General features: G+C 39.0%; 3 protein-coding genes across 3 annotated transcripts; 2 read left to right on the plus strand and 1 right to left on the minus strand.

Moving 5' to 3' along the window:
• Positions 1-20,654: 20,654 nt before the first annotated feature.
• Positions 20,655-39,146, minus strand: gtf2e2 (general transcription factor IIE, polypeptide 2, beta). The gene is made up of 8 exons (XM_046842845.1): positions 38,938-39,146; positions 37,713-37,876; positions 30,051-30,142; positions 24,853-24,960; positions 24,305-24,487; positions 22,876-22,969; positions 22,190-22,305; positions 20,655-20,982 (listed from the first exon to the last, which is right to left on the minus strand). Exons 2-8 carry the CDS (start codon positions 37,873-37,875, stop codon positions 20,860-20,862), a joined length of 879 nt encoding a protein of 292 aa, XP_046698801.1. The 5' UTR covers position 37,876; positions 38,938-39,146; the 3' UTR covers positions 20,655-20,859.
• Positions 31,020-34,640, plus strand: smim18 (small integral membrane protein 18). The gene is made up of 2 exons (XM_046842847.1): positions 31,020-31,152; positions 32,996-34,640. The coding sequence occupies exon 2, from the start codon at positions 33,002-33,004 to the stop codon at positions 33,215-33,217; it is 216 nt and encodes a 71-aa protein (XP_046698803.1). The 5' UTR covers positions 31,020-31,152; positions 32,996-33,001; the 3' UTR covers positions 33,218-34,640.
• A 210-nt stretch (positions 39,147-39,356) lies between the features above and the next one.
• qdprb.1 (quinoid dihydropteridine reductase b, tandem duplicate 1) lies at positions 39,357-58,446 on the plus strand. The gene is made up of 5 exons (XM_046842846.1): positions 39,357-39,386; positions 49,182-49,316; positions 53,204-53,312; positions 57,205-57,288; positions 57,956-58,446. The coding sequence occupies exons 2-5, from the start codon at positions 49,187-49,189 to the stop codon at positions 58,017-58,019; spliced, it is 387 nt and encodes a 128-aa protein (XP_046698802.1). The 5' UTR covers positions 39,357-39,386; positions 49,182-49,186; the 3' UTR covers positions 58,020-58,446.
• Positions 58,447-60,948: the final 2,502 nt, after the last annotated feature.

Genomic DNA, 60,948 nt, shown 5'->3' on the forward strand with positions numbered 1-60,948 from the left:
GTCCATCATGCACTTGGTGATTGGAACCCCACCCAATTATGTCATCCATCATAGTCTTTACCCCTGGCAAGTGTTTAAATGAAGTGGATTGTTTTGTGGTATACTTCAGGTAACATATGGTACAAAGAGAAAACGATATCTGCTGCTGGCATATTGAATGTACACAGTCTTAAACTTACCTCATCAAGCTTCAACTGCCAAAAGCCAGACGACACCAAGCTTGCTGAAACACTTGGCTCCAGCAAACTGAGACATGATCTCTTCTCTGATTGGCAGATTGAAATGTTCAGGTTTAATGGCCCTGTTGAGATCTTTTGGATCAAGATATATTCTCAATGAACCATTTTTTTTAAGCACAATGGCTAGTGAATTCACCCACTCTGTTGGTTCATCAATTTTCTTCATGACATTCAGCTTCTCCATGCAAGCTTTTACCTCTTTGAGTTTTTCTCGCAATGCAAATGAAACTTTTCTGCATGCGTGCACCACAGGAGTCACAGTGTCATCAATGCTTATTCTGTGTTCTCCAGGCAGACTTCCAAGTCCTTCAAACACATATTTGTACTCCTCCACAAAAAAAGTCTTATTTGATTTAAATAGTGATGTCACTACAAACTCAATTATTCACATGTGCTTAATCCTAGAATTAGCTAGACAGTCTTTTCCACGATTAGTATTTGTGTCTTTAACAGCTGTCCCCCATGTTTCAGTCACCAGGCAGCTTCCTTTGACAGGGACATCCTCACCTGTGTATCCTGTTTCTTTTATTTTTGTTGTGTGTATTTATTTTTAACTTTGAAGGTTCTGTAGTCTTCCATAGACAACAGATTAACTTGTGCACCTGTATCTATTTTGAATGAAATTATTGTAGAGAAAGTTATCAGCATTATCAGCAGAGAAAGATTTGTATCTCTCAAACGTGACATTCTTGCTTGGCACAAAGTATTCTTTAAACTTTGTCATGAGTACAGTCATTGTTAAATTAACCTTGTCAATTTGAAAGCTATTATACATGTCCAGTGCATCCTTTCCTATCACATGCAGAAAGATTGATGCCTTTAACTTCTCATCTCCACCCGCACCACTAGCAGCAAGATAGATGTTGAATCTCTGCTTGAAACGTTTCCAGTTATTAGCATGATTACCAATGAGTTGCATAGGCATTGGTGGAATTAACTTCTCCATAACGGAAAAACTCTCGTTCTCTTACTTTGTTTCAACAATGTCTTTTCGACCTGCTTTTTCATACATTAGAGCTATTAATGGATAAAAAGTTTAAATTCGTTTGTTATTTGTTATTCGGTATTTAATAAAACATGTCATGTTTGGAAAAATGGCAAAAAATAATAACCCAAATTTACAATGTATTATTATTATTAGTATGTATAAATAACTTTCTTTCGGCTTCTCCCGTTAGGGGTCGCCACAGCGGATCATCCGCATGTTTGATTTGGCACATGTTTTTACGCTGGATGCCCTTCCTAACACAACCCTCCCCATTTATCCGGGCTTGGGACCGGCACTAAGGCTTGTGTAACCCTAATGGCTGGGGCTGGTTCCCTGACCGGGGATCGAACCCGGGCCGCAGCCGTGAGAGCACTGCATCCTAACCACTAGACCACCAGGGAACCTAGCATTATGTTTGAATGATATAGTAATATAAATATATATATATATATATAATTTAATAGAATTTTACATTTTATTTTTTATTTTTTATTTAGCTATTTTTGATGACGTATTGATCTCCATTTTATGTTTCAAAAATCATTTTCCATTTGAATTTGGTTTTTATTTTGTATAGTTTTAGATTTTAATATCTAATGTACAGTAAAAACTTTGACGTGGAATAAATGACTTAAAGACAAGAATATTTAATATCTGACCAGTTACAAAATCATTCAATATTGAATTAATCTGTTTTGACATTTATTACAGCACACAAGTACTAATAATCATGCAGTATTTAACATGCATTTTCAATAAATTAACATTAAAATTCAGTCTGGAACTGAAAAATAGATTTGATTTCACTTAGTATTTCTCTGTTGAAAAGTGTGTGCTCTGTTTGCTTTAGTGTGTGAGCTTCTTTCAGATTCACTTGATTTTTTTCTCTTTATTAAAATGACAGTTTTTTCCAATGCCTATTTATTATAATAAACTTTATTATAATAAACCAAATTGTGCTGTTTTTTCCTACCTATTTATGTAGCCATTAGCACTCCATCACTTCTAATTTGCTGCTGTGCCAAGAGCTCTAATATACATGACTCTGCCTCTCTAATGGCCGTTTATGATTATGAAACACTGATGGGTTCACTCCTTATCTAAAATGCAGTAACAGAGGTTTTAGTCTCTGTTTTTTTTTTTTTTTTCATTTGTATAACATGTAGTTTTAGGCTCTATTCAGTAATGTTATGGGACATACAGTATGGGTGGAAACCTATATAGAATGTGTTGTGGTACTGTGAGCAGGAGGAATACAAGTTGTAAGAAGTCATGGCTTGCTGTTGCGTTTTCTTGCATTTATGAAAGTTTAATGTTGTACCTATTAAATGACAGAACATAACAGATACATTTTAGTGTGTGTGTGTGTGTGTGTGTGTGTGTGTGTGTTTTCTTTGTTGAGCATTTTTTTAGTTTTGTGAATACTACCCAATAGCTAGATGCTTCAATTGTTCTGCACACAAAAAGCATCCTGCATTTATGTATGACATGGCATTTGGCAGATGTCCTTATCCAGAGCAAGTTAAGATTATTTAATATAATTCTACAGTATAATTCCAGTCAGTTTAAAGCCTAACATAAAAAAGTTCAAGTGTTTGTATCTGTGTTTTGTGTGAAAAAAACAAGTTACAGTGGAACCCACTTATCTCGACCTCGGTTAACTCACCAACCCTATTAAGTCGACGGAAGATGGAAGTGAGGGGTTTAAATAGGAGCTGGTGATGAGTGCTAAATGTGCACGATTGAAGCCGGGAGCTTCAGAGAAAGCAGAGGTTTGAAAGCCGCCGAAGGGGGCGTGGCAGGTGGTTTCCTGACGGTTAACAAACATGTATGTACATTTTTATAGCATGCCTTTATCAAACAAATCGCAGCAACGCTGTTGTGTAAAAAACATGTGCATGTACATTCTCATGTATTAACGCAAATCATGTACATAAAGAAATTTCAAGCACGTTAATATTTTGTCGCCATATTGGTTTTCGTTTATCTCCATCATCGGTTATCTCGACGCTTTTTGGTGTCCCCTAGGCCCTCGACATAAGATTACACTTAAGATTGTCAAGCTGTCACTCTTGGGCCCTTGAGCAAGGCCCTTAAACCTCTGTGCTCCAGGGGCGCTGTATCATGGCTGACCCTGCACTCTGACCGCAGACCCCTTCCTAACATCACTGGGATATGCAAAAAAAGAATTGACTGTGCTGTAATGTATATGTAACAAGTATAAAGCCTCTTTCTTTCTTTGAGATAAACAGTTAGAAAAAAGACAAACAGCAAATTGGCCCCCTTTTGGAATGATTAATTGGTAAAAGGGGAAAAACACATTACTTGGTGAAATGTATAACGCTGACTATACTTCGCACTTTTGAGAAAGTAAATACACCATAAACTCATCATCACTAAAATAAGTAATAAAGACAGTTAGTTTGTTAATGAAGCACTTGTTATTACTGTTTTTTGTTCTTTGTGCGTTGAACTGAGCTCGACGACGAAACAAATGGACACTAAATAGAAGAATGTACTGCTGAATAAAAGAAATCCTGGAATACTGGACTGGACAACCACAAAAACTTCTTTAGATAACCATCACCTGCCAGAGGAAACAAACATCATACATGCAGACTAATTAAAAACATTTGGGTGAGCAGAAACACCTGCACTGCAGGCTTCCAGCAGTATTCTATTCAATTCAATTCAATGCAATTAATTTTTATTTGTATAGCGCTTTTAACAATAAACATTGTCTCAAAGCAGCTTTACACAGATAATGTGGTGATTAAAAGTGAATATGTTCTTAATAAGTAAGTTTGTCCCTGATGAGCGAGCCGGTGGTGACTGTGGTGAAGGAAAAACTCCCCGAGATGGCATAAGGAAGAAACCTTGAGAGGAACCAGACTGAAGAGGGAACCCATCCTCATCTGGGTTGCACCGAATGTCCATTTACAGCAGATATACTATGTTGCGGTGTACAGTGATGGTGATCAGAAGTGAAAAGAAGTCCTGAGTCAATGTAGCAGACTGTTGACATTAACTACAGTCCAATCCATCCTCAAAGCTCCCGTTAGGCAGTAGGAGCATTCAGTCATCAGAAGTTACATGATTGTAATAATAGCCCTCTTGCATATAGTAGTTTTTCTACTCTTTGCTTGCTATTTTAAAACTGTTTTATATAGTTTAAGATTTTTTATGTTAGTGGTATTTGTAGGACAATGTTGAAGCTATCACAGTTCTAGGTCTATATCTAGGTATCAGCAATTTCAGCAAACACAAATCAATGCATTGCTCATACGGATGTCTGCCGCTTTGCTGGGTTATCTTATAACAAAAGCACAGACAATCCAACAGACCTCCTCCTCATCATCTTCATCCAAAGCTAAAATGTGTTCTTTAGCTCCTTCTCCACCAGTCCAGTTCTTGTGGCAACAATCATAAGGGAGGGCACACTGATCAATGGGTCAAGGACATAACCATAAAAAGGTTAATGAGGCCCAAGAAAATTTTTGTCTGTCAATAAAACAATACAATAAATTGCTTCAGTTTTTTTTTCTTTAAAACAAAAAGATTTAATAAAGATACACATCAGTACCAATTAGTGCAGGATTAATTCCACAAGACTATTCAAATTCAGTCACTTCCTAATTAACTCCAGATATTTTTCCTGACTGTTTTATAAGGCATTTTCTGTTTAAACCATAAAACTTGGGTTCATAGCTTGTTAGAGAAAGAGAGAGCACCATGTGATCTACAGCTAAACAAACATACCAATAAGTTACTACATCAGTATTGTTAGTCCTTTCAATCCTATGAATACTTTGTTGTTGTTTTATAATTTCCTTATAGTGAGAAGACTGGCTGTGTAGTACATAATTAAAAATATTTAACATTTTCTTTGTGGTATTTAACTAGAAATTACAGATGTGTTTCAAATAAGCTTGGATTCATTAATATGTATAATATAAATTATTAATAATGGAAAGAACCACTGTATATATATATATATATATATATATATATATATATATATATATATATATATATATATATATATATATATATATACAGTACAGACCAAAAGTTTGGACACACCTTCTCATTCAAAGAGTTTTCTTTATTTTCATGACTATAGAAATTGTAGATTCACACTGAAGGCATCAAAACTATGAATTAACACATGTGGAATTATATACATAACAAAAAAGTGTGAAACAACTGAAAATATGTCATATTGTAGGTTCTTCAAAGTAGCCACCTTTACTTAGATTACTGCTTTGCACACTCTTGGCATTCTCTTGATGCCTACTTTGAAGAACCTACAATATGACATATTTTCAGTTCAATTTTTGTTATGTATATAATTCCACATGTGTTAATTCATAGTTTTGATGCCTTCAGTGTGAATCTACAATTTTCATAGTCATGAAAATAAAGAAAACTCTTTGAATGAGAAGGTGTGTCCAAACTTTTGGTCTGTCCTCTATATATATATATATATATATATATATATATATATATATATATATATATATATATATATATATATATATATATATATATATATATATATATATATATATATATATATATATATATATATATATATATATATATATATATATATATGTATAATGAAGACTACGAATACTTTCATGAGGCACTGTATATATATATATATATATATATATATATATATATATATATATATATATATATATATATACAGTGCCTCATGAAAGTATTCGCCCCTTGAACTTTGCGAACTTTTGCCACATTTAAGGCTTCGAACATAAAGATATAAAACTGTAATTTTTTTATGAAGAATCAACAACAAGTGGGACACAATCATGAAGTGGAACGAAATTTATTGGATATTTCAAACCTTTTTAACAAATAAAAAACTGAAAAATTGGGCGTGCAAAATTATTCAGCCCCCTTAAGTTAATACTTTGTAGCGCCACCTTTTGCTGCGATTACAGCTGTAAGTCGCTTGGGGTATGTCTCTATCAGTTTTGCACATTGAGAGACTGAAATTTTTGCTCATTCCTCCTTGCAAAACAGCTCGAGCTCAGTGAGGTTGGATGGAGAGCATTTGTGAACAGCAGTTTTCAGTTCTTTCCACAGATTCTCAATTGGATTCAGGTCTGGACTTTGACTTGGCCATTCTAACACCTGGATATGTTTATTTGTGAACCATTCTATTGTAAATTTTGCTTTATGTTTTGGATCATTGTCTTGTAGGAAGACAAATCTCCGTCCCAGTCTCAGGTTTTTTGATTACACACAGGTGGATTCTATTTATCATCATTAGTCATTTAGGTCAACATTGGATCATTCAGAGATCCTCACTGAACTTCTGGAGAGAGTTTGCTGCACTGAAAGTAAAGGGGCTGAAAAATTTTGCACGCCCAATTTTTCAGTTTTTTATTTGTTAAAAAAGTTTAAAATATCCAATAAATTTCATTCCACTTCATGATTGTGTCCCACTTGTTGTTGATTCTTCACAAAAAAATTACAGTTTCATATCTTTATGTTTGAAGCCTAAAATGTGGCAAAAGGTTGCAAAGTTCAAGGGGCGAATACTTTCATGAGGCACTGTATATATATATATGTATAATGAAGACTACGAATACTTTCATGAGGCACTGTATATATATATATACAGTGCCTCATGAAAGTATTCGCCCCTTGAACTTTGCGAACTTTTGCCACATTTAAGGCTTGAACATAAAGATATAAAACTGTAATTTTTTTATGAAGAATCAACAACAAGTGGGACACAATCATGAAGTGGAACGAAATTTATTGGATATTTCAAACCTTTTTAACAAATAAAAACTGAAAAATTGGGCGTGCAAAATTATTCAGCCCCTTGTTAATACTTTGTAGCGCCACCTTTTGCTGCGATTACAGCTGTAAGTCGCTTGGGGTATGTCTCTATCAGTTTTGCACATTGAGAGACTGAAATTTTTGCTCATTCCTCCTTGCAAAACAGCTCGAGCTCAGTGAGGTTGGATGGAGAGCATTTGTGAACAGCAGTTTTCAGTTCTTTCCACAGATTCTCAATTGGATTCAGGTCTGGACTTTGACTTGGCCATTCTAACACCTGGATATGTTTATTTGTGAACCATTCTATTGTAAATTTTGCTTTATGTTTTGGATCATTGTCTTGTAGGAAGACAAATCTCCGTCCCAGTCTCAGGTTTTTTGATTACACACAGGTGGATTCTATTTATCATCATTAGTCATTTAGGTCAACATTGGATCATTCAGAGATCCTCACTGAACTTCTGGAGAGAGTTTGCTGCACTGAAAGTAAAGGGGCTGAAAAATTTTGCACGCCCAATTTTTCAGTTTTTTATTTGTTAAAAAAGTTTAAAATATCCAATAAATTTCATTCCACTTCATGATTGTGTCCCACTTGTTGTTGATTCTTCACAAAAAAATTACAGTTTCATATCTTTATGTTTGAAGCCTAAAATGTGGCAAAAGGTTGCAAAGTTCAAGGGGGCCGAATACTTTCGCAAGGCACTGTATATACTGTATACCAACTTAAATTAATTGGAGGAAATTACATTACATTAGATTAGAAGATTAGAAATATGATGTCGTTACAGGATGCAGAAAAACTAGTTCATGCTTTTGTTACTTTTAGATTAGACTACTGTAACGCTTTACTGTCTGGGTGTGCGAGTAAGTGCATAAATAAGCTTCAGTTAGTTCAGAATGCAGCAGCAAGGGTCCTCACTAGATCTAGGAAATATGACCACATCACCCCTGTTTTAATTAGTCTACACTGGCTCCCAATCAAATCTCGCATTGATTATAAAATATTACTACTGACGTATAAAGCACTCAACGGTCTCGCACCGCAGTATCTGAGTGAACTTCTGTACCAGTAGGATCCTCCACGCCTACTTAGATCAAAAGGTGCTGGCTATCTGTTGGTTCCTCAAATAATGAAGACTACAGCAGGGGGCAGATCTTTCTCTTATAAAGCCCCACAGTTATGGAACAGCCTTCCAATCAGTGTTCGGGACTCGGACACAGTGTCAGTGTTCAAGTCGAGGTTGAAAACGTATTTATTTAGTCAAGCCTTTTATCAGTAGATTTTCTTAGGTAAAGGCACAGATCTGGAGGCGCATGGATATAGAGTGTTTGGTGAACTGGTATATTTGTATGCTGTCGCCCCTCACATTCACACGCTCACTCAGGTTTGTTGACGGTGGTGTGGTGGGTCGCCTCATCCCAGAGATCCCTCATGTCTGTGTTACCTTCTGGTTCTCCCTTTTAGTTATGCTGCCATAGCGAGTCTTGCCGGAGTCCAAACTGCACAGTGACATTAACTTTCATACACCAATAGTTACACTTAATAATCCATATCCTTCTCTTCCCGTCACCCTCTCTCTCTCTCTCTCTCTCTCTCTCTCTCTCTCTCTTCGGTCGAGTTAAACATGCTCCTGAGGCTCCAGTGACCACTGTTCCTGCCCCTCTCCTCCATGGATCTTCACACTTCTGTGCAGCTCGGGACGGTCTCTCATCAACACCTTGGGTGGTTCCATATAATTCCGGAGTAGAACGGGTGCTTTGAGGACGGATTGGACTGTAGTTGGTGTCAGCGGTCTGCTGCACTGACTCGGGAGTGCAGTTTGCTTCTGATCATCATCACTGTACCCCGCAACTTTGCATATATGCTTCAAATGGACATTTGGTGCAACCCAGATGAGGATGGGTTCCCTCTTGAGTCTGGTTCCTCTCAAGGTTTCTTCCTTTGCCATCTCGGGGAGTTTTTCCTTGCCACAGTTGCTCATCGGGGACAAACATACTTACAAAGAACATATTTACATTTAATCACCACATTATCTGTGTAAAGCTGCTATGAGACAATGTTCATTGTTAAAAGCGCTATACAAATAAAAATGAATTGAATTGAATTACATTATTTGTATATACAGCAATCAGGCATAATTTAGAACAACTAACAGTTAAAGTGAATAGCACTGATTATTACAATGGCACCTGTCATTAGGTGGGATACATTAAAGGATCTCCTGTTAACTTTTTTGTGCCATATACCAGAGCAAACACCCAGAGATCTATCAGTCAGAGCTGTAATATTAGGCAGCTGACAAGAGGTCTAAACTTAATTATTGTTAGGAGAAATCACTGCTGATAACTCTCCCTAAGACAAGCATCGTGTGAAACAATTTATTGTGCCATTCGTACCATAGTGCAACATCAAGACATTACACAAGCTCTAAATACAGGATTGCAAATAATCTGTCAAGCTGATGTAATATGCGCTGCGGTGTATGGTGCAGAATCCAGGAAATGACAGAAAGGCAGTCAAAATTCCTCTGAGTTAGAAGGTGAAATGAAGAAAAAAGACATTGGGTTGAAGTGCTGCAAGATTGGAAGCCATAACAAAGAACTACTAGGACCCAATTATTTTCGGTGCCTGATGCAATAGACTGATAAGACACTTACTCATTTTTTGGGATCACTAATTATCGCCTCAGTAATTGCTTCATTTTACAATTGTTTTTTCTGTCTTGTCTTCAATAACTATTTTCCTTATTAGCATATACAATATATGGAAACCTAACCATCACTGCCATATGCAGGTCTTCCCCCAAAATGTTGCTATAAAGTTGCCAGCACACAAAGAGGAACTTAGTGGCCACACATGTTCCACACATACTCACAGTTACATTATAATCTTAAGTGTAATGTGACTTTCTTTTGCCATTGACTAAAAAGAAAACCAACTTATATGTAAGGTATGTGCAAAAGAAAAACATGCTTCACACTGCCAAATCTGACCATCACACCTGTTTAGAGATCTTCTGCGGTCTGTTGCCACAGTTGGAAGCATGCAATTGTATAGAACGTCTATTTGCTGTTGCATTAAGGGGAATTACCTTGTCCAAATATGCATGGCAATGCTTTTGTCTACAAATCAAGTTACATAAAGCCATGGTTTGCCAAGCTTGTAGGGGAAGAATGGATACCTTTAAGGTAACTTGGAGAATTCCTTGCTTGAATTAGTCCTTGCCTAACAACTATGCCCGATCTCACTTAAATCCTTGTATCTGTATGGGCAAAAGCATATAAGCATGCTTCAAAATGTAGTGGAAAGCCTTCTCAGAAGATTAACAGCAAAGAGGTATTATATTAATGCCCATGGTTTTGGACTGGGATATTCATTCAGGATATATGGGTGTGATTGAGTGGTCACATAAATTTTGCTATATAGTATACTTGGAACAATTGTTATGGCTGCAAACTTTAAATATTATATAAATAATGAATTAAATACACTTAATATTACTTTAAATATTTTAACCCTGGAAAGACAACACTGTTTCCTCTGTTTCTCACTCACCCACTGCATTTTACACTCCTTGAGGAGAAAATTAATCTGGGAAAAATCAATCATCATTTACATTTACATTTGCAGCATTTAGCAGACACCCTTGTCCAGAGCGATGTACAAAAGTGCTTTAAGTCTCAAGCAATGAATCAATCTACACTGGTACGCTAGATTACAAACTTAATATAAATATAACTCTTGAATGGTACAAATCAAACTTGGAAAGTGCTAATTCAAGTGTTTCAGGAAGAGGATGGTCTTAAACCGTTCAAGATAGCCTGGGATTCCGCTGTACGGATATCTATGGGAAGTTCATTCCACCACCTCGTTGCCAGAACAGAGAAGAGCCTTGAAGTATACTTACCTCACATTTTGAGAGAAGGTGGTACCATCAGGCAGAAATACACACTGGATGGCTTTTACAGTCAATAACAGTGAACCAACACATATTCATTCATACCAGTGTGCAATGTATCATCTGTATCATCATATGTGAAGTCAAAAGAAACCAGAGAACCTTAAACTCCAAGAAAACTCCACTACAGAACCCAAACAGTCCAACTGATTATCACCATGAGAGCATTCTGTCTATAGACCAGCAGCAGCATTATGTTGTAAGGATGGCTTCTCATTAACATGAATATTTTTTGGAGTGTGTAACAAGTGCCTAGGAACATAGTGTTGCTTCGACTGAACTAATTAAACAATGGTAAATAAAATAAATACATTTGTTAAATGATTCCCTGTAAGATATTCAGCAGTTAATTACTTTATTATAAGCAAATAGTATAATAAACCTGTTGAAATGAGATGTTTTTAAGAAGAAAAGAAAAACATTATAATTAGAGTGTGTGTGTGTGTGTGTGTGTGTGTGTGTGTGTGTGTGTGTGTGTGTGTGTGTGTGTGTGTGAAGGTCTGTGCATGTCCTTGCCGAAGATTGTGAAACTGCTGTTCAGGCTTCACCGCTATTACTGACTCTTAAAGTGCCTAATAAATTACTGTAATGACTGAGGGGAAGCAATGTCAAATACTGTGTCTCTAAAAGATGAACAGCATGTGAACTACGAATGGCAAAGGTAGAAGCAGATTTGCTCAGAGTTGTGCTGTTATGCTGTGCTTGCAGCTTGGAGTGTGTGGACTGAAATGCATATACAGTATTGTCTTTAATATGACAATTACATCACACTGAGTCACTTTAATCTGTACTTCTGTCATACATATCCATCCATCCCTTCTGTGTCATTCATGTATGTATATATATATATATATATATATATATATATATATATATATATATATATATATATACAGTGAGGAAAATAAGTATTTGAACACCCTGCTATTTTGCAAGTTCTCCCACTTAGAAATCATGGAGGGGTCTGAAATTGTCATCGTAGGTGCATGTCCACTGTGAGAGACATAATCTGGAAAAAAAATCACAAGAAGAAATCACAATGTATGATTTTTTAACTATTTATTTGTATGATACAGCTGCAAATAAGTATTTGAACACCTGAGAAAGTCAATGTTAATATTTGGTACAGTAGCCTTTGTTTGCAATTACAGAGGTCAAACGTTTCCTGTAGTTTTTCACCAGGTTTGCACGCACTGCAGGAGGGATTTTGGCCCACTCCTCCACACAGATCTTCTCTAGATCAGTCAGGTTTGAGCTCCCTCCAAAGATTCTCTATTGGGTTTAGGTCTGGAGACTGGCTAGGCCATGCCAGAACCTTGATATGCTTCTTACAGAGCCACTCCTTGGTTATCCTGGCTGTGTGCTTCGGGTCATTGTCATGTTGGAAGACCCAGCCTCGACCCATCTTCAATGCTCTAACTGAGGGAAGGAGGTTGTTCCCCAAAATCTCGCAATACATGGCCCCGGTCATCCTCTCCTTAATACAGTGCAGTCGCCCTGTCCCATGTGCTACCACTCCCATGCTTCACAGTAGGGATGGTGTTCTTGGGATGGTACTCATCATTCTTCTTCCTCCAAACACGTTTAGTGGAATTATGACCCAAAAGTTCTATTTTGGTCTCATCTGACCACATGACTTTCTCCCATGACTCCTCTGGATCATCCAAATGGTCATTGGCAAACTTAAGACGTGCCTGGACATGTGCTGGTTTAAGCAGGGGAACCTTCCGTGGCATGCATGATTTTAAACCATGACGTCTTAGTGTATTACCAACAGTAACCTTGGAAACGGTGGTCCCAGCTCTTTTCAGGTCATTGACCAGCTCCTCCCTTTTAGTTCTGTGCTGATTTCTCACCTTCCTCAGGATCATTAAGACCCCACGAGGTGAGATCTTGCATGGAGCCCCAGTCCGAGGGAGATTGACAGTCATGTTTAGCTTCTTCCATTTTCTAATGATTGCTCCAACAGTGGACCTTTTTTCACCAAACTGCTTGGCAATTTCCCCGTAGCCCTTTCCAGCCTTGTGGAGGTGTACAATTTTGTCTCTAGTGTCTTTGGACAGCTCTTTGGTCTTGGCCATGTTAGTAGTTGGATTCTTACTGATTGTATGGGGTGGACAGGTGTTTTTATGCAGCTAACGACCTCAAACAGGTGCATCTAATTTAGGATAATAAATGTAGTGGAGGTGGACATTTTAAAGGCAGACTAACAGGTCTTTAATTGTCAGAATGCTAGCTGATAGACAGGTGTTCAAATACTTATTTGCAGCTGTATCATACAAATAAATAGTTTAAAAATCATATATTGTGATTTCTTGTTTTTTTTTTTTTTTTTTTAGATTATGTCTCTCACAGTGGACATGCACCTACGATGATAATTTCAGACCCCTCCATGATTTCTGCAGGGGAGAACTAAGGGTGTTCAAATACTTATATTCCTCACTGTATATGTACAATTTAATCCTGAAATTCCAATTCAGTTCAGTTAAACCCTGATATTGGATTGCTGCCCTCCTGTATTTCATGTTCTTCCCATTTCTTCATGGGCTTTCTTTCAGTCTTCCAAAAAAAAAAGAGAGACACCCATCCTTCTAGGCTCATAGTCCACCATAAAGTTGACCAAGATGATTTTCTTTTTACTCTAAATCAATATCTAATGAGCAAAATAATATCTAATTTTGCTCATTGTTACCAGTTATTCTGAATATTTTTCCTATTAAATCTTGACAAATGACATCATTTCAATAAACACACTGGAATTTGATTTCTGAATCCACTGCCATGGATTTCAATGACTATTTTAATAACATACTACAGTTTAATTATTAAATCAAAACCATTTGAAGAAATACAACAGTGTGGCCCCCTGAGTTACTAATGAAAACTCTTTTTAACTGAAAACATATGAGAGCAATCCAACACTGACAAATGTTTGATATATAATTCAGTAATCACTGCACAGCAACTCAGTGTCATGCTGCTCTCACAAATATTAAGATGCCAATTATGAATGCAACATTGTATAAACGAAGCCTTTTCAATACCGACAGCATTTACACTGCTGAGTGAAATAAAAAAAGAAATTTGGAGATATGAAAACTGTCAATTTGATTTATGGTCTATGCTTGGAGGTAAAGATCGGCAAGTTGCAGTGCTTCACTGTGCAATTGCGCTGACTGCCAAAAACAATTCATCTGTTCACTTTGAATATGACTTCAAGTAAAACAGTTATATATGACTTTAGTGGTGTGCCATGAATTTCACACAAGAATATAAAGCTAAAGAGACTTTATTGTCATTGTAGTAATACCACAAATTTTGTTTGCTAGCTCATAGAAACCAGCAATAAGGACATATAAAAATGACACGTTTTTTAAAATATATATTTTTGCAATTTATATTAACAAATTGATAACAAATTGCATTATGTAATGCTTTAAATGATAGAATAACAAAGGATGAAGGCCACAGGTAGCAACAGATCTTTTAGAGCTTTTAGCACCACCAGGACAGACAAGAAGAGGCCTGGACGAAGTGGGAAGATCTGCAGCAGGGAGAGGGGCAGGAACAGTGATCACTGGAGCCTCAAGAGCATGTTTAACTCAAAAGAGAGAGAGAGAGAGAGAGAGAGAGAGAGAGAGAGAGAGAGAGAGAAAGAGAAGAATATGGATTATTATGTGTCTTTATTGTCGTATGAAAGTTAATGTCACTGTGCAGTTTGGACACCAGCAAGACTCGCTATGGCAGCATAGCTAAAAGGGAGATCCAGAAGGTAACACAGACATGAGGGATCTCTGGGATAAGAGACGACCCACCACACCACCGTCAACAAACCTGAGTGAACGTGTGAAAGTGTGGGGACGACAGCATACAAATATCCATGTTCCCTCCACATCTGCGCCTTTACCTGAGAAAAAATCTACTGATAAAAGGCTTAACTAAATAAATGTGTTTTTAACCTCGACAACCTCGAACACTAACACTGTGTCTGAGTCCCGAACACTGATTGGAAGATTGTTCCATAACTGTGGGGCTTTATAAGAGAAAGATCTGCCCCCTGTTGTAGTCTTAATTATTTGAGGTACCAACAAATAGCCTCCACCTTTTGATCTAAGTAGGCGTGGAGGATCATACTGGTACAGAAGTTCACTCAGAGACTGTGGTGCGAGACCATTAAGTGCTTTATACATCAGTAGTAGTATTTTATAATCTGTGTGAGATGTAATTGGGAGCAGTGTAGACTGATTAAAACAGGGGTGATGTGGTCATATTTTCTAGATCCTCTTGCTGCTGCATTCTAAACTAACTGAAACTTATTTATGCACTTACTCGAACACCCAGACAATAAAGCGTTACAGTAGTCTAATCTAGATGTAACAAAAGCATGAACTAGTTTTTCCTGCATCGTGTAACAACATCATATTTCTAATTTTAGCAATATTTCTAAGGTGATAGAAGGCGATCCTGGTGATATTCACGTGGGAATAAAAGGAAAGACTAGGGTCAATAATTACACCAAGGTCTCTGACAGTCATACAGGCTGAAACAGAAACACCATCCAGAGATGCTATGTAATCAGAAAGTTTGCTTCTAGCTGCATGTGGTCCTTATCTGAGTTGAGCAGAAGAAAGTTATCAAGCATCCACTGTCTAATGTCCTTTACACACTTCTCAACATTGTTAAGCTGATCTCTCTCATCTGGTTTTGCTGAAATATACAGCAGCATAGCAATGGAAGCGAATACCATGTTTATGTATAATTTCACCCAGAGGCAGCATATATAAAGAGAAAAGCAGTGGGCCTAAGACAAATCCCTGTGAAAACACCAAACTTTACCTGAGAGAGTGTGGAGAACTCACCATTTACATCAACAAGCTGATAGCGATCAGTCAAATAAGACCTGAGCCAAAAGAGAGCTGTTCCCTTTATTCCAACAACGTTCTCAAGTCTAGCAAGCAGTATAGTGTGATCAACAGTGTCAAAAGCTGCACTAAGGTCGAGCAAAACAAGTAAAGAGACAAAACCCTGATCAGAGTCCAATAGCAGGTCATTTACCATCTTATCTAGCGCCGTCTCTGTGCTATGATGAGGCGGAAATCCTGAATACATTAAAAAAAATGTTATGCATAAGTAGATGTGAGCATAACTGCTGTGCTACAACCTTTTCTAAAATTTTGGATATAAAGGGGAGATTTGATATTGGCCTGTAGTTGCACAGCTGACATGGGTCAAGGTCAGGTTTCTTAATTAGGCGGTGGATAACTGCCACTTTGAAGGACTTAGGTACATAACCAGTGCTAATGAAAGAGTTTATTATTTTTAAAACAGGTTCAATTACTTCTGTTTGAGGAAACTTGTGAGCAAGAGATTGAGAAAGCAGGTTGATGATTTTGATGAGGAAATTAATGAAATTAAGTCATTCTCATAAATAGGAGTGAAGCTTTGTAATTGATGGTCTGTTATAATTACACTGCTGTCTACAGGGTTATTTATAAAATAGTTTGGATACAATGGATTACGTACAGGATAAATGAATAGAATAATTGAATAGAATAATATTATTATATACAGAATAATTGTCCAGAATAATATAAAATGTGCAGAGTGAAGCAGAACAGCATAATGATTACTGCAGTAGAATAAAAAAGTATCAGTGAGCAATCAGTGTCCTCGTATCGTGTGGAGTTCAGTGGGGTAAGAGTAGATAGTAAAAGCTGCTCCTGATCCTGCTGGTTCTTGTGTTTATGTTCCTGTATCTCATTCCTGATGAACAGAGGTTAAACAATTTGTGAGTGGGATGTAAAGAGTCTTTAATGATCCTGCTTTGGTAAAAGTGCTCAGTGGGAGGTAGTTGGGCGCCAGTGATGCGTTGAGCAGTTTTGACCAACCTTTGCAGGGCTATCCATTCGCACAAGTGGGACATATGGACTTTCTTATGTCTGCTCAAGTAATATAGATGCTGTTGTGCCTTCCTAACCTGAGCTGAAGTGTGTTGGTGCCAAGACAGATCCTTAGAGATGTGGACTTAAAGCTGGAGACCCTCTCCACCTCAGATCCATTGATGTAGATAGGGGAATGACTAAAACTTCAATTAAACAAAACTAACATCAATAGGTAACCTAAACAAACTCAACTTACTACTGCTCTACTAATCCAGAATCCAAAACAGTGTTCAGTGACAGAGCTTATCATAATAACATGTCTATGCCATTTTCTTTTTCCTTTACCAAAGCAAGAAATAAGCACCATGGCTTATTAACAATTACTTATGCCAACTCAGCCAAAGAATGTCCATTCGTAGCTCTGGGGTCCAAGGTTTACTCCAAAAGCTTCATCTAGTTTGTTCATGTTTTAACTAAATTATTTTTCTTTCAGTTTTTCACTCTTTCAAAATCCATGTAAAATGGACAATTCAATTCCATGTTATGTAATGAATAAGATTGTTCTTTATAACTGTAAGTTTGTCCCTAACGAGCAAGCCAGTGGCGTCTGTGGCAAGGAAAAAATCCCTGAAATGGCTTATAGAAGAAACCTTGAGAGGAACCAGACTCAAGAGGGAACCTATCCTAATCCGAATGTATATTTATTACAGATTAATGTTGTTGAGGTGTGCAGTGATGGTGATCAGATGCAACCTGTAGTCCTTAATCATTGTAGCATGCTGTTGACATTAAGTATAGTCCAAATCCATCCTCAAAACCTTCTGTGCTGCTCCGTAATTCCATGGATCCCCCGGTTGTTGATGTGAAACCATCCCTAGCTGAAGAGAACACCATCCAGAGGCAGGCCAAGACAAAGCGGGCAGATCTAAGAAGAGGAGAGGGGCAGGAACACTGGTCACTGGTACCCCAGGAGCATGTTTAACTCAACTGAGAGAGAGTGGTAACAGGGAGAGAGAAATATGGATTATTAAAGTACCCTAATTGTTGTATAAAAGTTAAGGACACTGTGCAGTTGGGGACTCCAGCAGGACCCGCTATGGCAGCATAGCTAAAAGGGAGAACCAGAAGGTAATACAAACATGAGGGATCTCTGGGTTAAAAGACAACCCACCACACCACCGTCAACAAACCTGATTGAATGCCTGAGAGTGAGGGGATGACAGCATACAAATTTCAGATCTGATCTGATCCTTTATATAAGAAAAACCTACTGACAAAAGGCTTGACTAAATAAATATGTTTTCAGCCTGAGTCCCAAACACTAATTGTTCCCTAAGGCAAACGGCTGTTCCATAACTTTGGGTCTTTGTAAGAGAGCAGCTTTGCCCCCTGCTGTAGTCTTCAATTATTTGACAAGCAATACACCAATCCAAAAAAGAAAGAAAAAAAATGGCATAGACAGGTTTTTATGAGAAGTTTCAGCACTAAACACTGCTTTGGATGCTGGATTATCATAGCAGCAATTATACAGTAAATTGAGCTTGTTCAAGTCAAGTCAAGAAGTCAAGAAGCTTTTATTGTCATTTCAACCATATATAGCTGACGCAGTACACAGCTAAATGAGACAACGTTTCTCCTGAAAACTGGAGCAACATTTAACAACAAAAAGCTACATAACAGAAAACACAGAGCTAAGGACTAGTAAGTGTCCTCACCACATAAAGTGCATCATGTGCAACCTGGTGCAAACAGTGTAAGACAACACAAGACAGTGTAGGACTCTGTTATATTGCAGCCATTTGCTAAAATCATTTCTTTTCCTCAAAAGAGGAAGTTCAAAGTTCATTTATTTTTCTCATTAATGTACACATAGCACCCTATATTGACAGAAAAACACAAATTGTTGACATTTTTGTAGATTTATTAAAAATTAAAAACTGAAATATCACATGGTCCTAAGTATTTAGACCCTTTGCTCAGTATTTAGTAGAAGCACCCTTTTGATCTAATACAGCCATGAGTCTTTTTGGGAAAGATGCAACAAGTTTTTCACACCTGGATTTGGGGATCCTCTGCTATTCCTCCTTGCAGATCCTCTCCAGTTCTTTCAGCATGGATGGTAAACGTTGGTGGACAGCCATTTTTAGGTCTCTCCAGAGATGCTCAATTGGGTTTAAGTCAGGGCTCTAGCTGGGCCATTCAAGAACAGTCACAGAGTTGTTGTGAAGCCACTTTTTCGTTATTTTAGCTGTGTGCTTAGGATCATTGTCTTGTTGGGAGGTAAACCTTCGGCCCAGTCTGAGGTCCAGAGCACTCTGGAGAAGGTTTGCTTCCAGGATATCCCTTTACTTGGCCGCATTCATCTTTCCCTCGATTGCAACCAGTCGTCCTGTTCCTGCAGCTAAAATTAAAAAAAACACAGCATGATGCTGCCACCACTGTTGAGACTGTATTGGACAGGTGATGAGCAGTGCCTGGTTTTCTCCACACATGCTGCTTAGAATTAAGGCCAAAAAGTTATATCTTAGTCTCATCAGACCAGAGAATCTTATTTCTCACCATCTTGGAGAACTCCATGCAGGCTTTCATGTGTCTTGCACTGAAGAGAGGCTTCCGTCGGGCCACTCTGCAGTAAAGCCCCGACTGGTGATGGGCTGCAGTGATGGTTGACTTTTTATAACTTTCTCCCATCTCCATCTCTGGAGCTCAGCCACAGTGATCTTTGGGTTCTTTTTTACCTCTCTCACCAAGGCTCTTCTCCCCCGATAGCTCAGTTTGGCCGGACGGCCAGCTCTAGGAAGGGATCTGGTCGTCCCAAACGTCTTCCATTTGAGGATTATGGAGGCCACTGTGCTCTTAGGAACTTTAAGTGCAGCAGAAATATTTTTGTAACCTTGGCCAGATCTGTGCCTTGCCACAATTCTGTCTCTGAGCTCTTCAGGCAGTTCCTTTGACCTAATGATTCTCATTTGCTCTGACATGTATTGTGATCTGTAAGGTCTTATATAGACAGGTGTGTGGCTTTCCTAATCAAGTCCAATCACTATAATCAAACATTTCTGGACTCAATTGAAGGTCTAGAACCATCTTAAGGATGATCAGAAGAAATGGATAGCACCTGAGTTAAATATGAATGTCACTGAATACTAAAGACCATGTGATATTTCAGTTTTTTCTTTTTTAATAAACCTGCAACAATGACAATTCTGTTTTTCTGTCAATATGGGGTGCTATGTGTACATTAATGAGGAAAATAAATAATTTTAGCAAATGGCTGCAATATAACAGAGTAAAAAAAATGTAAGGGGGTCTGAATACTTTCCGTACCCACTGTATATCTTTTTTTTTTTTAACATATGATATAAATGATACATAAAATTCATTTATTGGGGTACTCCGTCCATTAGTGATGTTTGGCTGTTCGCATTCTTACAGGAGCTCTGTTAATGTGTTTGCGTGTTGGATTCTAGAACATCAATTACTTTGTGCACTATGACTAAATTTACTATTATTTCTCAGTGGTGTAGCAGGTCATGTTGCTGCCTTGTAGCTCACACCCAAAGCTTCATCTGGGTTGTTCCTGTTTCCACTACCTTATTTTCTTTACGTTTTTAACTTTTTGTTTTAATGTTGATTTAAAATAGACAAGCAATACACCAATCCTAAAACAAAAGGGGTGGTAAACTTTACAACGCTAATGATATAAAAAAAATATCATTGAATTTTTTTATTTTTTTTTTAAACAAAGATTACACACACAAAAAAATTGTTTTAAAGTTTTATTCTAAAAAAGCCTTCAACATAGTTGTTAAAGTGCTGACAAAAAAAAAACCTATTTACAGTCACTTCACATTAGAATTTTGTCTGTTAGTCTCCATGTGGTTTTGGCAATAAGATACAGTGCACACGCACACAAATTTTTATTTTGAGTCTTTATCCCTCATGTGGGTCCTAACCCACATGACTGTGTGTCACTTCTTATTGGGGACTACTCCGTCAGAGTAGTCCTCCAAAACACCATTCAGATGATCGTTGTGAGTCTTGAACCGTCTCTTCTTCTGTGTCACCGGCTTCTTCCTCTTTTGGATTGGTGTCTACAGAAGATAAAAGTTTAAAAATGGATGAAATGAACTTTATACAGTGGCATTTTAATGCACCTTTCACGTTGATGGCAAGGCGTGTTTGTACTTTTTTGGGTGGATTCACCATAGAAAAAGTGTATAATTGTTTTGATATAGTCAAAGAGAAAGAGATGATTTAGCATTTTGGGTCTCCAGTGTTAGTGTTTTCTTTTGTTTTGTTAACAGTTAGAGGTCAAGTTTGAACTTTATAAATTTGTCTTATTGAACATTTTGTTTGACTATTTTTCAATTCAATAAATTTTTATTTGTATAGCGCTTTTAACAATGAACATTGTCTCAAAGCAGCTTTACACAGATAATGTGGTTATAAAAAATGAATCTGTCCATGATGAGCGAGCCGGTGGTGACTGTGGCAAGGAAAAACTCCCCGAGATGGCACAAGGAAGAAACCTTGAGAGGAACCAGACTCAAGAGGAAACCCATCCTCATCTGGGTTGCACCAAATGTCTATTAATTGCAGATATACAATGTTGCGGGGTACAGTGGTGATGATCAGAAGCAAACTGTAGTCCTGAGTCAGTGTAGCAGACTGTTGACATCAACTACAGTCCAAATCCATCCTCAAAGCTCCTGTTCTTACTCCAGAATATAATGGAACCACCCAAGGCTTTGATGAGAAACCGTCCCCAGTTGCACAGAGGGGCCTCTGATCGAAGAGAACACTATCCAGAGGCAGGCCTGGATGAAGTGGAAAGATCCACGGAGGGATCTCTAGTTGGCATAGGATACTTCTTGAAAATGGATTCGAACTACAACTGATTGATATTTTTGCACTCCATAAGTAAAAATTGACATAAAACATGTCAATCAGATGTGGACAAAAAATTTCCTTTCGAGTCTGGTTCCTTTCAAGGTTAATTTCTCTCATATCACCACTCAAAAAGCTTACTCATCAGGGGAAAATGAATATATAAAAGACATTCCTTTAAAATGTGTTTCCTAAACCTGTGTGCACCTAAATGCACACTATTCACCTTGACTGTTGATTTCTGTAAAGCTGCTTTGAGACAATGTCTGTTGTGAAAAGCGCTATAGAAATAAACTTGACTTGACTATGTATTTCTTTAAAGCTGGTTTTTGACGGTATCTGTTATTAAAACAGCTATACAAATAAATTGGATTAAACTGAACGATATATTAAAGATGTATGTATACGCACTATTTTCTTTGATCCTGTATCCTGCATGGATGAGATGCCCTGTCTTTTCAAGTACTCTTCAATCTTGTCATCGTCTATGGAATCCACTGGAACACTGCGCCACAGCTTCTGGAACTCTGCATGTGACAGAACACACGTTCCACACCATCCAAAACTGTACACCTACACTAACTGCACGGTCCATAAAAAATGTGTTTAATTTTTTAAGTAAAAGTTAGTTCCATTTCAGGCAACGAATTTGATCACTAACATGGTATGCATAATTTAGAAGTCATTGGGGAATTCATTATAATCCCTTATAGGAGATTACTTTAAGCTAACGAAAGTTGACAGAAAACACATATTTCGGCACAGTAAGCAGAAAGTTTCAGACAGTGAGGAATTAAAAGGCTTTGAATGGGATTACGGAGAATTCTGATTAACAAGACAGTTTTGGATTTAGATTTGGATCACTGCTATTCTAATCAACCAATTGCCACATCTTATTTTAATTAAGAAATACAGAGCAAAGAGGAGCAACAGGACAGCGGTAAATATGTTGCCCTGTGGTTCACCGAAGCAAGATTCTTATCCAGTCCTTTGAACTTCAAGCTGTTTACAGGTCATTTTTTACTAAATGTAACTGTTGTTTGTAATACACAGGTACGTGGCACGTGCAGTGTGATTTCTAGCTCACACTGACTCACCTTCATCGACTTCGAAGTGACAGTGTTTGTCATTGTAGAAGAGAATCTTTTTCTTGTCAGGTCTGGACACAAATATGATCTGATCTCCAAGAGCCTATGCACAGAATTAACAAAATAAGCTGAAAAGAAATTCCATCTAAAAACATTGAGAAGTTTTCAGCAGATACTTCAGAAACAATTGAAAGTTTAAACAGCAATGCAGAGTAAAGTTTCTTGGAGTAAAATGTCTTTATGTTATTCATATCCTTAGACCTAAACCTGGTTATGGCAAATTATGAAATCTCATCTGTAGATTTATAGAAATTTATAGAATTTATAGAACGTTTTTTTAGTATTTATTATTAAGTATATGAATATTAATATATATATATTATTATAATAATAATATATAAATTATTAAGAAAAGGTTAAAACATTAGTTTTATTAGTAGTGGTATGATAGGTATGAGAGGTCTTATCTTAACTAGGGCTGGGCGATTTTCACAAAAAATCCGATTTGCTATTTAAATCGATTTCCCCCCCCCCCCCCTGCTTAAAAAAAAAAAAAAAAAAAAAAACGTTTTAACTTTATTAAATAAAGTTTATTTACCCTTCTGGGATTATAACCCACTTTGGGTTAAAGTGCACTCAGAAACAACAAGCCAAAAATACAAGATGGCTCCCTGCCATTGTAAATTGTGAAAATAGAACGTAACATAACATAAAATGAGCAAACCTATAAAGAAAAATGTTTTATGAGTGTTTGAATGTGGAACATGGTTAAAAATGCAGTGATGCTTGGAGTGATTTTGTCTTTACTTTTCTTAAAAACTCCACAGTAAAACGAGTTGAAATTTGAAATAAGAATATAATAGACGGAGATTCTAAATAAGAATTATTTGAAAGATTGAGCAAACCTCTAAAAACTGTTTTATGAGTGTTTGAATGTGGTGATTTAAATGCTCTGATTTTTCTGTTTCTTAACGGAAATGCCGTTCTGAAGCGTCTTTACAGGTATTTTGACCGCTCCCACCACCCATACTGTAAGTGTACGATTAGACGCGCAACACTAAACAAAGTGCGTCTGCTTAACCGTGTATTTTCAGGATGCGGCTGCTTAAGCGCAGTCTTGTGCTGCCACTGTTCACTTCGTAGGGCACTACATCTCTCCCACTCGACAGCATGCCTCTGTTTGAGGTGCTGTAGTAAATTGGTGGTACTAATACCTTTGCTTGCTCGCTGCCATGTTGTTTGTGTATCTCTATGGCAAACGCGCGGGGGGAGGGCCGAGTTCGTTCGAAACTATAGAAGCCCAGAGGGGAGCGTCGGCGGACATTAAAGAGAAACCCGATTTTTATTACAACAGATTGATGTAACTACACATTCGAGTTAATCGAAAAAATCGATTTATTGCCCAGCCCTAATCTTAACTAAACAAAAGTTGTTGTACTTTAATGGCCTTGGCAGCATTGGGCAGGCCCTCTTCCACATCGTCCAGCAGTACTCCTCCTAACCCCTGCTGGTCATGCTTATCCAGCAATCTGAGCAGTGCTTTCTTGTCTTTCAGATGGTATTTAGGTTTAAATGCGTATTTCCCTTCACGCACGTCAATCTTGGGGTTACTTGCCAACGCCTGAGAAAGTGGAACAGAAAAAGACAAACAATTTCATATTTACACCAGAAATATAATAAAATTGAAACCACCTTGACCTTGAAACCTGAAAATGATTAAAAGCACCATAGACAGCAATTAACACCAGTTGAGCTAAACTGTGGCATAGTGTGGCAAATACCACCACTCAGAACTGATTTTCATTGGATTAGAGCCACTATACAGTTGTGATTTGTATCCAGTCAGCAACTTAAATCTTATTAATTGGCATAAGGCCAAAGCACATTTCCCATACAGCTTTCTGGAAATGATGGAAAGAAAGAAACCCATTTTTAAATCACATACTGAACATTAAAGAAAATAGGATGAGTTTATTCATAACGCACCTCAGACATGAGCCATTGCTTCTGCTTCAAGCCAATGTCCAACAGCTTAGTCTCATCTAAAATCTCCTCCAGGGATAGTGGATGAGTGTCTCCTCTCTGATGCCTCGTCTAGGGAGTGAAAGAGAAGAAAAGAAAGCAGTAAAATGTAATTAGTGCTGTGTCAGCCAGTAACACAAGATTGGCAGCCATGTGTGCTATCCTGAGTACATGGGCTTGCATACAGAGACATGATACAATCTGGCATAAACCCGTAAACAAAATGTTTTTCTTGGGCCCGAGTCAGAGACTGATGTCAGGCCGAAATCTAAGCTAATAATGTCCTTCAACAAAAACACATGCTGTTCATGCATGTCCTCCTGTTTACACTACACACACACACACACACACACACACACACACACACACACACACACACACACACACACACACACACACACACACACACACACACACACACACACACATTAAAACAATCTGCCTAATATGGAGTAAAGCTACAAAAAAAAAAAAAAAAAACATCTCTGACCCTTCAAGGTATTGACTCCACAAGAAGGTGTGCTGTGGAATCTGGAAGCAAGATATCGTCAGCAGAAGTCTGTAATGAGATGGGGACTCTATGGAACATACTTGTTTGTTCAGCACATCTCTCAGATGCTCAATCAGATTGAGATCTGGCTAATTTGAATGCAAAGTCAACACCTTGATCTTTCTCAAACCTTTCCTGAACAATTTTTGCAGTGTTTTAGAGGCAATATCCTGCTGAAACAGGGCATCAAGGAATATCAGAGCCATGAAGATGTAGATTAAGTCTGCAAGAATTTTTAAGTAGGTGGTACATGTCAAAGTAAAATTCACATGAAAGCAAGGATTCAAGGTTTCCGAGCAGAAAATTGCACAGAGCATCACAATACCACCACCTACTTCCGCTCTTCCCATCGTCCCATCTTCCACACCGTATCCCAGGAACACATCACAAGACCTGTTGTTTTAGAGATGTCCTGTTCCAGTCCTCTTGCCAACATAGCTTGTATTTTTCAATGCTGCAAAACCTTCGCACGTGCCCATTATTCCACCTTCCAACATATCAACTTCAAGAACAGACTTCTCTTCCTGCCTAACATATCCCACGCTCCCAAAGAGCTGGAGAGGTCGAGTGATTGAGCGTGCTGATTTTTGGTTTTTTTTTTTTTTATTATTATTATTTATCAGCAACGGCTGTTTGTGCTACAAATTAGGCCGATAAGGCCGGCGTGTCTGATACACCAAACTGTGCATGTACGTTCTGTGCTTGCCTGAGAGAACATAACTCTCCCATGATGATTTACGTAATTTCAAAACCATAATTACTTTAAACATTTACAATAATATTTTGTCTTTATGCTTTGTGTTGAGTTTGGTTTCACTAATAATAAACATACAATTGCATAAATCATCCAAATTTGTCCATGTCTATTTTGATTAGAGTATTAAAAACATAGTATTAAAAGTATTAATTTATGGTACATTTAGAACAGATAATGTGTGATTAAGTTGCGATTAATCGTGAGCTAACTTATGACGATCAATTGTGTGCTGGTACTGATCTTTAAGAATAAAGGAAATAAAGTTGATCAGTCACACCATGAAGTTACGGGAAAGAGTAGTGGAAGCCAGGCTGAGAGAAGAGATGACCATCTGTGAGCAACAGTATGGTTTCATGCCGAGGAAAAGTACTACGTGTGATATTTGCTTTGAGAATGTTGATGGAGAAGAATATATAATTTCAGAAGGAGTTGCATTGTGTGTTTGTTGATTTAAAGAAAGCGTACGACAGGGTGGAGAGAGAGGAGTTGTGGTACTGTATGAGAAAGTCTGGTGTGGCAGAGAAGTATGTGAGGGTGGTGCAGGACAGTGTGACAGCAGTGAAGTGTGCAGTAGGAACGAAAAACTGGTTCAAGGTGGTAGTTAAACTGCAACAAGGATCGGCTCTGAGCCCTTTCCTTTTTGCAGTGGTGATGGACAGGTTGACGAACGAGGACAGACAGAAGTTTTCCTGAATTATAATGTTTGTGGATGATATTGTGATTTGTGGTGAGAGTAGGGAGCAGGTTGAGCGGGAGGGGGGTGTGGTTGCAGCAAGAAGAGGTGGAGGAGTTCAGGTACCTGGGGTCAACAGTGCAAAGTAATGGAGAGTGTGTTGTAAAAGTTAAGAAAAGAGTGCAGGGTAGAAGGGTATCTGAGAGTGAAAGGGAAAATTTATGGTGAGACCTGCGATGATGTATGGTTTAGAGACAGCGTCATTAAGTAAAAGACAAGAGATGGAGCTGGAGGTAGCAGAGCTGAAGATGTTGAGATTTTCATTAGGAGTAACGATGATGGACAGGATTAGAAATTAGTTTATTAGAGGGACAGTGCATTTAGGACATTTTGGACGTGTGCAGAGGAGGGACATGGGGTATATCGGTGGGAGAATACTGAGGATGGAGCCACCAGGGAGGAGGAAAAGAGAAAGGGTAAGGAGGTGGTTTATGGATGTGGTGAGGAAAGACATGCAGGTAGTTGGTTTGGAAGAGGCAGATGTAGAGGACAGGGTGGTATGGAGACGAATGATCCGCTGTGGTGACCCCTAACGGGAGCAGCCAAAAGAAGAAGAAGAGTTTTATAAATGTTGATTAACAGCTTACTCTAGTTAGTGTGTATCACTAAACCTGAAATATGATACAGGGCTGGACAATAGGGACTGCTCGATTACCTGGGGCCGGCATGACAGACACTTGGAACAAAATGTAAGAAAATAACTTTCTTAGCTTTCTTTTTATTTAAGTAATGAATGTTATGCTGTGTTTTAATTTCTATTGCTTTTTTCAGTTTCTTTGTGCACGTGCGTGTGTGTGTGTGTGTGTGTGTGTGTGCGCTTGCGTGTGCTTGAGTGAGCGGGGTGTGTGAGAGAAGGAATAATCATATTAACCTGTTTTTCCAACTATTTCAACCACCCACATACAGAAGACCTCTAATGCCAACCAACAAGTTCAAATAAACCTTCTGCATCCCAGCAAAATTTGCAACAGCTTTTCTGAGTGACTCAAAGTACAAAAGTGACTAAAGAACTACAAACCAAAACAAAATGGACTGGATGCACAGGACTACCACTCACAACGACTGAAGATGCGGACTGTTCTAATGATGGAGACAGTAGCTAAAAGGGTGACTGTTTCAAAGAAAAGCAAAATAAATCATCTAATTGACAAACATCATGAAAATAAAATATAAACGTTACTTAATACTTGTTTCTCTATGAGAAGTTTTTATTTATTTAAATAAATATTTATTAGGTCAACAGATATTTATGTGCCTGTTTAATACATTATTCATTTATACAGATGTTTCTCCAGAATTATATAAAGAGTTTGGGAATTGTAGAGAAATACTTGCATAACATTTGAACAAAACCTATTAGTTTTCAGTCATGTAAATTCTGCTGCAGATTTAATCGACTTTAATCTTATGTTATATAGTTGACTATAACTAGACAAAAAACTATTCAGATAACTTAAATATAACAAACTAAACACTATTTCAGTCAAAGTCCAAGACTAAATCTAAATATGTTGTCAAAATTAACACTGGTTTAGGCTACAGTTATGCTCTGGTACCAAAACCTGCTACCAACTGCACTGATTGAAGAGACTTGTGTTGTGCAATAAATGTTCAATTACATAAATTTTCTGTATCACGTCTTTTAACCATTGGATTTATGGTATGAAGGGAAAAAAAAAAAAAAGAAAAAAGAAAAATCGGCCAAAAAATCTGCATATCTCGGCCATCGGCTGTCTGACATCTAAATAGGCATCGGCCAGAGAAAAAAAAACATATTGGTCCACCTTAGAGACAATACGGGTACAATAATGAGTGTCTGCAGGCAACAGTTAATCATGGTGAAGGTTCCTTGCAAATTTGGTGCAGCATTCCTGCAAAAGGAGTTCGAGATTTGGTAAAGATTAATGTAGTCAATTAATGCTGAGATTGCAGAGACCATCAGGGTGGGGCCTGATTGGCCCTAAATTTACTCTGCAACAGGACCAATGTCATTAAGAACCATCTTCAGTGTCAAACATAACAAGGAGTCCTGGAAATGATGGTTTGGCCTCCACAGGTGGTTAGTTCTCCAAAATGGCTGGAAAACTGCTGACTTCCTTCAAAAACTGTGTGCAAGAACCGAAGAGCCCTGAGGAAACTCACTTGGACATGTGTACAACATGCACAGAGACTGCACACACAAACTGTTCACCTGAGAGCTGAACCAGGAGTGAACCAGGGACCCTGTAGCTGTGGTGCGGCAACACTTTAATGTTTAACATGTAAAAGCATCCAGGACATTAGTGCTACAATCTACAACAGCTTTGGACTCCAGATGGTCAGATTCTTCAACAACCATCTCAGATAAGACCATCTGTCTTCCCAGAAGCCATGTTTGCTTATTTATGCATTATATATGCTGCTTACTCTCGCATCGCATGCTGCTGGTTATGCTGCATGTAATCTGCACAGTCAGGCTGCTGAACATTGCAGAGTTATGTGGATCCTGAAGATAATGATGATGCTGTTATTAAGTGTAATGACTCAAACTGGCCTGTATTAATGCTCACATTTTCTAAATAGACATGCTGTCTATTTGCAGGACAGCACCACAATCCACTCCTTACTGTTATTGATTACCGTATTTTCCGGACTACAAGCCGCTAATTTTTTTCCCCATGCTTTGAACCCCATGGCTTAAACAACGAAGCAGCTAATTTATGGATTTTTCCCGGTTTCACAATATTCAAGCCAAAAAAAAACTGAGCTCCATAACATTAGACCAATGAAATTGCCGAACGGGTTCAGGTGAACCAATGAAACTCTTTATATTAAATCAGATGCGCTCCCACTGAATCGGGCCGTACCACATCATAAATATGGATGATGTTCCTCTGACGTTTGACCTGCCGCTCACTCGGACTGTCTACAGGAAATGCGAATCATTCGTCACGCTGAAAACAACCGGGCATGAAAAAACACACTTCACCTGTGTTCTGAGCTGCACGGCATCAGGAGAAAAGCTTCACCGATGGTGATTTTTAAACGCACGACGATGCCAAAAGATAAACTCCCGAGAGAAATAGTTGTGAAAGGAAGGAGGAAGACAGTGAACAATGACTTTCACCTGACAATGATTTTACCTTCATGTAGTTGACAATTCGTGCCAAAACTCCAAACTTGTAGCCTGAGCTTCCAGAGAGAGCTTTGAGATTAAAGGATCCATTACTGGAGTCTGGGGAAAAAAAATAAAAATAAAAAAATAAAATAAACAAATGCATTAGGACCAGCCACTTACAACTAAATCAGTGACTTTCTTTTCTTTTTTTGGTACACATTTATTGGTAAGTCACATAAATAAGAAAGATTTGAAAATATATTGAAGATTATTTAATAAAATAAAATGAGAGAGAGAGAAAGATAGATCTACCAGAAGTGCAAAAAGTAGCAATCGTGCAAACAGTGCAGATAATAAATATGTAGCATGATGATGATGTAGATAATAATAATAATAATAATAATAATAATAATAATGTGCCAGAGCACTCTCTTTTTGGTAAGTGAAAAAGGCAGATGAAATAAACTTTAGGAAATAATTTAATGTAATGTAAATAAAAGGTATATCTTATCTTAATAATGTAATATAATAAAGGCATTTTCAAATGATTTCTATCTTTTCCCAGTTGTCAAGTGATACATTTTTGTTATGAAATACAATTTTGAATGTTATAATTTTATATTTGATCTTTATTTAAAGTATTTGGTGCACACACAAAAGACAATTAAAAAAACACACCCAGTGCAAATAATTCCACCATTTTAGAAAGGTCCATGCTGAAGACTGCTTTTTAAGAATAAAACGCATTTTTTTATTTTTTTAATAGGAACATTAAAGAAAAGTCCACTGCAATTAAAGAAATACACAATCTCAGTGTAAAATCAACAAGACAGAGCTCACTGTCAAAAAAGGAATAATGCTGTGTACAGATACTGCATCGCTTCCTACTGAAACCTGTCCTAACCCCAACGGAGCTCAGCCAATCACTGCAGGCTTCACGCGTTATTAATGACGCGTGGGATGTGGCATCTGTTAAGGGACAGAGCGGCTGAGCAATGGTGATGCAGCAGGAAGTTGCAGGGTGGGGAAAGAAAGAAACAGAAAAGGGAGAAGGGCATTAGAGGGGCAGAATACGTATCAAGACGCATGGGCAGACGCTTCCACCGTCCTTCAGCTCAGCTTTACAGGTACTGCATTTCTTTCTTTATGTTTTATTAGGTTTATTTTGCAGAGCTGCAACAGCACAGCACAAAAAGATGACTCAAACCCACCCATGCACACACACAGAGCAAGCCGCACACACACACACACACACACACACACACACACACACACATCAAGCCACCCACCTGCCCACCCACACACACACACACACACACACACACTGACAGTGCACTCCTTGTTTACTATTTAGACAACAGATAAATTAATGCATAAAGGGCAGATACCAGATACTGTTGAAGACTAAAAACAATAAAGGCGGATTTGCTCATTTTCAGTCTCACTTTGCACCTGCTTTGTTCCTTAAAGTGAAAGAATGCAAAAAAAAAGCTCTGTAATTGTTATTTAGAAATGACGGTATGCTATTTAGCTGCACAATCACTTACTACTACTGCGTGATATGGCGGGGGGGAAAGGGGATGGTCACTTCTAAAAGACATATTGCACCTTCAGAGATACTCTTTTTCAATTTTAAATTAAAGAGTTAAATGAAATCACTTTAGTGCATAAACCTATAAATCAAGATAATAAGGATGTTTGTGTTGATATTGTGCTCAACACGTCAATAGATAATAGAGAATAGGCTTTAAAAAAAAAAAAAAAAAAAAAAAAAAAAACACCTTTGGGGGGCAACAGTGAGGAAAAGATCATCATATGGGATACAAAACAGAACAATGGGTGTTAAAATGAAATCCTGTCTATATGTACAGCGATGTGCGATGGACATTTAGCGACAGAAAGAGAGACAGGATATAGACAGACAAATGGAGAGGACATTAGTAGAAAGATAGATAGAGATGGGTTTAATAGGTTATAATAGCATCGCTACAAGTGTTCAATAGAGGGATGCACTAAGCACACACACAGCTGATCATATTGCACTGCTAACTAGATTACAACCTTCAATAGGACCGGATTGGCAGCGCACAAACCCGTACATCAGTGAATACAAATACAGTTAAGATGATAAGCAAAGCTATAGACACACGACTGCACAGATGATCACAAGCAATCAGTCACACATTTTCATGAGTCATTGTATGTATATATATACACACACACACACACACACACACAGCTATAAAATTAATTCTAACTACTAATACTACAAAATCAACAGTTCTGATAAAATGGGCAATTTTTGTAGTGTAAAAATACAAATATTAACAGCACAGAACTTGCATAAAAAAGGACAAGAATACAATAATCTACACCGCAAAACTAAAAGTGTTTGATTTTATTATACCACTTTTGTACAAGTGAAGCGTATCATCAGGCACACCTGGACTTTTGGTTGCTTTGTTGAGCTGGATGTACGCTTTAAGTAATTGTAATGCTGAATATGACATCCCTTTGCATCTTCAGCTTACCAGCAGACACCTGAAGCTTCTCCCCTAAATATTTTACAGGCATTTAAAGCTATTCATGATCCCCTACATTGAACCCCAGTTCGAAGCTGACTAAGGAAAAGCAGTCCTAAAGCAATACGCTACCACCACCATGCTTCATTGTGCGCATGTTCTTCTGATAGGGTTTTGTTTTTTCACACCAAACATAATTATTATACCTTTTGGAATAGCCTGAGAGCATAGCCAATTTTGGCACCTGGTTTGTGGTGACTTACAGCCTACCTTAAAGCCCTAACCCAGAAACAATATTAAAGGTTATTGTCACATGAAGAGAGCTATTGGTAATTGTCAGATGTCCCTGCAGCTCCATTAATGCTGCTGTAGGTCTCATGGGTGCCTCACGGGCACTGGCACTCTCTCTCATTCACCATATGCTTGTATTTGTGTCTTTTCCTCCTAGATCACCATGACCGTTTCCAGTGGCATCCCTGCTTTATTCCAACAGCCAATCCCTTTCCACGATGGCTGGAACATTGCCTGCTTTGTAATCCTCCTCCTTTTCATAGTCACTGTGCTCTCCCTGGCTACCCTAGCTTTCCTCTATGAGCTGCTAGACTGCAGCTGCTTCAGCAAGACCAAGACTGTGTGCAACCGACGCAGTACCAGTGATGAAATTGTATAGCCTTATCGTGGGCATGGAAACCAGTCCCGTACCATGGAAACAAGCGATGCAGGAAAGTGCAATTATGAAAGATGGACACCGAACACGATTTGGACGGATGAGGACTCAGAAAACAGTATCGGCAAAAACTAAAGAAATTTGTACCTTTCAATGCGTAATTCTGAGAAAGAAAAAAAAGGAACACAATGAATAAACACTGACTATATAATATTATTGTAAATAAAAGCGGTACTATCAAAACGGGAAGCAGTGACTAAGCATGGTTTAGTGACATTTGGCCGTCAGCCAACATAGCTGTTAACACCAAGGCCATACCAATCAAATTAAGATATAAAGATTCATATTCTGGTATACAGAGAGGTCTATGAAGAAAATGTCAAAAACAAGGGTTTCATTGTCTAGTCCAGGGGTGCCCAATATGTAGATCGCGATCTACCGGTCGATCAGTGTGGGTAGATCGCATGACGTAAAAAAATAGATACTTATTTATGCATTTTTATAGTAGGTAGATCATTTTAACTTGGTCATTTTATAAGTAGCTTGCATGCTGAAAAAGTGTGTGCACCCCTGGTCTAGTCCATTATTACATTTATTAGTCACTGCTGTGGGAGTATCGATTAAGGTGGGCAGGGGAAACAGAAGGCAATATGTGTGACCATTAGAATAGCGATCAGCAATTTCATTCAACTGCAAGATTTTTCCTGGTAAAGAACATTTTTTCCCTCTTACTTTAATGTTATCAATTTCACCTCGTTAAATATTAATTGCAGGTGTGCACAAGACAGCACCCCACCACACAAGCACAGGATTGCCTGCTCCTGCATTTATTTTGGTGGCCATATACTAATAATACATATGTAACTCAGCCATTAGGGTTGCACAAGCCAGAGCATTCTTAGTGCCAATATGCGGATCATAAACCCAAATTCCGGTCAAGGCCCCGGTTACCAACAACCACCACTGGTATTGTTAGCCAACAGGGTACTGATGGGAATTAGGCTACTGCTGGCCAAAGGAGGAAAAGCAGAAGTGGAGAAGAGGGGAGGTTTGGGTGGGCACTTTAAAGGTTTGTATGATTACTATGGTTACTATGATTGGTAAAGGTAGAGAGGTAGCTGATATGATTGAGAAAAGAAAGGTAGATATGTTGTGTGTTCAGAAGCTTAAGTGGAAAGGGAGTAAGGCTGGGAATATTGGAGGTGCGTTTAAATTTTCCTATCATGGTGTGAAAGAAAAGACAAATGGTGTATAAATAATCCTGAAGGAAGAGTACAGTAAGAGTTAAGTGGAGAGTTTCTGATGAAGTTAAAGAAAAAGAGGAGAAGAGTGAGAAGTAAAAGAAAAATAAAATGATGGAAACTGAAAGAGGAAGAATGTAATGTGAGATTCAGGGAAGTTACGTGTGGCAGAGAAGTATGTAAAGGTGGTGCATGACAGCAGTGAAGTGTGCAGTAGGAATGATAGACTGGTTCAAGGTGGAGGTGGGACTGCATCAAGAATCGGCTCTGAGCCCTTTCCTATTTGCAGTGGTGATGGACAGGTTGAATAATGAGGTCAGAAAGGAGTCTCCATGGACTATGATGTTTGCGAAAGATTTTCTTATTTGTGATGAGAGTCGGGAGCAGGTGAAGAAGCGCCTGGAGTGGTGGAGGTACATGCTGGAGAGAAGGGGAATGAAAGTCAGTGGGAGAAAGACAGTACATGTGTGTGAAAGAGAGGAGTAGTGAAAGGGAAAGTTTATAGGACTGTGGTGAAACCTGCAATGTTGTATGGTTTAGAGACAGTGACACTGATTAAACAGAGGAAGCGGAGCTGGAGGTAGCAGAGCTGTAGATGCTGAGATTTTCATTGGAAGTGATGAGGATGGACAGGATTAGAAATGTTTATTAGAGGGACAGCGCATGTAGGACATTTTGGAGACAAGGTGAGGGAGGCGCGATTGAGATGGATTGGTAATGTGCAGAGGAGAGACATGGGGTATATCAGTAGGAGAATGCTGAGGATGGAGCTGCCTGGCAGAAGGTAAAGAGGAAGACCAAGGAGAAGGGTTATGGATGTGGTGAGAGAAGACATGCAGGTAATTAATTTGAAAAAGGCAGATGTAGAGGACAGAGTGGTATGGGGAAGGAAGATCCACTATGGCGACTAACGGGCGAGCCGAAAGAAGGGGAAAAAAAAAAAAAAAGGATACTAATTTTATATATATATATATATATATATATATATATATATATATATATATATATATATATATATATATATAAATAAAGATTTTTGCACATGTATTATAGTGATGAATTTATTTTCATTTTTGCAGTGTATCTTAAAATACACTATAGCTAAAAATGTTATTTGTGCATGCGTGTGTGTGTGTATGATGAATTATTTCCTTTTGTTCATCATGACATAACTGCACAATCACTTTTTGCATTCATTACAGTAAACATAAGCAGTCCTGCAAACCCTAATTGTAATTCTTGGGTCATAGCCTCATTGCACATCCCAAAGGATGTCAAATATATGTTAATATATTAAAAATATATGTCAAAAGTTTGGAAACACTAGTCTTTGGTTTTTGAGAGACACATGTATGTTCCTTTTGTTGTATGCAAAAATAAAATCGGTAATGTAGCAGTGTGGCTTTACACTGACCAACCAAATAATGTAAATGTACAGATGTCCCACTTCATTTTCATAGAAAAATCCTCCCTAAGCATGAAGAACAGCTTTACACACTCTCGGCATCTGAACAGTCCATTTCTCCAAACATTCCTTTCACTTTGCAAAACAAGTTTCCAACCTTCCCTCATCCAAAACAACCCCAAACCTTTACGCTTCCACCTCCATGTCTGACTTTGTGGGTGATGCAGTCTACTAAAATCATCTCTCCTGTTCTCCATCTTACACAAGTTCTTCTTTTAGAGTCAGACAAGTCACATTTGGACTCATCTGCCAACAGAACTTTGTTCCAATCATTCACTGTATAATTCCTGTGTGTTTTGCAGGCTCTCGACAGGCTCTGTAAATGCAACAGGCTCCGTAAATTGTGCATTAGCATTCGCACAATATGTTTAATTATTAAAAAATATAAAGTGTCTTCATCACATTCAGAACTACACATTATAATGTTACCAAAGAGGAGAAACTTCAAACAGGTAAATAAAGAAAAGCAGATCCATCAAATGCATCTTAGCTGCAGTCTTTTAAACTGTATGTTTCACAACACATTTTAGGTTACATAAATGTTGTATGTCTCCTGTAATAAGCTGGTCAAAAACAGAACTGTAATCTGCAGAAGGTTTCTGGACTTACTTGCTCAGACATACGCTTGTAGTTCGGTCAGTTTACAATGGCCATTCAAATTATTTCAGTGCGCTACCTTTAATTTATGTTTTTACAGCTTTGGAGCGATGCTTAAGACCACATCCTGCTGGAAGACCCAAAGTCCCAAAGTCTGAACTTCCAGGCTGATACATTGACAACTATTTTCTTTGTTGAACAGTTGGAAGGTGATCTTTGGCTTACAAACCTAACCCTATTCTCTCCTCAGAGTGGGTAAGATCGGCTCAGCAGTTGGCAGGTTCTAAGTTACTGAACAAAAGGTTGAGGTTTTAAGTCTCAGCATCAGCAACATGCAACCAAGGAAGCCGGCTGCTGGGCCCTCTGCTCCAGGAACACTGTATAATGGAAGATTCAAACCCGTAACTCCCCTAACCTCGTTATGGCCAAACTTCAGTGTGCGCCTTCATTTGGCCAGAGAACAATCCTCTAAAACCTGGTGATCACCTTCAAACTTCCCATTGAGGTCAGTCCTGGAGCAAAGGGTTTCTGCCCTGTGAGATATTCACTCCCTTAATTATGAATGAGCATACATTAGTACCTCATGCCTTTTACCAGTTCCTTTTACCAGTTCCTTTGCTCTTCTTAAGTGAGTTTACAATTTCTTGCTTGAATGTTTTTTCCCTTTTTATGGACAGTCACTAAAAGTCTCATGGCCATACGTGTCCTTTCTAAATAACAGTTAAAAAACTTGAAACTAAAAATGATTAAATACATTTCTAGAATTCAGATTGCATTAATTTCACCCACAGGAATTGGGATATATATGAAATATATATAGCGAATTTAATAAATAAATCTGTCCCTATTCATTGGTTTTACAGTGATCTCTGATCTTAACAATCAAAAGGAAATGACCTTCATGACGTTGCCAAAATAATCATTATGCAAAATAAAATAAAAAAAGTGTTTTCTTTTTAACTGAGACTGAATATCTTTACTTTTGTTTTAAAAAAAAAATTGGTCTTTCTGGTACCAACTGTACCTGCAACAATGACCAGTCCAGCACTCGATCACAATCTTTTATAATGATGCAAAAGAAAAACTTTTTTTTAATGGAAAACATTCTATATGCATAGGGTATGCCTGGAAAAAAAATAAAACACACACACACACACACACACACACACACACACACACACACACAAAACCTCACCTGCACTGTTTTTCGATCCTGAGGATGAGTCTTTGTCAGGTTTGCTCTTCTTTTTCTTGGAAGAGCCTGAGGCTTCGGAGGACGCCGGTCTCTTCTCGACTGCAGGAGTGGACAGAGCCCTCTTCTTAAAGAGTTCGCGCTCTCGCAGCAGAGCCGGATCCATCCTACATACACACAAAATTAATCTATTAACGTCTCATTTCAGTTGAGAGCTTAACAATCCAACCAATACAGTTAGTCATGTCCACAGCAGCACACCAACATATTCCAGTATATAGACAAAAGTATTGGGACAACTGAAGTTTCCAGCCATACGTGGTTCCTCCCCCAACTGTACAGAAGATCTATGTATGTGGTTACATAAAATTATTGCATCACTTGAACTAGGAGAGCCAAACCTGTTAAAGCATTACAATAGCCCACAAAACCACCTCCATGAAGATATGCTTTACATGGTTTGCAGTGGAAGATCTTCTGCTGTAGAGCTCTGCCCCTAAATCCTACTGAACTGGTTATGCAAACTGCAGTCATTTACTAGACTGTATATATTTTAATGACAGTCTGAATCCATAGACATAATACTTGAGTTGCTCAATAAATTCATGGATTTTATAACAGCCACTGGGTCTAAACATGGACTTCGATGTCTAAAAGCACATTGCAATTTTATGCTCAGGTGTCCACAAACTTTAGTTTAGAAGTGTAGCTAGCAAGCTGTAGCATAGCATGTTGAATATCATTTTCAATATCACTCACAAGCTTCACGTTTGCTAGACATGAATTTAGAACTGCCCAGCTGATATTTAGAGACATGTTTAAAAGACAACACAGTTACTATGAGAACTTTGTGTTACTGTTAGGCCTGTGTGTCTAGGCCTGAACTCACATCTAAATGGATTATGTACCAATCCAAGTGCAGTATATTATCGTTTACATCTTATTATCTAGTACAATGATGTCCTTCTTCTGACACCATCCCTGCTCTTTTCTCTTACAGCTGTACAGTTGTCAGGCTGAAATAACATTTATCACATCCATCCTCAAATCATGTATTCAGCCTCCTTACTAACTTATTTCATGATCAAAATCAGATCAATCTATGACTCTAATCCGCATTTCTCTGTAAAGGAAACAGATCATAACACTGAATATAAATGTCATTAAGAATGAACTCGAACTCTTCCATACTGTTTCACAGACATTTCTATATAAAAATGGAGCCTACCTGATTATCCGACTACGAGCTCCCTTCGACAGAAAGATCTCTTATCTTCTCTAATGTTTATATATTTTACTTTTTAATCCGAAGTTTATTAATTGCTTTGGGTTTTCTTTTCAGTTCAGCATTGTAAGGTCAAGTGAAGCCCCGCCAGTCTGACGACACACTTCCGAGAAAAGGACGCCGCCGCACTTTTTCTTTGTTTCTCGGGCTTTTTCCTGCACCTCATTTCCGGACACGTGACGTCTCCTCCTTGTCCAGGATTGGCCCGTAGTGATTCGGTTCCTCGACAGCGATTAGACAGCAATTTGACAAGCGCTTGCTCGTAGCCAATCGCTGAGAAGAAGGCGGAACTAATGGACAGCAGGTAGGAAATTGAACGGAGACGTTATTGGATAACTTCTCACGCAGTGCGCCACCTTTTGTCCTGGCGATAAAAAAAAATAAAAATAAAAGTAAGTAAGGAAATACGTAAAATGTGTGCAACGTGGGGGATTTGGACAATGTAAAAAAATTCTTCCTAAACTTTATAGATGCACCTTCTTCTTCTTTTTGCTCCCATTAGGGTTCGCCACACAGAATCATCCGTCTCCATACCACCCTGTCCTCTACATCTGCCTCTTTCACACCAACTACCTGCATGTCTTTCCCTCACTGCTGTCATACTGTCCCCATACATGTCCTGCACCACCCTCACATACTTCTCTGACACACCAGACTTCCTCATACAATTCCACAACTCCTCTCTCGGCACCCTAAATCCACAAATACACAATGCAATTCCTTCTGTCCTTCTCTGTACTTCTCCATCAACATCCTCAAAGCAAATAAGGCATCTGTGGTGCTCTTCCTCGGCATGAAACCATACTGTTGCTCACAGATGGTCACATCTTCCCTCAGCCTGGCTTCCACTACTCTTTCCCATAACTTCATGGTGTGACTGATCAACTTAATTCCCCTGTAGTTACTGCAGGTCTGCACATCTCCCTTATGCTTAAAGATCAGTACCAGCACACACTTTCTCCATTCCTCAGGCATCCTCCCACCTTCCAGAATCTTGTTAAACAATCTGGTTAAAAACTCCACTGCCATCTCTCCTAAACATCTCCACGCTTCTACCGGTAAGTCATCTGGTCCAACCGACTTTCCACTCTTCATCCTCTTATTCGCTGCTCTCACTTACTCCTTACTAATCCTATCTACATCCTGCTTCACCAACTCCTTATCATCCAACCTTCTCTCTCTTTGATTTTCCTCATTAATCAGCTGCTCAAAATACTCCCTCCACCTTCTCAACACACTTCCCTCACTAGTCAACACATTTCCCTCTCCATCCTTTATTGCTCTAACTTGCAGCACATCCTTCCCAGCTCGGTCCCTCTGCCTGGCCAATCGGTATAAATCCTTTTCTCCTTCTTTAGTGTCCAACCTCTCATACAACTCCTCATATGCCTTTTCCTTGGCTTTCGCCACATCCCTCTTTACCTGCTGCCGCATCTCCTTGTACTCCTGCCTACTTTTCTCATCATTCTGTCTATCCCACTTCTGTTTTGCCAACCTCTTTCTCCTTATGCTCTCCTGCACTTCCTCATTCCACCACCACATCTTCCTTTCTATTTCCAGATGTCACTCCAAGTAATTTTCTAGCTGCCTCCCTCATCACTCCTGCAGTAGTTGCCCAATCATCCAGCACCTCTTCACCACCACCAAGCACCTGTCTGACCTCTTCCCTGAACCTCACACTACACTCTTCCTCCTTCAGTTTCCACCATCTTATTCTTCTTTCAGTCCTCACTCTCCTCCTCTTCTTCTTCGCCTCCAAAACCATCCTACAGACCACTATCCGATGCTGTCTAGCTACACTGTCCCCTGCCAACACCTTACAGTCTCCAATCTCCTTCAGGTTGCATCTCCTGCATAGAATATAGTCCACCTGTGTGCACCTTCCTCCACTCTTATACGTCACCCTATGATCCTCCTTCTTCTTAAAATAAGTGTTCATCACTGCCATTTCCATCCTTTTAGCAAAATCTACCACCATCTGCCCTTCCACATTCCTCTCCTTACAACCATACCTACCCATCACCTCCTCATCACCTCTGTACCCTTCACCTACATGCCCATTAAAGTCTGCCCCAATCACCAATCGTTCTTTTCTAGGTACACCATCGACTACTTCATCTAATTCACTCCAGAATCTTTCCTTCTCCTCCATCTCACAGCCAACTTGTGGAGCATAGGCACTGATAACATTTATCATCACGCATTCAACTTCCAGCTTCACGTTCATCACCCTATCAGAAACTCTCTTCACCTCCACTACACTCTTACTGTACTTTTCCTTCAGAATCACCCCTACACCATTTCTCTTTCCATCCACACCATGATAGAACAGTTTGAACCCACCTCCAATGTTCCTGGCCTTACTCCCTTTCCACTTGCTCTCCTGAAAACACAACATATCTACCTTTCTCCTCTCCATCATATCCGCTACCTCTGTCCCTTTACCCGTCATAGTACCAACTATGAAATTCTCATTTGTGATCCGCATATTTGATTTGGCACATGTTTTTACGCTGGATGCCCTTCCTAACCCTCCTTATTTACCTATGCTTGGGATCGGCACTAAGAGTGCACTGGCTTGTGCATCCTTAATAGCTGGGTTATCTATTGCATTCTATTTCGTCTATGCATTAGGGGGCGATAGAGAGTTCCAGCTGTCTCTGAAACTCTTTTTGAAAATGGCAGCATCACATTTTCCCTTTACTTCAACTAGGAGAGCCTAAACTGTTCCAGCATGACAATGTCCTTGTGCACAAAGCCATAAAGATACACTTCACATGGGTTGGAGTGGAATATCTTGAGTGGCCTGCTATAGAGCTCTTTCCTCAACCTTATTGAACACCTTTGGAGTGAATTGGAACATTAATTGCACCCCAGGCCATTTCACCTGATCTAAATCAGTACCTGACACAAGTACATCTCCACAAGTATGCTCCACAAACTTTTGTGCATATAGTGTATTGACTGTACTATTGCATTTGGTGGTCTGTTTCTACTATTTGAATAGGGTGGGATTTCATTTTCCTGTCTTTCTTTTATTCTCCTTTGGGTTTCTGAAAGTGGGCTGCCAGCATTGTGAGCAAGCTAAAAAAAAAGTGTGATAATAGCCATTCAAAACGCTGTCTCATAAAAAATCTGCAAGCCCAAGATCTGTGAAATATCCACAGTAGATTTCCAGTCAGGGCAATATTTATTTGCATACCAACACAGTTTTCCTTATACCATAACAATGGATATGAAATTAAAGTGTAGACATTCTTCTTTAAATCAGTGGGTTAATATTTGGCAGGCTTGCCAAATTTTGTGGAGGGGTTATTCTTTAACAAATAAATAATTTAACCTTCTAATTTAGTTATTTTGTTATAGTTTATTTATAAATAAAACATGGGTGGTGGAATGGATTGAAAAGAGTATGTGTGTGATAAGTTCAGGTTGGGCAGTTCAGTAATAGACAGTGTGTGTGTGTGTGTGTGTGTGTGTGTGTGTGTGTGTGTGTGTGTGTGTGTGTGTGTGTGTGTGTTTGTACCGTTCAGTTCTGTGTGTTGAGGTACCCGATGGCTTGAGGGGAAAAAATGTTGCATAGTCTGGATGTGAGGCCCGAATGTTTCGGAACCTCTTTCCTGATGGTAGGAGAGTGAAGAGTGTGTGTGTGTGTGTGTGTGTGTGTGTGTGTGTGTGTGTGTGTGTGTGTGTGAGGGTGTGCGGGTCATCCACAATGCTGTTGGCTTTGCGGATGCAGTATGTGGTGTAAATGTTCGTGATAGAGGGCAGAGGGACTCCAATGATCATCTTGGTCGTCCTCACTGTCCACTGTTGCGATCCGAAACGGTGCAGTTTCCAAACCAGGCAGTGATGCAGCTGCTCAGGATGCTCTCGATGGTTCACTGTAAAACATGATTAGGATGGGGGAGAGAGATAGGATTTTCTCAGCCTTCTCAGGAAGTAGAGGCGCTGCTGGGCTTTCTTGGTGATAAAGCTGGCCATTGCTGTCTGTACGGCCATCTTGTCCCCTGCTCTGAAGATGGAGTCTTTCTATTTTAGCAGCGCAGGCACTTTTGCGGTCATCCACGGCTTCTGGTTGGAGCGTGTGTTGATGGTCTTGGAAATGGTCACATCGTCAATGCACTCGCTGATGTAGCTGGTCACCGATGATGTGTACTCCTCCAAGTTGATAGAATCAGTGTTGGTTGCAGCATCCCTAAACATGTCCCACTCAGCGCACTCAAAACAGTCCTAAAGGGCAAAGGTGGCTCCTGCTGGCCAGGTTTTCACCTGTTTCGAGACCGGTTTAGAGCATCTGACTGTCTGTATGATGGAATTAGCATAACAGAGATGTGGTCTAAACAGCCAAGGCGCTGGGGGGAATGTACACTCAGACAATGAAAGCAGTGGTGAATTCCCGTGATAAATAAAATGGCCTGCATCTTACAGTCACGAACTCCACTAGCAATGAGCAATAATTGGAGACAAGCACAGAGTTCAGGAGTCTGTGGAAATGGAGGTACTATGCAAAATATAGCTGTACACACAACCGCTTGCAAAAATGGCGAAGAGTACAGGGTCAACTGGCAGCAGGAAAATGTGTGTGTCCCAAGATACTAAAAACATGTTCTACTTAACTGTCCGTGTACATGTGTTTTAAACATAACATTTAGTTTAACACTATTATATGTGATTGTATGTATGAGAATTGAATTGACTTGGATTTTACTGATATCATGCTTGCTTTTTCAGAGAACAAAAAAAAAATGTCTGACATACAATAGGCCAGGTTTGAAAAACTTGAACTGTTGCACCACTTTACTTGTAGCAACAATGAATTCACGGTGGTCAAGGAGGCGTTAATTTAACTTAATGATTATGTATGCAGAGTCAGAAATACTACAACAATTTAATGAAGCCGTTAGTAAAAAAGTTCTGTGTCACAGGAAAACAGTGTTAAAGCAGTTAAAGATTATGTTGAGTACCATAATGTTATCATAGAGTCAGCTGGTTTAGACTGTAATGATTCAGTCACAGAGCAAGTCCCTGGTCCAATGTCTGATGAGGTTCTGTTGCATCCAACATCTAGGCGGGATGTTGATAATGACCCAACTGACTCATCAGACTTATACTGATTCAGAAGCTCCAACAAGTGAGTTTCTTTTAAGGAGTTTGCGATATTGGGCTTCTACCTTCTCTGTCTCACATGTTGCACTCACTGCACTTCTGAGTATTTTGCGAATCTTTCATCCAGAATTGCCCATAGATGCCAGGACAGTTCTTAGGACCCAAACCCATGTGTCCACAAAAAAGATGGAGAGTGGGAAATATTATCTTTTTGGCTTGGCAAAGGGAATAGTGTCACGTTTGAAAAGCATAATCCGGCCTAAACAATTGCAAAAAGTTAAATTACAGTTCAATATAGATGGGCTTACACTATTCAAAAGTTGTACACTTAAGTTCGGGCCTATTCTTGCCATTGTTAATTTTAATTATACCAACATCCCTTCCTTGTTGGCCTTTACTGTGGTCTTAAAGCCATTTATTGATGATTTGACTGATGTTTCAAGGCATGGCATTATTTTCAATAGTCAAAACTTATTGGGGCAAGTACGCTCAATTCTGTGTGATGCTGCTGCCAGAGCCTTTGTTCAAAATACAAAATCTCACAATAGCTACTTAGTGGCAAAATAAAATGACATACCCAGAAACTGCTGCAAAGTTGAGAAGTGATTCTGATTTTAACGATATGATTGATGAAGACCACCATTGACTTTCTCCTTTAGCTGGCTTGGTAAAAATGGTTACCATGTTTCCATTAGATTATATGCACTTATGCTGCCTTGGTGTCATTAGAAAACTTTTGAACTTATGGATCAGAGGTAGATCACCTATCACTAGGTTGTCCACTCAAATTCTAGCTAAAATTTCTGAAATGTTAATGCTGCTGAGTTCCTATATGCATGTTGAGTTTAGCCCGAAACCAAGTTATCAGAACTCTATCGCTGGAAAGCAACTGATCTGCGCTCACTTATGTTGTACACAGGCCTTGTTGTGCTTCAAAATAGCATTCAAATACAAATGCATGAGATCTTTATGTTGTTTTCTTTTACTATGCATTTGCTTTTGTCCTCTGGAACCCCAGAGGCCTTGATTGATTGTGCTCATAAATTGCTTGTCTCTTTTGTATGCCACTTTGGACAGCTGTATGGTAGACATGAAACAGTCTACAATATACACCAGCTGACTCATCTGGCTGGAGAGTATCATCTCTTTGGACCTTTGGATAATGTGTCAGCATTTCTTTTTGAGAATTATTTCAAAACGTATTTTGCGCAAGCCCGTACAGCAAGTAGTGAAAGAGACCAACTTAAGTCAACCATAGTTTGATGGTCCAGTAGTCCATAGCATAAGTCATGGCAAACAGTTTAGAAAAGCTGTCACTGAAAAGTACACTCTGTCTGTAATGCAAGGAGAATTGTGTGCAAATGGCCACATGAAATTTTTATGAAATATCATTGAGGTAGATGGCGTAGGGCTTTTTGTCATTCTTATTCTATCCATTTAAGTCAAACAACATAGGCTGTTATAAAGTGTGTGGGTTGCATGACAATCTTGATTAAGCCAGGCTCCGAGATATTAAACAAAAATATTTCCTTTGTCCTGACAATAATGTCTTTATTGCCATGCCACTCAACAATAAGACAATGAATTGTATGTTGATTACAACATTCTTTTGCTGTTGTAAGCAGCTTGGACTAAACATAATTAATTCATCATTTATTTATTTTTCTTTCTTTTTTTTTATTCTCTGCAAAGGAAAGTAATAAATTATGTTGTTGCATTCTGGGGGAGTTTCTTTCTTAAAAAATTAACTATCATTCAATTTCAAAATGATCAAATGATATATTGTTCTTATCTATGTATTGTTCTTGTACGATCTGAAAAAAAAAACAGTTTTAAGTTTGTTTCTCCATTATGAGGAAAACAACTACAAAACGCCCTCCAGAATGTAAATTGTGTAAAACATGGCGGATTTGGTGTTTGATTTGAGACTTGGCGCATCAATAAAACAAATGTTTACTGATTCAAAATATTTTTCGGTGAAGTTTATTTATTTATTTTATATCTAAGAAAAGAAAGGACGTTGTGAATAAATGTATGTTGGGCTGAAGGTGTTAAATCCGCCTCTTTTATATTTAGTTATTTATTTATGTACAGTGGTCCCCCGGTTATGGAACGGCTAGGCTATCGAACATTCCGGTTAGCGAATGGTTTTCCGAACGAAATTTCGGTCCGGTGAACGAACAAAGTTCCAGTTATCTAACGCCACCCACGCTGCCCAACCCAGCGCGAGGGGAACAAACTGCTTCCGCTTCAACCATCGCTGAGTAAGCATCTATCGCAACTTCTGTTTGTGAACAATATTAGTGATATTTAGCGGTAAGTACAGTAATCATTTTGTTTCTTACTCTTGTAAAGTTGTTAATTTATACTTTTACCGAGCCAACACAAAATACCCGCAGAGATCGGGATAATCCGGCAAAAGGCAGTCCATAAATAATATCTACAGTGCTTTACAGAGGAAGCCCGATTGCGATGAACTCAATGTGGGCGGAGCACGCATGAGCGAAGGAACAGGGCATTCCCTGAAGCACCATGACAGCTACCGAAGGGGGCGTGGCAGGGGGATTCCTGACAGTATTAATACGGCTAAAAAAAGGAAAAAATGGTTAATTATTGGGTATTGGTGGAGTTCGGGAACGGATTAATTGGTTTTCCATTATTTCTTATGGGATAATTAGGTCCGGTTTTCGAACATATCGGATTTCGAACGGTTTTAAGGGACGAAGTAAGTTCGATAACCGGGGGACCACTGTATTTATATTTTTTTTAATAAAAAATGGTCAAACAGAAATGCGCACTGCATTAATAAAATTTTGTGCCGTTACGAAGGAATTTGCGTTTAAATTTTGACAGCCTTAATATGTATTTGAACACCCTGCTATATTGCAAGTTCTCCCACTTAGAAATCATGGAGGGGTCTGAAATTGTCATCGTAGGTGCATGTCCACTGTGAGAGACATAATCTAAAAAAAAATAAAATCCAGAAATCACAATATATGATTTTTAAACTATTTATTTGTATGATACAGCTGCAAATAAGTATTTGAACACCTGTCTATCAGCTAGAAGTCTGACCCTCAAAGACCTGTTAGTCTGCCTTTAAAATGTCCACCTCCACTACATTTATTATCCTAAATTAGATGCACCTGTTTGAGGTCGTTAGCTGCATAAAGACATCTGTCCACCCCATACAATCAGTAAGAATCCAACTACTAACATGGCCAAGACCAAAGAGCTGTCCAAAGACACTAGAGACAAAATTGTACACCTCCACAAGGCTGGAAAGGGCTACGTGGAAATTGCCAAGCAGCTTGGTGAAAAAATGTCCACTGTTGGAGCAATCATTAGAAAATGGAAGAAGCTAAACATGACTGTCAATCGCCCTCGGACTGGGGCTACATGCAAGATCTCACCTCGTGGGGTCTCAATGATCCTAAGGAAGGTGAGAAATCAGCCCAGAACTACACGGGAGGAGCTGGTCAATGACCTGAAAAGAGCTGGGACCACCGTTTCCAAGGTTGCTGTTGGTAATACACTAAGACGTCATGGTTTAAGATCATGCATGGCACGGAAGGTTCCCCTGCTTAAACCAGCACATGTCCAGGCACGTCTTAAGTTTGCCAATGACTATTTGGATGATCCAGAGGAGTCATGGGAAAAAGTCATGTGGTCAGATGAGACCAAAATAGAACTTTTGGGTCATAATTCCACTAAACGTGTTTGGAGGAAGAAGAATGATGAGTACCATCCCAAGAACACCATCCCTACTGTGAAGCATGGGGGTGGTAGCATCATCCTTTGGGGTGTTTTTCTGCACATGGGACAGGGCGACTGCACTGTATTAAGGAGAGGATGACCGGGGCCATGTATTGCGAGATTTTGGGGAACAACCTCTTTCCGGATGCTCAGTTAGAGCATTGAAGATGGGTCGAGGCTGGGTCTTCCAACATGACAATGACCCGAAGCACACAGTCAGGATAACCAAGGAGCGGCTCTGTAAGAAGCATATCAAGGTTCTGGCGTGGCCTAGCCAGTCTCCAGACCTACACCCAATAGAGAATCTTTGGAGGGAGCTCAAACTCCGTGTTTCTCAGCGACAGGCCAGAAACCTGACTGATCAAGAGAAGATCTGTGTGGAGGAGTGGGCCAAAATCCCTCCTGCAGTGTGTGCAAACCTGGTGAAAAACTACAGGGAACGTTTGACCTCTGTAATTGCAAACAAAGGCTACTGTACCAAATATTAACATTGACTTTCTCAGGTGTTCAAATACTTATTTGCAGCTGTATCATACAAATAAATAGTTAAAAAATCATACATTGTGATTTCTGGATTCTGGACGTGCACCTACGATGACAATTTCGGACTCCTCCATGATTTCTAAGTGGGAGAACTTGCAAAATAGCAGGGTGTTATAGAAATACTTATTTTCCTCACTGTGTATATATATATATATATATATATATATATATATATATATATATATATATATATATATATATACACAAAACAAATAAAAAATTTTTGTTACCTAATGAATGTATCCAGGCTGAACATCCACATATAGAACACATGCAGAGAAAAGTTGATGATGTCATCAGGAATGTCTCTGTTCTCAGTCATCACTGACTCCCTCTGTCTCATCCATGTTAGCCTCAAACTTCTTACTGCCTTCTGACTGCTCATTGTTACAGAAGTTACATAAACTAGTTTACGTCTGTGGTGTGTGAGAGCCAGGACATTATACACCAGTGGGAGATTGAAAAAGCCACGAAATGACAGGAAACAGGTTGATGGGCTGAAATCGGCGCACAGTAAATAGAAAATTTCACCAAATTAATAGATTAACACTAAAATAACAAGTCTGTTTTGAATATTTCCGAATTAAAAAGTGCAGATATTTGTGTAAAAATGTAATGAGTAAAAGTAAAAGTTGTCTGAAAAATCAAATGTTGAGGTAAAATACTGATACCAGAAAAATCTACTTAAGTACTGTAACAAACTTTTTGTACATCGTTACGTCCCACTTCTGCATTTAACTTATGTTGTCTCTGCTTTGTGTACATATTTTGTATTACAGGTGAGATGCTTCAGCATAATTGGAGGAACATCACTGGATATGAGGGTCTGCAGGGGTCTCATGTGCAGGAGTTTAAGCGGTATCACGTTGGACACAGCTGTCATCTGACCCAGCATTCTTTGAAACTGCTTCACAGTTAGTGACTGGCCTTCTCTCACTCTCTTGACAGCCATGAGGATCGACTTGATCCAAACAGAAAACAAATGCGCCTGCTTATTTGTTTAATGCTTATTCAAGCAGACAAGCGTCAGTATTTTAACTACTTTTTCAAAAGCTGTGCACCTAGGGTCAAATGTGGTAGTGAGGACCGATCATAATATGTAAAGTTGTAAGTGTCAATTGCATTAGAACAAGGGGTTGGATACAAGTTGTGATAATACACAGTTGTAGTCTCCCAACTTATTGGCAGCTCCCAAATACATCTGGTAAGAAGAACAAATGGATGCTATTCAGTTCAATAACCCTGCAATGCTTGTTTGGGGTACACTGTGAGGCTTTCCATATACTCAGGCAAAATGGATAAGGACTTGCTGCTAGAGAATTTCTCTGGACCAATAAACATCCAAGAAATTTGACAGTGTATTTGGGCAGGCTAATTAGGTTAACACTATTTGCAGAAGACTTTTCAAAAGCATAAATGGCCCATGTAATGGGGGCCATGTGTTTCTTGCAGGATCACATTCTTCACTTGATTCAAACAAAGGTACTAGACAGACACAGGCAGCATGGCTAAGGTTCCAAATTCTGCCAATCTGGGATAGACTCTGTTTTATAAGCCAGGACAAACCCACAATACACTAATGACGTTTGAGGTACAGTTCTGTGGGATCACTGATATTGCATAATCTGTCCAATCACCTTCACCAAACATTGTGTCTCATGATATTTGCAAAACACTCTGATTTGCACAAAGACAGAGACAGAAGCCATTAATACAAATGTGGTAGTATTCTGATTGCAGAGATTTCTGAATGTAAGCCAGTTCTCCTGAACTACAGTGCATCCGGAAAGTATTTACAGCACTTCACTTTTTCCACATTTTGTTATGTTACAGCCTTATTCCAAAATGGTATAAATGTATTATTTTCCTCAAAACTTTACAAACAATACCTCATAAAGACAATGTTGAAGAAGTATGTTTAAAATCTTTGCTAATTTATTAAAAATAAAAAAGGACAAAAAAAATCACATGTACTGTACATAAGTATTCGCAGCTTTTGCTCAATACTTTCTTGAAGCACATTTGGCACCAATTACAGTCTCGAGTCTTTTTAAGTATGATGCTACAAGCTGGAACACCCAATTTTTGGACAGTTTCTCCCATTCTTCTTTGCAGAACCTCTCAAGCTCTATCAGGTTGGATATGGAGCATCAGTGCACAGGTATTTTCAGATCTTTCCAGAGATGTTTAATCGGGTTGAATTTGGGCTCTGGCTGGGAAACTCAAAGACATTCACAGAGTAGCTTTGTAGTAGCCTCCTTTATTATCTTGGCTGTGTGCTTAGGGTCGTTGTCCTGTTGGAAGATGAACTGCCCTAGTATGAGGTCCAGAGTGCTTTTTCATCAAGGATGTCTCTGTACATTGCTGCATTTATCTTGCCCTGGATCCTGACTATTCTCCCAGTTTCTGCCACTGAAAAACATTCTTACAGCATGATGCTGCCTTCACCATGCTTCACTGTTGGGATGGTATTGGCCAGTTGGTGAGCGGTGCCTGGTTTCCTCCAGACATGACACTTTTTCAGACCAAAGAGTTCAATCTTTGTTTCATTAGATCAGAGAACGTTGTTTTTCATGGTCTGAGAGTCCTTCAGGTGACTTTTGGCAAACTCCAGGCAGGTTGTCATGTGCCTTTTACTCAGGAGTGACTTCCGTCTGGCCACTCTACCATAAAGGCCTGAAGCTGGAGTGCTACAGAGATGGTTGTTCTTTTGGAAGGTTCTCCTCTCTCCACAGAGAAACACTGGAGGTCTTTCAGAGTGACCATCAGGTTTTTGGTCACCTCCCTGACTAAGGCCCTTCTCACCCGATTGCTCAGTTTGGCCAGGCACGTTTTAAGACGAGTCCTGGTAGTTCTGATATTCTTCCATTTACGGGTGATGGAGGCCACTGTGCTTAGTGGGAGCTTCAATGCTGCAGAAATTTTTCTGTATCCTTCCCCAGATCTGTGTCTTAATACAATCCTGTCTTGGAGGTCTTCAGACAGTTCCTTGGACTTCATGGTTTGGTTTGTACTCTGAAATGCATTGTTAACTGTGTGACCTCATATAGACAGGTATGTGCCTTTCCAAATCAACTGAATTTTCCACAGGTGGACTCCAATCAAGATTAAAAAATATAAGGATGATCAGTGGAAACAGGATGCACCTGAGCTCAATCTTGAGTGTCATGGCAAAATGTTGTTTTTTTTTTTTCTTTTTTTTTTTTTTTATAAATTTGCAAAAATGTCAAACAAACTTTATTCATGTTGTCATTATGGGGTTTTGTTTGTAGAACTTTGAGAAAAATAATGAATTCCATTTGGAAATAATACTGTAACATAACAAAATGTGGAAAAAGTGAAAAGGATTTTAACGTATTCTATTGAACCAGAAATGTGGAATTTGCATAAGATTGCAACCCTAATGTTTTACTGAATATTTTGCTGCATTCAACAATGATTATGGTTTCAGAAGAAATATCTTCAACATATGAGGTCAAATGATAAATATAAATTGGATTTTTGCTTTTATTTAATGATATTAATATTTAGATATTTTCTTTTTTTATTGTTTTTCCACTTGTGTGCTGTTATAATGATTGAAAAAAGTTAATAGGTTTGAGCTCTAGGTTTTGCCTTTGAATACTACATTTGTTAAAAAGAAAAATTAACAAAAAGACCAGAGAAAATCTATCAGAGAAAAGCAAAAAAAAAAGTTAAAGTTTGGAAGAAAGCAAATACATACATCGCAAATACATCAATTTATACATAATGTCTTGGATTCCCTGGTGGTCTAGTGGTTAGGATGCTGCGCTCTCACCGCTGCGGCCCGGGTTCGATCTCCGGTCAGGGAGCCAGCCACTTTCAGTGCCGGTCCAAAGCCCAGATAAATGGGGAGGGTTGCGTTAGGAAGGGCATCCAGCGTAAAAACATGTGCCAAATCTAACATGCGGATGATCCGCTGTGGCGACCCCTAATGGGAGAAGCCGAAAGAAAGTACATAATGTCTTGAATAAGAGAGAGAGCACTGGTCTACTACAGACCAGACATCAAACAGATCAGCCAAGGAAAACAACAGCAATTGATGACAATCACATCACAACAACCTCCAAGGTACCACAATCCACAGTTGAACAAAGACTACTCATTAGTAGTAAGGCATAGGGCCAGATTAGATTTCAGACAGAAAAACTGAGAAGAGCCATAAATGTGTTAAGACAAAGATTAAGCTCTACCAAAGCAATGAAAATGTAGAGAGGGAAAGGATCTGCTAATGATTTAAAACATACAATAGAACATGAAAAAAAGTTAATCTGTTTATCACTGTGGAGGTTAACTATTCTTTATTGATGATGGAACTCGTTATGGAAATTAATTAAGTCCGCAGAAACATTTAGTCTGACAATTTTCACATTAATGTATCCAATATAAGTAGGTTTTGGTAGTTTTGTCAATGTCAGTCGGTTGAATTGTTGCATATATTGCAAAAAAAAAATTAATTATTAATCGCAACTAAATATTAAGTGTTCCTTTAACGCACTTCAAAACTGTCTGTACTTTTGCACACCTAAAAACTGGCAGGTCTGCATACATATGTGCCGTGTTCTAAGATGCTTTTACATTGAGATATGCTTTTCAGCAAATAAAAGCTGAACATCTATTATCTAATTTTTGTCTTTTGATCTCACACCCAAATGTCTAGCAGAAATCTTGAATCATCATTGTAAATGCCTCTTAATCTGACAGATAAAAAAGCTATAAAATAATTTATTGGTTGGTTCTCACACTTTAGCTTTTTTTCATCTTCGCTTTCTCTCTGTAGGAATGATTGGTTATGGCATGGCTAAGACTGCAGTACATCAGCTGTGTCAGAGTCTGGGGGGTGGCATAAGTGGTCTTCCTGTTGGAGCTGCTGCTGTAGCCATACTGCTGTGAGTAAATATAAAATTTTAAATTTCTTTTACAAAGAGGAATCTAAAAAAAACTAAGTAGCAAAAAAACAGTAAAAGTAGTTGAAATTAGTTGCAATGTTGTTGATTGATCTCTTGGTAGGCAATATAAAAAAAATAAACATGTTCTGGGATCTATCAATTTTATTGCCAATACTCAAGGACTGATCTAGAATTGTGCATTCATTACAAATTTTGCAACATTCTATATGTGAATGTAATGTTGGATATTTTTAATTGGAAGGCCTAGTTGTTCAGATCACACTTTTGTCTCTTTGTATTACCATGCCACTTCGATGATTAAAAAAAAACATGTTTACAGTTTAAGGTCATCAGCAACAAGGGACAAGGTGTATGGAGACAGTTGATCCGCTGTGGCGACCCCTAATAGGAGAAGATGAAAGAAGAAGAAGAAGAAGAAGAAAAGAAGAAGAAGAAACCTCCTTCTAATCCCACTGAAAATTATGTAGGTTGACCACTAAAACTGGAACCTGAATGGCACACAGAATTGCTGTATCCACATTACTGCAGTACCAAATGTTTTTTCAAAAATCGTTGCTACTTTCAAATTTTTTTTTTCCCCAACCAGTGACTGGGTTATTTAACCCAGCCATTAAGGATGCACAAGCCAGTGCACTCTTAGTGCCGGTCCCAAGCCCGGGTAAATGGGGAATAAATGGGGTTGCGTTAGGAAGGGCATCCAATGTAAAACATGTGCCAAATCAAATATGCGGATCACAAATGAGAATTTCATACCGGATCGGTCGAGGCCCGGGTTACCAACGACCGCCACAGGTATCGTTAGCCGACAGGGTACCGGTGGAAATTGGGCTACTGTTGGCCAAAGAAGGAGAAGGAGAGGAGGAAGACGTCTACAGAGACAGCAGGGAAAGAAGCAGTGTAGGAGAGTGGAGGTTCGGGTTGGTACTTTAAATGTTGGTACTATGACGGGTAAAGGGACAGAGGTAGCTGATATGATGGAGAGGAGAAAGGTAGATATGTTGTGTGTTTAGGAGACCAATTGGAAAGGGAGTAAGGCCAGGAACATTGGAGATGGGTTTAAACTGTTTTATCATGGTGTGGATGGAAAGAGAAATGGTGTAGGGGTGATTCTGAAGGAAGAGTACAGTAATAGTGTAGTGGAGGTGAAGAGAGTTTCTGATAGGGTGATAAACGTGAAGGTGGAAGTTGAAGGGATGATGATAAATGTCATCAGTGCCTATGCGCCACAAGTTGGCTGTGAGATGGAGGAGAAGGAAAGATTCTGGAGTGAATTAGATGAAGTGGTAGATGATGTACCTAGGACAGAATGATTGGTGATTGGGGCAGACTTCAATGGGCATGTTGGTGAAGGGAACAGAGGTGATGAGGAGGTGATGGGTAGGTATGGTTGTAAGGAGAGGAATGTGGAAGGGCAGATGGTGGTAGATTTTGCTAAAAGGATGGAAATGGCAGTGGTGAACACTTATTTTAAGAAGAAGGAGGATCATAGGGTGACGTATAAGAGTGGAGGAAGGTGCACACAGGTGGACTATGTGCTATGCAGGAGATATAACCTGAAGGAGATTGGAGACTGTAAGGTGTTGGCAGGGGACAGTGTAGCTAGACAGCATCGGATGGTGGTCTGTAGGATGGTTTTGGAGGCGAAGAAGAAGAGGAGGAGAGTGAGGACTGAAAGAAGAATAAGATGGTGGAAACTGAAGGAGGAAGATTGTAGTGTGAGGTTCAGGGAAGAGGTCAGACAGGGGCTCGGTGGTGGTGAAGAGGTGCTGGATGATTGGGCAACTACTGCAGGAGTGATGAGGGAGGCAGCTAGAAAAGTACTTGGTGTGACATCTGGAAATAGAAAGGAAGACAAGGAGACGTGGTGGTGGAATGAGGAAGTGCAGGAGAGCATAAGGAGAAAGAGGTTGGCAAAACAGAAGTGGGATAGACAGAGTGATGAGAAAAGTAGGCAGGAGTACAAGGAGATGCGGCAGCAGGTAAAGAGGGATGTGGCGAAAGCCAAGGAAAAGGCATATGAGGAGCTGTATGAGAGGTTGGACACTAAGGAAGGAGAAAAGGATTTATACCAATTGGCCAGGCAGAGGGACCGAGCTGGGAAGGATGTGCTGCAAGTTAGAGCAGTAAAGGATGGAAAGGGAAATGTGTTGACTAGTGAGGAGAGTGTGTTGAGAAGATGGAGGGAGTATTTTGAGCAGCTGATGAATGAGGAAAATCAGAGAGAGAGAAGGTTGGATGATATGGTGTTGGTAAAGCAGGATGTAGATAGGATTAGTAAGGAGGAAGTGAGAGCAACGAATAAGAGGATGAAGAGTGGAAAGTCGGTTGGACCAGATGACATACCTGTAGAAGCATGGAGATGTTTAGGAGAGATGGCAGTGGAGTTTTTAACCAGATTGTTTAACAAGATTCTGGAAGGTGGGAGGATGCCTGAAGAATGGAGAAGGAGTGTGCTGGTACCGATCTTTAAGCATAAGGGAGATGTGAAGACCTGCAGTAACTACAGGGGAATTAAGTTGATCAGTCACACCATGAAGTTATGGGAAAGAGTAGTGGAAGCCAGGCTGAGGGAAGATGTGACCATCTGTGAGCAACAGTATGGTTTCATGCCGAGGAAGAGCACCACAGATGCCTTATTTGCTTTGAGGATATTGATGGAGAAGTATAGAGAAGGACAGAAGGAATTGCATTGTGTATTTGTGGATTTAGAGAAAGCGTACGACAGGGTGCCGAGAGAGGAGCTGTGGTACTGAATGAGGAAGTCAGGTGTGTCAGAGAAGTATGTGAGGGTGGTGCAGGACATGTATGAGGACAGTGTGACAGCAGTGAAGTGTGCAGTAGGAACGACAGACTGGTTCAGGGTGCTGGTTGGACTACATCAAGGATCGGCCCTGAGCCCTTTCCTGTTTGCAGTGGTGATGGACAGGTTGATGGACGAGGTCAGACAGGAGTCTCCCTGGACTATGATGTTTGCGGATGATATTGTGATTTGTGGTGAGAGTATTGGGCAGGTTGAGAAGAGCCTCAGAGGTAGAGATATGCACTGGAGAGAAGGGGAATGAAAGTCAGTAGGAGTAAGACAGAGTACATGTGTGTGAATGAGAGGAAGGGCAGTGGCGTGGTGCAGTGCGGTTGCAGGGAGAAGAGGTGGAGAAGATGAAGGAGTTCAGGTACCTGGGGTCAACAGTGCAAAGTAATGGAGAGTGTGTTAGAGAAGTAAAGAAAAGAGTGCAAGCAGGGTGGAGTGGGTGGAGAAGAGTGACAGTTGTGATTTGTGATAGTAGGGTATCTGCAAGAATGAAAGGGAAAGTTTATAGGACTGTGGTGAGGCATTGAGTAAAAGGCAGGAGGTGGAGCTGGAGGTAGCAGAGCTGAAGATGTAAAGGTTTTCGTTGGGAGTGACGAGGATGGACAAGATTAGAAATGAGTTTATTAGAGGGACAGCGCATGTAGGATGTTTTGGTGACAAGGTGAGGGAGGCGAGATTGAGATGGTTTGGACATGTGCAGAGGAGGGACATGAATTATATTGGTAGAAGAATGCTGAGGATGGAGCCACCAGGTAGAAGGAAAAGAGGAAGGCCAAGGAGGAGGTTCATGGTGTGGTGAGGGAAGACATGCAGGTAGTTGGTGTAAAAGAGGCAGATGTTGAGGACAGGGTGGTATGGAGACGGATGATCCGCTGTGGCGACCCCTAATGGGAGCAGCCAAAAGAAGAAGAAGAAGAAGAAGAAGAAGAAGAAGAAGTGACTGGGTTATTGAGAAGTTTTTTAACATGAAAAATTATGTGTTAACCATGAGAACAAAAAAAAAAAAAAATGGGTAAAAAATGTTTTCAACCTGACTCATACAAACCTGCTTTCATTTTTAAGCGTTACCCTGGATACACCAATAAATAGGCAGTTCATGCCAGAAGCTGATGTCTCTTCCTGGACACCACTGAAGTATGGAGCTAAGTGAGTATGCCCTGTTTATGAGCTGAAAAATACCATTTGATTATATTTAATTCATTATTTTTCTAAATATATTATACAAAATATTTTTTTTTCACCTTTAATTACACAATACAGTCAAATGCATGGGCAGGTGTTTACATAACTTTGGGAATATAATGTATCTTTTGAACCACCAATACCTGCATACATGCTATACTAAAGATTTGGTCAGGGTTCTGCATAAAGCTAATACAATTAATGTCAGTGTTCACTGGGCAGTTAAGATGTTATTAATAATGTAGTGAATAATGTTACGTCTTGTATATTTTGGCCACTGAGCTCAGAAATCTTTATGCCATTTTTCTAGCACATACTTTTTATTCCTATTTTAATCTAATTTCAATGTTTACATTCACCTCTTGGGATTGATTATGCTGCTCTGCATAGTTCAGTAAGCACTTAGAATGAAGAAGGTTAACAAACGGGTTTGTAAAGCTTTGCTTTGGTTGTAAAACTGGTGATCAAGAACACACTACCCTCTTTACATTTGTTATGCCACATGCACTGTTTCTTTTCCTTTTGCACATGAAATCGTTTCACAAAAGTATTTTAAAGAATCCTACAGTTTTAAAAGACATTGAACTGTTTTGGATCCTGAAGCTAAATGTAACTTTTTTGTATCTTTTAGGTTTTCTGGTGCAGCTCATTACCACAAACCGCAAATCGGGAGCAACATTCATATGTTTCTATGAATGAATTTGTGAACTTATATATTATATATTCAGAATATAACCATACATTTGTAGGACTCGTTTTTCTTTTGATGTGCTTTATAATGCTTTCTTTTGATGGTTATCTAAACAAAAATAGAACTTGCCCAAGAGGTAACTGATTTGATCTTGATTTTTTTTTTATTATTGTATCTAAACTTCACTGACTGGCACATTATATTAGACATGTGTTTTCTTGCAAAACAGCTCTGGTGCATTTGACACATGGTCTCCACCATACCATTAAATATGTGCTGTGGTATTTGTCAGTGGTGGATGAAGTACACAAACCATATACTTGAGTTAAAGCGGAGATACACTCAGTAAAATATTACTCCAGTGTTCCTTTTAAACTTTCACTTGCGTAAAAGTACACAAGTATTTGCCTTTAAATGTACTTAAGTATCCAATGTACTATGATTATAATAAATGCTGTAATGTTCCTATTATCATTTTTATCAGAGGACGCTTGCTAACTAAACTATAAAGTTTATGTGAAAAGACTTTGTTACTCTTAGCATACCAATTTATTAATAGAATGATATTAATGAGTCAAATACTGATTTATATCTATTTTAAAAAATCACACAAATAAGGCCACAGTTGTTGTTGCAAGTTAAGAGTCAAGAGTTTCTTCTATCATTTATTCCTCTCAAAATGTAATGCTAATGTGAAAATGATATTTGACTTGAAATGTTGTGGAAAAAGTAAAAGTCTTCCCAAATGGAAATACTTCAGTAAATTACAGATACATGAAAAAGCTACTTAAGTAAAGTAACGAATTACATTGACTTTGGTACTGTCCACCACTGGACAGGTAGCATCAAGGTAGCATCCACATGAATGCCTGGAGCCCAACAGAACAGAACCTCCCTATTCTCACCATACCCATCGGTGAGCTTTAGGCAGCCAGAAATCTGTCACCAATTCCCAAATGAGACAAGGATCACCTCACAGATCTAATGATTTTTTGGAGATGCTCTCACTGTGTCATCTACCTGTCACAATTTGTCACCTGTACATACAGTTGCCCAACACATCAACTGGCTGTTCACTTTCTGCCTAATGTATCCCACCCTTTAACAGATGCCATTTTAAGAAATTTTACATAGCCTGACTTTTGTTTTATTGCTCTGGCTGATTGGTCTCAATCTTTTAAACTTGTCTCATTCTTTAAAGCTAAAATCAAGCAGAAGCTCCAATGTACTCCGACCTTTTTGCTTTTGAACACTGGAGGGCAGCATTTAGATGCACTTACTTGGTTTCCAAGCATCAACAGTTTTTATTACATGGTCCATATGCAATTAATTACACCAACTCACTCAATGAAAGGCACAATATAATAGCAGAGTCAGTAACAGTGGTAAATATGAGATTTTGTTAGTAGTCTAATGATACTTACCGAAATGTTAGTAACCCAGCTATTACAAATGGGGAGGGTTGTGTTAGGAAGGGCATCCAGCGTAAAACATATGCCAAATCATATATGTAGATCACAAACTAAAATTTCATATTGATCGGTTGAGGCCCGGGTTACCAACAACCACCACAGGTATTGTTAGCCAAAAGGGTACAGGTGGAAATTGGGCTACTGTTGGCCGAAGGAGAAGCAGAAGAAGAGGAAGATGCCTTTAGAGACAGCAGGAAAAGGAGAAGTGTTGGAAAGTGGAGGTTCGGGTTGGTACTTTAAATGTTGGTACTATGAATAGTAAAGGGAGAAAGGTAGCTAAAATGATGGAGATGAGAATGGTGTTCAGGAGACCAAATGGAAAGGGAGTAAGGCCAGGAACATTGAAGGTGGGTTTAATCTGTTCTATCATGGTGTGGATGGAAAGAGAAATGGTGTAGGGGAAGGAAGAGCATAGTAAGAGTGTATAGTAAGAGTGTAGTGGAGGTCAAAAGAGTTTCTGATAGGGTCATGGACATGGAAGTTGAAGGTATGATGATAAATGCACAAGTAGGTTGTGAGATGGAGGAGAAGGAAAAATTCTGAAGTGAGATAGATGAAGTGGTAGAAGGTGTACCTAGGAATGAAAGATTGGTGATTGGGACAGACTTTAATGGGCATGTAGATGAAGGGAACAGATGATCAGGTGTGGCAGAGAAGTATGTGAGGGTGGTGCAGGACATGTATGAGGACAGTGTGACAGTGAAGTGTACAGTAGGAACAACAGACTGGTTCAAAGTGGAGGTTGGACTGCATCATGGATCAGCTCTGAGCCCTTTCCTGTTTGCAGTGGTGATGGACAGGCTGACGGACGAGGTCAGACAGGAGTCTCCATGGACTATGATGTTTGCCGATTATATTGTGATTTAAGGTGAGAGTAGGTAGCAGGTTGAGAAGAGCCTGGAGAGGTGGAGGTACACACTCGAGAGAAGGGAAATGAAAGTCAGTAGGAGTAAGACAGAATACATGTGTGTGAATGAGAGGGAGGGCAGTGGAGTGGTGCAGTTGCAGGGAGAAGAGGTGGAGAAAGTGGAGGAGTTCAGGTACATGTTGTCAACAGTGCAAAGTAATGGAGAGTGTGTTAGAGAAGTGAAGAAAAGAGTGCAGGCAGGGTGGAGTGGGTGGAGAAGAGTGATAGCTGGAGTGATTTGGTATCTGCAAGACTGAAAAGGAAAGTTTTTAGGACTGTGGTGAGACCTGCTATGTTGTATGGTTTAGAGACAGTGGCATTGACTAAAAGACATGAGGCAGAGTTGAAGATGCTGAGATTTTCATTGGGATTGATGAAAGTGAACAGGATTAGAAACAAGTTTAAACAAGTTTTGGGAACTAAGTAAGAAAGGCCCAATTGAGATGCAAAGGACAGAGTATTATGGGGACATATGAGCTACTATGGCGAACCCTAATCGGAGCAGCCAAAAGAAGAACTGAAATTTTAGAACTTACTGAAAAAATCCTTTAGTT

Source organism: Silurus meridionalis, chromosome 28 (assembly GCF_014805685.1).
Source record: "Silurus meridionalis isolate SWU-2019-XX chromosome 28, ASM1480568v1, whole genome shotgun sequence".
Classification (NCBI taxonomy): Eukaryota; Metazoa; Chordata; class Actinopteri; order Siluriformes; family Siluridae; genus Silurus; species Silurus meridionalis.

Excerpts from the sequence above, each read along its gene's own strand:
- smim18 (XM_046842847.1), top strand. The coding sequence starts at position 33,002 with ATGACCGTTTCCAGTGGCATCCCTGCTTTATTCCAACAGCCAATCCCT.
- gtf2e2 (XM_046842845.1), bottom strand. The coding sequence starts at position 37,875 with ATGGATCCGGCTCTGCTGCGAGAGCGCGAACTCTTTAAGAAGAGGGCT. Across the intron at positions 24,488-24,852 it reads AGCAATGGCTCATGTCTGAG|GCGTTGGCAAGTAACCCCAA; the intron begins GTGCGTTATGAA and ends CCACTTTCTCAG. Across the intron at positions 20,983-22,189 it reads ATACAGGATCAAAGAAAATA|ACACCAATCCAAAAGAGGAA; the intron begins GTGCGTATACAT and ends TATCTTCTGTAG.
- qdprb.1 (XM_046842846.1), top strand. The coding sequence starts at position 49,187 with ATGCTTCAGCATAATTGGAGGAACATCACTGGATATGAGGGTCTGCAG. Across the intron at positions 49,317-53,203 it reads TTCTTTGAAACTGCTTCACA|GAATGATTGGTTATGGCATG; the intron begins GTTAGTGACTGG and ends TTCTCTCTGTAG. Across the intron at positions 53,313-57,204 it reads GCTGCTGTAGCCATACTGCT|CGTTACCCTGGATACACCAA; the intron begins GTGAGTAAATAT and ends TTCATTTTTAAG.